This window comes from Staurois parvus, unplaced genomic scaffold (genome assembly GCF_062004578.1).
Source record: "Staurois parvus isolate SC_StPar_1 unplaced genomic scaffold, SC_StPar_1.0 ptg000533l, whole genome shotgun sequence".
In the NCBI taxonomy this organism is placed as follows: domain Eukaryota; kingdom Metazoa; phylum Chordata; class Amphibia; order Anura; family Ranidae; genus Staurois; species Staurois parvus.
Window position 1 is genome coordinate 1,473,444 of NW_028318329.1, and position 72,089 is coordinate 1,545,532.

Genomic DNA, 72,089 nt, shown 5'->3' on the forward strand with positions numbered 1-72,089 from the left:
TTCCAAAAAGTCATGATTTCTGCCAGGGTATGCAAACTTGAGCACAACTGTAAATAGCTGATTGTAGCTGATTCAGTAGAATTGCTTAAAATTGAATTACGTGTGTTTTAAAATGTAAAAAAGTTCTTGTAAAACTTGAATCCATTGAGTTATCCAGCTGCATTTGATGGGTCAAGAAGACCTGCTTGAACTAGTGTCTTTTTTCATGCTTGATCTACCACATACTGTACTTCAATTTGCTGTTTTGTAGAACTTCTGTAATTTAATACAGGGGGATGTAACCTGCTACTTCACCCCTGCTGAATGGTTGATGCAAAGTAGGAAAGGATCCAGGTGAAATTGGCCAGATCCGTTGCGCATCTTGGTTTGGGAATATTAAAATGCACATCACCAATCAGTATTTGTAATTAGTAAAAGCAATGACACATACAGCACCTGTGAGCTGCTACTGTCTAAAAGCTGCCAGCTGTCATTAATATACTAACTGTGATTCACAATCTTTAGATAATTTTGCTTTATTTCCTTTTTTGTACACATTTATAATGTATGTACATGTGCAAGAAAAACACTGCATTTTATACAGTATGCATAGAAAGAACCACAAGGCAGTTTCAACATGTCTCTGTTATACAATATTTTTAAAATACATGAAATAATAATTTTTTCGCTCAAGCATAGACTGATGAGGCAAATAGTTGATGTTTATGTCCTGCAGTGCTTGGTGAATAGAACGATTACTTTTAATGTTTTCTGGGATGTGAATGCCATTAAAAATACATTGGTTGTAATAATTAGTGTGTATGTGGGTGATTCCTTTATGTCTCTTTCAAGAAAAAATGTACATTAGCTAATGTGTTTTAGTTCATGGTTTACTGAGCTATATATTATGTACCGTGCCTATACTTTAGACAGATTTAGCAGAAGTACTATGAATTTCTTTTCTGCCATTCTTTGTTTAATTATACTGTATATCTATCTAGCTATCTACAACCATATAGCTAAAATAGCCAGAAGCTAAGTTGGATGTGTATAGGTGCAAATTAAATTCTATAAACCCCTGTGAAGATCTATACATGAGACAGGACAGGCATGTCAAACTCTAAAGCAGTCAAGCATAAATGTCAACCTGGTAGAACAGTTTTTAGGGTGATAGTGAAATGGTATGCATTGTGATGAATACTGGGTCTGAATAAATTGACTAAATGGCATGGCCTACTGTGCACTGCTAAATGGTGATTTAAAGGATAAATTCACCTTTTGAAAAAAAAAAAAAAGAAAAGCACATTTTTTGCAGGGAACAAAAATGTGTTTTTAATATTTTTTTTTCAAGGAGAAGAGAAATGCACCTGAGATCAGCAGATCGCGGGTGCAGTGCCAGGCTCCTGCAGACTCTAATAGCTGTCAAGGTACGGGCAGGCAGTTCCTTAAGAACTTGATGATCAATAGACTATGAGAGTGCTCACCAGTGCCTTTGTAGTTCATTAAGAACTACAAGCTTTCAGCCGCACTGGCTAATGGTACTTGTAGGCATTAAGTCACAGGGCACTGAGCCTCGCAAAGCTGATTTGTTTTCAAATTGTGATAGCAGGAGAGGATCCCCTTGCCCACTATCACAGGGAGAGGCGATCAGGGGGAGAGGCTGCAGTTGCTGAAATATGTGACATGTTCCACCTTAAAAGTGAGAAGAGCCTTGTAGCATGCTCCAAAGGGTAACTTACCCTTTAACCTCCCTGGAGGTATTCCCGAGTGTAGCTCGGGGTAAACTTTCAGCACCACAAGCAGTAACCCCGAGCTACACTCGGGAGTACCTTGCAGCGCTGCTCCGGGATCTCTTCTTCACTTACCTTGTCCTGCGCTCCCGTGATGTCCCCCCTGCAGCGTCCCCGGCAATGTCCTCCGGCCGATGCCAGCATCTGTTTTCCGGGTTCCGTTCCCTGCGACGTCGGGACGTACGGGGGACGGAACGGCGGGAAATTTAAAAATGTCAAAAAGTGACATTCACTAAATACACTAAAATCACATAGTATTACATTACTGTTTCAAACCATTTCACATACATTTGTCCCGGGTGCTTTGTCCTGTGCCCTGCCTGCATTTTTACTGTTCTTTCTACCTTGAAACTGAAAAACGTCCATGGCGTCCAAAAAGCGTCCCTTTAGGTCAAAATCAGTTTTAGACCAGCTAGAGAACAGCGATAGTAAATTAGAACTACTTGCAGAATTGAGTGATAATGATTCGTGGGGAAATTCGTCATCAGGCACTGAAAACGATTTTGCGACTTGCTCAGTGATGTGCGAACTTGCCGCTATATTTCAAATTTCAGTGGTTTTGGTTTGATTATATTATTTAATTAAATTTATTATTAACCTCCCTGGCGGTATTCCCGAGTGTAGCTCGGGGTAACATTTCAGTACCAAAAGCGGTAACCCCGAGCTACACTCGGGAATACCATGCGGCACTGCTCCGGCATTTGTTCTTCACTTACCTTACCCTGCGCTCCCACGATGTGTCCCCTGCAGCGTCCCCGGCCATCTCCTCCGGCCGATGCCGGCATCCGGCTTCTGTGTCCTGTCCCTGTGACGTCGGGACGTACGGGCGCCGCCGCCGGCGGCGGGAAATTTAAAAATTTTAAAAAATTTCATTTTTTTTTTTTTTCATTTTACACAGTAAAACATTGCTGTTTCAACCTATTTCACATACATATTGTCCCTAGTGCTTTGTCCTGTGCCCTGCCTGCATTTTGTCTGTTCTTTCTGCCTGGAAACTGAGAAATGTCCATGGCGTCCAAAAAGTGTCCCTTTAGGTCAAAAGCGGGTTTAGATCAGCTAGAGAACAGCGATAGTAAATCAGAACCACTTGCAGAATTGAGTGATAATGATTCGTGGGGAAATTCATCATCAGACACTGAAAACGATTCTGCGACTTTGCTCAGTGATGTGCAAACTTGGCGCTATATTTCAAATTTCAGTGTTTTTGGTTTGATTATATTATTTAATTAAATTTGTTATTATTATATTATTATTTTTTATGATTATTTATTAAATTATAATTTATGATTTTGTGTTTCAAGTTTTATCACATCTGGAATGTTTACTAGACTCTTGCTCGGACAGATTTCAGTGAGTTATTCCTAAAATTACAGGCCTACAATAAAAAAAATACATATTTCCATGCAAAAAAATGGTACCGCTTTCAGCACCAAAAATCTGAAATAATCATACCGCCAGGGAGGTTAATATATTATTATTATATTATTATTTTTTATGATTATTTATTAAATTATAATTTATGATTTCGTGTTTCAAATTTTATCATACCCGGGATGTTTACTAGACTCTTGCTCGGACAGATTTCAGTGAGTTATTCCTAAAAATTACAGGCCTACAACAAAAAAAAATACATATTTCCATGGAAAATTTACCTCTTTGAGCACAGAAATATGGACATAATCAGGCCGCTAGGGAAGTTAAAATGCTATACTGTATCTGAGCACCAAAAACACAATTTCATTCAATTTTAATATTCAGTGCAATCTCACTCATCCATCCATGTCCTCATGCATTATTTTGTTGAGAAATCATTTTTACCCCCCCCAACATTTCTAGCCATGGCCATCTTGAGTAGATCAGGTGATTCATGTAGCATTATTTCCTGTAATCCATCTGCCCTTAGATCAGGCCCTCAGGCAGAAGGGTGTGCTTAGAAGAGAAAACCCCCTTCTCTAGAACAAAGAGTAAAAAATGCCCGTGGGATGTATGACATCATTTTAGCCTAGGTCATAAATCTGAAGATATGTACATAAAAAGTGTCAAGTGACAAATACCTATAATATACATTCCTATCTATTTATTAATACTACAGTGATACCTCGGTTTATGAATTTAATTAGTTTTGCAGGAATTTTCGTATAGAGAAACATTTGTAAACCGAAACGCAGTTTCTCATAGGAATGCATTGAAAACCAATTGATCCGTTCTGGAGGTCAGAAAAAGGTAAAAAAAAAAGTATTTTATCTGTTCACAACTCTTTATAAAGTGCACTTTAAAGGCATAAATACTGTACAGGGACAGGATCGCCTAGGTCACTGTTTCCCCTGCACGCTGCTTCTCTTCAATCCAGAGCAAGAGCAACTTTTCGGCCTCCTCCAGAACAGATGGCCGTTGCTTGGAGACCCTGGTAACTCCCTTGGCTGCATCTCTTCCAGTTATCTTCTCTTTCATCTTTAGGATGGTACCGATTGTGGATGCACTCCTTCCATACTCTTTGGCGAGGTCAGTCAATTGCATTCCTCCTTCATGCTTCCTGACAATTTCTTTCTTGACCTTGAGCAGAATCATCTTCTTCTTCCTCTTCCCACCTTCCGCTGCTTTCTTGGGTGCCATGACACCACAGTCACTAAGTGAGCAGAAAATTAAAAAAATGCTTTACACCCACACCCAGGCTCTCAATGCTCCAGTCCAAGAGCCCCAAGTCTATCCACACAAGCTAAGGAAAACCCCAAAAATCTGTCCACATGAGCTTGCATGGAAACCACCCCACAATGCAAAACACACAGTAACAGGCATGCACAGCACATGAGCTGGCATGGAAACCATCCCACAATGCAGAACACACAGTAAAAGACATGCAAACAACAAAGTCAGCTCCCTACCTTTCCACAGACTCCAGCATGCACTGTGCTATAAACCTCTTAAGCGCAACACAGCCTCCAGCATGCATGGTGCTATAAACCTCCCAGATGCAATGCATCCTGGGGAAACTTGCCTCGTATTGCAGGAAAAATTTGTAAACCGAGGCATTATTTTCAATGGATTTTCATTCGTAAACCGAAAATTCCATTAACCGAGGTGTTCTTAAACCGAGGTACCACTGTAGCAGCATAAAGATAAAAAAAGGTTAATGTTGATTGAGAGAGTTTAGTTCTCCTTTAAGAATGTGCACAGTAAAAAGGGAGATGTTAAAAAAAAACATATTGACACTGGACAGTGCACATAACAGTTACATCCAAAATTCATAGCAAGAGAAGTGATACTGTGCAGCACCTATACCTACTGGCCACTTTATTAGGTATATCTGTTCAGTTGCCTGGTAACACAAATTGCTAATCAGCCAATCACAAGGCAGCAACTCAATGCATTTAGGCATCCAAATGTGACAAAGACGACTTGCAGAAGTTCAAACCGAGCATCAGAATGGGGAAGAAAGGGGATTTAAGTGAATTTGAATGTGGCATGACTGTTGGTGCTAGACAGGCTGGTCTGAGTATTTCAAAAACTGCTGATGTACTGGGATTTTCATACACAACCATCTCTAGGGTTTACAGAGAATGGTCCATAAAAAGAGAAAATATCCAGTGAGTGGCAGTTGTGTGGACTGGTTCGAGATGATAGAAAGGCAACAGTATCTTATGTCAATATGGGCCAAAATCTCTGGAATGTTTCCAACACCTCTACCCCCTCCCTCCTAGATTGTAAGCTCAAAAGAGTAGGGCCCTCTTACCCCTTGTGTACTGTTTGATGTTACTGTTCTGTTTCATGTATTGTCCCCCCCTCTATTGTACAGCGCTGAGCAAACCTTTTGGCGCTATATAAACTCGATAAATAAATAAACACCTTGTTTAATCTATGCCATGAAGAATTAAGGCAGTTCTGAAGGAAAAAGGGGGTCCAACCTGGTACTAATAAGGTGTACCTATTAAAATGACCAGTGAGTGTACATGAGCATTCGCGGGGCAGTTGGTGATAAAATATTCACGGAGTCCGTCCTCTGCACTATAATATAAAGGGGCACTGTGATATAAAGGTGACTACACTGTAAAGGGGCACTGTATTGATTACAGTGCCCCTTTACAGTGCAGTCCCCTTTATATAATAGTGCCCCTTTACATTATATTGCCCCCAGAGATCTAATCACAGTGCCCCCTATATATTCAAAGAGATGGCCCAATCCAACAAAGAGACATCCCCATCCAGTAAAGAGACATCCCCATATAGCAAAGAGACATCCAAATCCACAAAGAGACGTGATGCCTCTTTGCTGGATGGGAATATCGCTTCTTGGACTGGAATGCCTCTTTGCTGGACCCAACTGAGAAAAGAGACAGCCCAGTCCAGCAAAGAGACATCCCCATCAAGCAAAGGGACATCCCATCCAGGAAAGAGACAGCCCAATCCAGAAAAGAAACATCGCCGTCCAGCAGTGACATCATCATCCGGCAAAGATACAGCCCGTCCAGCAAAGAGACAACTTGCCCAGCAAAGAGACAGCCCATCCAGCAAAGAGACATCCTGCCCAGCAAAGAGACAGCCCCTCCAGCAAAGAGACAGCATGACCAGCAGAGAGACAGTCCGTCCAGCAAAGAGACAGCTCATCCAACAAAAATACAGCTCGTCCAGCAAAGAGACAGCCCATCCAGCAAAGAGACATCCTGCCCAGAAAAGAAACAGCCCATCCAGCAAAGAGACAGCTCAACCAGCAAAGAGACAGCTCAACCAGCAAAGAGACAGACCAATCCACCGCTGCTACAGAGCTGTAACAGTGTGCTGGCCAGTGAAGGAGAGACCGCCATTGTCCCTTCAGTGCAGTGGCCGGCCGAGGAGGTGTCTGTGTGTCCTCAGTGGCGCTTCCTGCTTGTCACTGGAGCCATCACTGCCATTCCTCCTGTTGGCTCTGTGTTGGATTTTTAGACACATATAATACTTCTTCTAGTGTCTTGAGGCGATTATGAATGAAAGAGCCATTGAAATAAAAAATGAAGTGTGATTTTATTCTATCACACAATGGTGTAAAATAGACAATGTAAAGCATATTATGAACAGTTCCAGGTAGATAAAACTACTGTAAAAATGACAAGCAAACGTTTAAAGAAAGAGTCACCATTATCTGTCATGGCTGTCCTTGCCGTGTGCGATTCTCATGTCCTTGTCCAACACAGAGTCTGAGAGAGAAGACGGAAGTGACGTTAATGATGATCTCTTGTCTTGCAGCACCTGTTCCAGCATCTCAGAAAGTTCTTATGAACAGCCATGTGTGTGTGTGTTATGTATGAAAGAGTGGCGTGTAGCGTGTGAGTGAGAGACTCCTTGTCCGATGTCTCATGGTCTTTTATGAGGCAAATGTACGTCATAGTTAGTGATCTTAATACCTTCTATGGAAATTATTACTGCTTAGCAAAGCCATTTCATATAAGGAAAGGATGCTATACATATGATGTTTGATGGACAGGAACATATGTATGCTGATGAACCCTCAGCTATATATTTAAAAGAATAGTATACAGTAGCTTAAGAACATATCAATGTATAATCACTAAACTATATATGTATCAATGTTAGAGACGTATACTAAATACACACAGATACTATTAAAATACATAATGTAATAGTAAGTCACTTCTAATAACCTTGACATAACTACCAGATACTTTATGCCTAAATATAGTATACTCAGTCTTCAGCTGGTATATACTATCTCAGCTTAACTTGTATATCTTTTGGTCTCAGCTATAATTGAAGAATAGTAAATACTACCATTTGCCAAAGACCATTCACACATATTAATATTAATTATGACTAATCATAAAAACCAAATATTTTGCAAGCTTGCCATCGATATAAGTGCCGAATCATAATTTAGATTTAACATATCCCCCTTATTATGATTAGTTCAGAATTAATGTTTAATCAATGCACACTTCATTCATGTCCCATACACACCGTCTAATACCAAATGATCGTATATATTCTGCATAACTGGACCAATCAAAAATAACTTTCCTTCAAAACTCTATACCTTATCTTCAGTTTCTCTTACTAAAAATTCTTAATCATAATGTTAATTGATATATGATAATAGTAATAATAATAATAATAATAATTAAATGATGTAATAATAATTAATGTAGTATATTTCCATATTTGTATAATATTTTAAGGCTCCGGAAATATACTTTCCATTCTAAAATGTGTCATAAGTTTCTATTATTCCTATAAGAGTAATATGTTTCTTGAATCTTTTAACAAAAGATATTCTAATAACTGGAATAACTCTATGAAGTTTTAACCAAAAAATATTCCGTATATGAATATGTAAAAAATAAAAAATAATAATAATAATATTAATATTATCCCAATATGGATGTAAGTATCGGAATAAAAGGATCATTAAAATGTATATGTGACCTATAACAATATTTTCAATAGTAAATTGTTTTATCACTAATAAATAGATTTCCTCTTGATGAATCTTTTCTTCATGCAATGTCTATACAATATCTTCTTTAAGTTCTGTAAAGTAGAAACATTTTTGTTGAACGCGATAAATCAGTCACAAGTGTGAAGTATTGAGCTCTTGTTCAATCTTCTTCCCATATGAAGATCTCTTCTTTAACGTCCAAATTCCTTCACGTTGGCTTGTAGGAGATTGTTACGCTTCATATTTGATTTCTGTAAAGAAATGCAGTATCATTACTTTGGCACAAACATTGCATTATTCTTGCACCTATTTCAGCAAATATGAAAGATTATGGAACAATCAGTTTATGAGTTTGGAACATATATTGTGAAGTATCATTACTTCCTATTTCCTTTTACAGAAAACTTCTATATATCAATCAAAATACTGTCCTAATCCTGTCTAAAATTACCTAAACTAGAATACAAAAGTAGTGTGATGTTTAGGTATGACAGGACGCAATATTTCATCATAGGTCATGACCGCAAAACCCCGTTTTACTAAACAAAGAAAGGTTTTGTATCACCCCAGAGATGACAAAGGTTTATGCCTTTGTTCTCATCCCTATAATATTAGAAATATGCGTAACTGTTTTCTGTGCTGATGTCATTATTCTGGTGTTAGAGTGTTCTTCAGTAATACATGTGTTGCTGTGAATCTGAGGTAGAGACTTGTCTGATGCAGCTGTACCTATCACAATGTGTTTGGCTAACAGTGCTCTTATCCACTGAGGATACCTTTCACGACATTCTCTGAATGTATCTTCCTCAAGAATTCTTCTTAGTGAACTGTCAGGAGACTGTAATATGATACTATGTGACTTTACTGTGCTTTGTGAAGCTTTGATTGCATAAAAGAAACTCAACAGTTGTTGTGCCTCTGATGTAAAAGTTCTTTCCAATGGTGATAAATTTCTGGAGAAGTAACTAATTAGTCTCTCATTACCTTCTTTTGATTGAGACAAAGTTACTGAAATTGCATTATCAGATACATGAGTTTTCACAACAAAAGGAGCATTGGAACAAACCTCAACTGTACTTAATGCTGGCGCATTCTGCAAATCCTTTTTCAACATTTTTAAAGCATTATTCTCATTTGGACCCCATTGGTCAACTAAGTTATTTTTACTCTTCAAAAGATGATGTAATGGCTTAACTTTCTCTGCGAAACCATGTATAAACTCTTTGCAATGATTTATGTTTTTCAAAAATTGTTGCAATGCTTTATGAGTTGTAGGAACTGGAAAGGCAGTGAGTGCTCTGACTGTTTCTAGCAATAATTGTCTTTTCCCTTGACCAATCTGCATGTGAAAGCATTTCACCTGACTTTTCATCAGCTGAACTCTTTCCGGGTTTAATTTTAGGCCTGCATCCTGTAACAACATAAATAACTCAGACAAAAGAGTAATATGTTCGTTAACAGTCTGCGTACTTAGCATAATTGTATTTACATGCTGAAAAATGCATTCTGGCCTTGAAAATTGTGATAGAATTTTTGCTATGGAATCATGGACTATACCATCACTGATGTCTAAACCAGCTACTAATCGAGTGAATGCATAGGTCTCTTTCTGAAACTTAAAAGCTAGCTTGTATTGACAACTTTTAGCTAAGGGGATCGAAAAATGACTGTTATCGATTTCCAAAACAGAAAACACTTTGGATTCGGCCTTTAAATGTAACTTGATATTAGAATGATCAGGAACAACTGCTTTGTTATTTGTGATATGTTTATTCAGTGTCCTGAAATCAACTGACAAAGAATATGAATTGTCAGCATTTTTGATAGGCCAAATACAGTTATTTACCACTGATTGTGTTTTCTTTAAAATTCCAAGTTGTACAAACTCTTGAATAATGGCAGAAAGTGGTCCTATTGATTCTTGTGGTAACTCATATTGATTAAGGGGTATGGGATCCTTACCCTCAATATTCAATTCTGTATCTTTCAAAGTTCCTATGTCATTTTTAAATTTTGACCACAAACTTGGAAAACGTTGTACCAATTCTTTTAAAGCACAATTACCATCAGTATCAGGCCATTTTTGTGCTGTAGACATTTTAGAGTTGAAACCAACATCACTGTATATAGAAGGATCCACTAACATTGATTTGGGCCTAGATGGATTCCTCCAAATAACTTTGGTCATAATATCAATAATCCACTTTTGCTTATTGATAAAATCAATGCCAAGAATATTCTCGGTGGCATTACTATACCAAATATCAATGTTAGTTTTCACTAGCCCAGGTACTTCAAATGTTACATTAGGTACCTGTCTAGCAGTGGGATGACCTGTATTATTAAAACCTTTTATTTTACACATGGGGGAATTTGGTTTCACAGGTACGTTTTCTCTGGTAAGACTAATCTCAGATCCGCTGTCAATCAAAAATGTAATCTTTTTACCATTTAGGAATCCATGTAGAAATGGTCTTCCATTGTCATCCAATACAATTGGAGCGACAAATTCTAACGATATCGGGGATGAATGTGGACGTGATTCTATTTTTGGAACTGGTAATAAACCATTTCTGTCAGTGACAGCCCTTCTCACCCTGTTGTCAGAACAGTTGTTTCTAGTCAAAGTATGAATTTGTTTAACTGATGAGGCATAGGGCAATTCAGTTAAACTTTTATCATTACACAACACAGCAGGTTGTACAAAAGCTGCTTTTTCACTTTTTATTTCCATTTTCTTTATTTGTGAGTCAAATTTAAACTTCCAACAATGCCGTCTGATATGACCTTGTTTATGACAGTGAAAGCATGTGGTATACTCATTATGGCTCACTTGCTTGCATCTGTCGTTGTCATTCTTACTGGGACCTGTAGTTCCTGGCATAACTGTAGTCTGACTGTTGCTGTCACTTTGAAGCACAGCTATCTCATAAGTGAGATTGCTGTTTTTCAATTTTCTCCGGATTTTGTCAATGAAACTTACTATGTCATTCAAATTTTGTTTTTCCTCTGCTATGACAATGGTTACTGGGTCTAAATACGTGAATTTCTTTACAAAAGCTTTGATCATAGCTGAGTCTTCCTCATTTTCTACTCCAAATATAATTTTATATGCTTTGGAAAACTTATTTTTAAACTCAAAAGGGTCTTCGTCAGCAGTAGTCTGAAGTAAGTCTAGCATTTCTACAGAAGGTACGTCTTCACCTGTTGAACATAACAGCAATTGTCGCAGTCTGTCTGTCGCGTCATTATGTTTTTTCTGATCTTTATCGTTAATAACAGAATTTTTAATTCAAGACATAAATTTAATTGGCAGCCACAACGGAAATAAATAATTTATGTCATGATCTGAAATCTGATGGCATTTGACATGCATTTCATATATTTCCATGTTGCTGTAGATATCTTTATCTGGATCATAAGCAGGGATGTCTTTTAAAACTTTCATTAATTGATTATGTATTTGCAACTTAAGTTTTGCAGTTTTACATAACAATTCTTTATGTTTAATTTGTGTTTCGTCATCAGAGTCAATATCCGAACTTTCAGAGATATCGGACAGCCGTGGCTCTGATTTGGAATCACTCTGTCATCTGTGTTTATCATGGCAACCTGTTTACTGTCATTCTGCAGTCTTAACAAAAGATTTGTCTTTGAGTCAATTTGTTCCTCAAGATTCTCTATGTAATTACAAAAAACGTCACAGTTTGGGCAACTAAGAGCATCTTGAGACAAATTTTCATGCTTTTCTGTATTCTGTACAGTGTTACATTCTGTCTGTTTTAATGTACAAGCTTTTTTAACAGGTAAATCAACATTCAAAATCATTTTGTTGAATATTCTTACTAAATTTAAGATGTTAGATATCTTTTTACGCTGTCTGTGCACAGTAAATCTAGATTTATCTATCTGAATATTGGCCTGTAAACATTCATTATACATATAGTGCCATAGCTGACTGTCTTCAGGATATAAAGAAACATCTTTAAACTCTAGCTTGCTTTCAATAACTAAGTCATCAATAAATTCCATAATTGTTACTCACCGTAATCAGAAGATTTTCTCGTTTGACCCGGCTCAGTCACTGGACCGCTCGTCCACGTCTTGTTTAATCGCCTTTTCTTCTAGGTTCTTTTCACCGTGTTTTTCCCAAGACTTGACAATCACAGAATAGTGCGTTTTTCCCCCTTAGCAAGGTATGGGAAAAAACCGTAGAAAAAACTTCGGCGGTGGCTGGCTCACCAAAATGTTGGATTTTTAGACACATATAATACTTCTTCTAGTGTCTTGAGGCGATTATGAATGAAAGAGCCATTGAAATAAAAAATGAAGTGTGATTTTATTCTATCACACAATGGTGTAAAATAGACAATGTAAAGCGTATTATGAACAGTTCCAGGTAGATAAAACTACTGTAAAAATGACAAGCAAACGTTTAAAGAAAGAGTCACCATTATCTGTCATGGCTGTCCTTGCCATGTGCGATTCTCATGTCCTTGTCCAACACAGAGTCCGAGAGAGAAGACGGAAGTGACGTTAATGATGATCTCTTGTCTTGCAGCACCTGTTCCAGCATCTCAGAAAGTTCTTATGAACAGCCATGTGTGTGTTATGTATGAAAGAGTGGCGTGTAGCATGTGAGTGAGAGACTCCTTGTCCGATGTCTCATGGTCTTTTATGAGGCAAATGTACGTCATAGTTAGTGATCTTAATACCTTCTATGGAAATTATTACTGCTTAGCAAAGCCATTTCATATAAGGAAAGGATGCTATACATATGATGTTTGATGGACAGGAACATATGTATGCTGATGAACCCTCAACTATATATTTAAAAGAATAGTATAGCTTAAGAACATATCAATGTATAATCACTAAACTATATATGTATCAATGTTAGAGACGTATACTAAATACACACAGATACTATTAAAATACATAATGTAATAGTAAGTCACTTCTAATAACCTTGACATAACTACCAGATACTTTATGCCTAAATATAGTATACTCAGTCTTCAGCTGGTATATACTATCTCAGCTTAACTTGTATATCTTTTGGTCTCAGCTATAATTGAAGAATAGTAAATACTACCATTTGTCAAAGACCATTCACACATATTAATATTAATTATGACTAATCATAAAAACCAAATATTTTGCAAGCTTGCCATCGATATAAGTGCCGAATCATAATTTAGATTTAACACTCTGCTTTAGGAATTGCCGCACAGTGGGAGGTGAGCGGCAGTTGCGGCCTGTGTTAGCCCTTAGCTCTCGCTGTGTGGCCCGGTCATTTTAAGCCCAGTGTTCCCCTATGGCCAGTCCAGGCCTGCTGGGAATTACACCAGCATACAAAATGAGAGAAGTGTTATCGTGCAGGTGGAATACATACTGAATAAGAACAGATACTGAGAATTTCTCCCAGCATATAAAACAAGAGAAGTGCTACTGCACAGCACCCATACATACAAACAAGATCAGATGCAAAAAATATCACCCAGCATTTGGAAGGCACAAAGCAGCACTGTGTCATGTTTACATACAAAGAAAAAAAGAGACCACAAGAAAAAAATAGTATGCAATGCCCAAATGCAACCTTTAACCAGTTGCCGACCGCAGATAGCCGAATGACGGTTACACTGCGGCCGGCCAGTTCTGGGAGGGCGTCGTATGACGTCCTCCCAGAACACGCTCTCCTGCGCGCCCCCCAGGGGTGCGCCCCCGGCAATCTCCGTGATCGTTGTGATGATCTCAGCGATCACGTGATGTGGTAAAAGCCCAATCACAGAGGCCTTTTACCACGTGATTAGCCATGTCCAATGACACACTGATCACAGGGAAATGCAATTGCCGGTTCTCAGCTGCACTTTCCTCTCGCTGTCAAAGCGTGAGTAAAGTACTGCCGAGAACCGGCAGTTGTCAGAGCAGGGATCGGCACCGATCATCAGTGCCCTGATGACCAGTGCCCTGATGACCAGTGCCCAGCAGTGCCACCCACCAGCTCTGCCCACCTGTGCCCAGCAGTGCCACCCACCAGTTCCACCCACCTGCGCCCAGCAGTGCCACCCACCTGTGCCCACCAGTACCACCCACCAGTGTTTATCAGTGCCACCCACCTGTGCCACCCACCAGTGCCCAGCAGTGCCACCCACCTGTGCCCAGCAGTGCTACCCACCTGTGCCCACCACTGCTACCCAGGAAGGAATCCATTGTTTTCTGGTGCTTTATGGCTAATCAGGCCACAATCATGTTAGCACCATAATAAGTAAACTGCAATAACCTGTTAATGTGGCAGTACAGGTAACGCATGACCTGCTCATTTTCAGTACTCACCCTACTTTTGCTATTACCAAAAAGTTGGGAAAGCACAATGTTTGCAAAACTCTTCTAAACTTTAAACATGGAGAAGATTCTTCAAGCACCTTTGTTATTTAGGAGCGATCAGTTCTCTGTTCTGTGGTTGTGACAGGCACACAGGAAAGAGAACTGAGAGCTGATGCTGCAAGCTTCTCTGCTTGTCCCCTCTGCCATCCTCAGCAAAGAGTGGAAAGAGAAGAAGGGTGTTAACCCTGTGCAATCTCTGAATGTGCTGTATGATCAGTGCATGGGTAGAGAAAGCTCAAATCCCGGATTACAAGGTCACACCTGGTGCGAATCTGCTGCAGTTTTCTATATAATTAATTGCCATATTCTGCCTGGTAATCAGGTGCAAACCTGCACTAGTTTCTGTTTCATTCTGAAAAATAAATTGGAGAACGTGGTGCAGATAGACCTGAAACAGAAAGGTGTGAAACAGGTCTATCTGCTCTGGTGACATGGCGCACACCACTTCTGACAGTTTCCTGTGCCATTACAATGAGAATGGAAGCTTAGTTAATTCCCAGGATTGAGTCCTTTTTGGATGTACCCTTTCACAAGCATCGAATGGAATCTGCAACTATAGAGATTTTTCTACATTTCCACAAGTGATACTAAACCCCGGATCCTGCATTCACTCTATCTGGTCTCCTATAGTACACACAACATGGAAGTGCAATTATTTTAATAAATATAAACTGCTAAATACTTTTTCTCATCAGCAGTTAGAGCAGTCTTGTGCCTTCAGCTGAGCACTGGTTAAAGCTTGTGCAAGGTGTTTTCTTTCTGCTCTAGGACGATGTGAAACCCCTGATCCTCTGTCTTGACAGTGCTGATTGGCCCTGTGCTAATTACATGCACTTTCCCAAGAAAAAAAAAACCTCTCTAGTAATGCACACCAAACTGAGCATGTGCATGTGACTACGGATTCAGTCTGTATCAGGTGGTCATTTCAACAAGAGGAAGGGCAGAGAAGAAAGGATCAAACAGTCGTTTTACACAATGCAGAGGATTAACCCCTTAGATTCCACAGTGAGTATAACAAGCATGTTGTACTGCATATACAGACTGATTTTACTGGTGTGGGTTTAGTAACACTTTAACTTATTACTATAGTAGCGCTTAGAAGAATATCTTTGTAGGATCAACCAAAAATGGTCCAGAGAAGTTTCCATATATTCAGAATTAGTAAAAATTGTGATAATGAAACCTGGCATACTGAAGAAGTGTCAAATCACCAGTATACCAATATCTATACATATAGAATAAACACAAAGACTGTTACTGTTCATTAATTATACATAAGAATGAAAACAGTTACTGGGAATCACACCCAGCAAATAGAACAAGGAACGTTATATTAAGAAGAGATAATAGGAGTTATACCTAGTAATCAGAACAATAGAAATGGTATTGTGCATCAGCTATATCTACATAATAAATACAGATACCGCTTATTAGATCTGGTACTGTATGTAAAGTGAGAGAAATGATACACACAGTGACTATACAAACAAACACACAAAAAGCAACATATACATATACAAAGGGCATATTTTTCTATTTGAATGATTTTTATTGAATTTTAACATGAAAAACATATAAACATCAAGTTCGCCTACGCAGGGGCTTGCAATGGCACGTATCGTGAAAGTAAGCATATAGATAAACTGAAAACAGCAAAACAAAGGCAAATGTCAGGTGTGAACTGACACCACAGTAATAATGCATTATACTTTACAACCACAGGAAATAGGCGACTGGGAAGGTCCCTTCTGCAACAACGGGGTGCCCTCAGGGTCCATCCAGGCACACGTGAGCTCGCCGCCTGCAGCTCAAACAAAACCAGGTGGAGAAGAGCGTGAACTAGAAGAAAGGGGGAGACAGGGCGAGAGAAGAAGCGATTAAAAAAAAAGTCTCACAGAAACCAGAGTAAGAAGAGAGAAACAGAAACAGGGACTGGGGAGCGCTGGGACTGCCCATCAGAGTAGGCCAAAGTGGGAAGGGTAGGAAAAGTGTACCTCAGCCAGGGTTCCCAAATTTTGAGAAACTTATGCTGAGAATCATTGCGAATACAAAGGGCATATTTTTAACCACTTCAGGTCTCACACCTGTACCTTCCCCCCATAAACCAGGGCCATTATTATATTCTGCCATGTTTTTTGTTTTTTCAGCAGTAAATTTGTAATTACACAAGATAGTAACATAATATACTGAGTGTATGTGTATATATATATATATATATATATATATATATATATATTAGGACAAACAAAGCTTTTATTTCATGATATTGTCTTACAAAAATTATGTACGTTTATTGCAATCCTTAGCCAGAAAAGTAGCAAAACTTAAAAAAAGCTCTCTTTCTTTTTGATCAGTTTTAGTTTTAATAGAGTTAAATAGAGTTGCTGTAGATAAAAATATACATTTTATTATGCAATTTTTCCTGTTTAAAGTCATATTACAATTGTGAATTGTGGTACAAAGCATTATTATTATTATTTTACAGTATTTATATAGCGCCAACAGTTTGCTCAGCGCTGTACATTACAATGGGAGACAGTACGCGAGACAGTACAGTAACAATATAATTTGATACACAAGGGGTTTGAGGGCCCTGCTCCTTGGAGCTTACAATCAAGGAGGGAGGGGATAGTGGTACAGGAGGAAGTGGCTGTGGGGGATGGAGTGGTAGGAAGAGTGGAGGAGATTGGCAATTAGCTGAGGGCGGGGTAGGCTTCCCTGAAGAGATGGGTTTTCAGGGTGCGCCTAAAGGAGAGGAGGGTAGGTGATAGTCTGATGGATTGGGGTAGGGAGTTCCAGAGGATGGGGGAAGCCCTGGAGAAGTCCTGGAGATGGGCATGGGAGGAGGAGACCAGGGAACTAAGCATTGAAAAGTTGTTTACAAAATGGAATAAATAAATAAACAGTGAGTCAAACAGTTGTTTTTTTACAGCAGTAGCTGCTAGAGCTGCTGTATTTACACAGCAACTCTTAGCTTTTTTTTCAAGAGCTGGGAAGTGCTGGAAATTCTGTGTGTATGTGTGTGTGGTGGGGGGAGCAGAAGGGCTGAATGTGCAATATACAGTACATCATGGGGGGGGGATTTACTAAAACTGGTGCACAGAGAATCTGGTGTAGCTCGTCTGCATAGCAACCAATCATCTTCTAACTTCATCGTGTTTAATTAAGCTATGACATTAAAGCCTACAGTTACACCAGATATTCTGTGCACCAGTTTTAGTAAATCTCCCTGCATGAGTACTGTGATGATTTTTGGGCATGTGTAGTAAGTTCAGTGTCCTCAACTAGTCAAGGCAGTAAATGTGACTTTTATCAAACATTTATTCATTTATTGGTAGCAGATCAACCACTTTTATTTAAAACACATGTACCTGGAAGATTTACCTGCAGAGATTGAAAGCTAATTGTCAAATTCACTGTTTTATAAATGTGTTTTACACCAGGTACACATAGCAAAATAGGTTGCACTGTACAGTAGCAAAACCTACAAAACAAAAACACATAATTAGATTTACATCTGGTATACAGAACAGAACCAGTCATGGTCCATATACAGTATGAATTTAAATATATATTGAGAATTGCAGCTTATATACAGTACAAAAGATTAGTGCTATGCAAAAGTCATACATAGTGAATATAAACAGATACTAGGAATCTCATTCAGCATACACAGCAGGAGAATGGTACTGTGCAGCATATATACATATACAGAATAGGAACAGATATTTATAATCACACCTGGAATACAGAACATTAGAAAATGTACTGTGCATTGTAAATATAGTATACATAATAAGAACCGAAGATGCTTTGTATATTGCCCTGCACTTGTGCACCTTTACATTGATCCTGGTGTTTGCCATTGTTGCTTTGTAAAAGACCCACTAGCATTTTTCAGCTGTCTTCAGTAATGTTTAACTTCTGGTCTGTTGTACAACTTTAAGGGCTCATGTACACGGGACATTTGGAAAACTCTTCTGAACGATGAAAACTGAAAGCTGGAAAACGTAAGTTAAAAAACGTTAGTTTAGCCGCGTTTGCATACCGCGTTTATGTGCATTTGCGTTTAGAAGCGTTTTTTAAAAGATAACCTCAGGAGACCTTCCCAAATGCCCAGAGTGCACTGAAAAACAGTAAAAAATTAACTATTTCAGACATTTTGAGAGAAATAGAGAGAGCAGAAGCAAAGAGAGCAGTATGTCTCGAGATTACCTGTCTTTTCTGGTTGTATTCACTATGGATCCCATCATGAGCATAATGTGGCACGTCTACCATTTTTTCCTTCACGCAAAACCTGGAACTGACTGCAATGGTGTACTAGGTACATTTGAGTACCTGGAAAATGCTTTGCATGCATTTCTGATGATGAAAAAAGGCTCTGGACAGCATCTGGACATGGAACAGTTAAAAAACGCATCTAAACGCAAACGCTTATAAACACGGTTGACTGTGTTTACAAGCGTTTACATGCGTTTACAAGCATTTGGCATTTGAAACGCTGGTAAAATCTACTCCTGAATGCAAGTTTGGTGCGTTCAAAAAACAACTGTAAACTCATCTGCCTGTAAATGCCTGTAAACGACATAGTGTACATGGACACATAGGAAAACATTAGGGAGAGTTCAGGGGCTGCCGAAAAAAACGCAAAAAAAAGCTCCTGAACGTCAGTTTATCAGCTGCAGTATACATGAGCCCTAAGGAGGAACAGGCTGCCTCCTGGTAACTTCCTCTTTATTTATACATTGGTACATACAGTATGTTCATGTAAAGTTCAGTGATTGAGTATCACCAGCACAGGTGTATATTCAAAAGTCTTTATTTTCCAAAATTTTGAAAATATTTACACAACAATGCTTTCAGCAGCAAATTAACTTTGCTTTTTTTCAGCACAGTAACATAAAACAATATAGTGCTACCACCCCTAGGGCCCAGAGTGTGTAGAGGTACTCACTCTGTCCTGTTCCTGTAGCTGTAAAGTTGAAGCTGCTTTCAGGTCCTATGCTGGGCTGGCTTCTTCCCTTGCTGACAGGCAGTCTTTTCTTGTAGACTGTGAAACAGTGGGGGTTCCTCTTTCCAGCTCCCAGTCTGTAGGTAGACCTCCCTCCTATGGGGTCCCCTCCCAAGCTTCAGATCAACAGCATTTCCTCACTTCATCTTCCATCTGACTCCTCTGCTGGCCAGGCTCTCCCATATTTATAGGCTGATCCAGTCACGCTACCAGGCGTCCTGCCTGGGATTGGCCAGACTGCAATAAATATGCAGATCAGCCCCTTCTCACCCCTGCTCATTGGCTTCTAGAAACTTCTCCAAGTCTCTAGAACAGGGGGAGGTATCAGAGGACTGACCTCCAGCTCTAACCTAAATTGATTCACACCCGGGCTTCCAGCAAGCCTCCAACTATACACACAAAATACAACCTATCTACACTGGATGGCGTTACATCAAAGTCCATTTATTCTTAGAGTAGTAATAGTAAAGGGTCTCACCAAAAACAAATGTGTACCGACAGAAGGGGTGTCCAACACAGATCTAGTCTCCAGCAGGGTCCAGAAATGCTGTAGTTCTCATATATTCTCACATGCACTTGTCACAAACTCCTATTACTACAACAAGTATTCTGTGTAGTTTCCTGTATTTTAAATCTATCCTGTGGGTCCATAAACCCTGTAATGCCCTTTGAAGGGACCATAACCCGAACATGGGAGTGATGTATGTCCCGTACAGAACCCGTTTCTGACATCATGTCCATTCCCACTATTGGGAACTCAGAAGTTAAGGACAGGACTTCACTAAGGTTGGCAATGTATGCAACAAAAACCTCAGCTTTTAACAACTTGAGTCCCTGAGCCTTTTTCTCTCTAAAGCCTCTTGAGTTTCAGAACATTTTTCTTGTTTTGGGTGATATTTTGTTTTGCATGTTGTACCTTTTTATGTTTGTAGTCTACCATAACATCTTATACATATATAGACAGATAGGGCATTATAGAGTCAGATAGGTAGGTGGTGATGACGTTTCTTGTGAATGAAGACATAAAACCCGTGGATATCTACAGAAGACTTCAAGCACAGTATGGTGATGAGACACTCAGCCGTAGTAAGACATCTGAGTGGTGTAAGCATTTCACAGATGGTAGTGTGTCCGTCAATGACGATCCCTGCCGTGGTGATTCCCTGCCCACAGCAGTCATTCCTGTGAACATTCAACACTTGGAACGCCAGATCCTGGATAATTGATGCATAAGCTGCTGTGAAATTGCGCAAGAGATTAATCTTTCTGTGATCAGCATTTCAGCACTGATGACAAAGTGAAGCAGGCTGTCCTAGGATCGTTCAGGCGTATTATTATTATACAGTATTTATATAGCGCCAACAGTTTGCTCAGCACTGTACACTACAATGGGAGACAGTACACGAGACAGTACAGTAACAATATAATTTGATACACAAGGGGTTCGAGGGCCCTGCTCCTTGGAGCTTACAATCTAAAAGGGAAGCGTACTGACAAATCTTTCTATGCTGAAGCTTTCCAGGCATTTGTTAAATGCTGGGATACGTGTATAAATGTAGCAGGGGAATATGTAGAAAAATAAATGCAGTTTACAATTTTTGAAATTTGTTATTTTATGATATGAACTCAAAAGTTCCGGTTTGGCTTGAACACCCCTTGTATGACCTTGAAATAGGTCAACACATTTCTCAGATTTTTCCTGCTTCTTCAGGACCGACAAGACATTTATAAATTATAACAGGTTGAGCAGGATAATAGAATAATCTTCCTACAAAAGACTATGTTCAGGGGTGTAATTTATCCAGAAACTTCAAAAGTCATCAAAATGGTGCTAGAAAACTGTGCCAGCCCATGGTAGAGACATACAGACACAAATCACTTGTAGGATGCCCCCAGGAAATGCATGATGCAGATGTAGTCAGAGAGTGGATCACTGAGTATCTCTGAGTTTAGTAAACAAGGATGGAAATTATACAGTAATCTAGGAGATATGTGAGGAAGATTACACAGGCTATTACACAAATAACACAGAGCCACTAGGCAATCTCAGTATCAGTTGCTGACATTCAGCCATCATGACAGGAAGACACTGTCTCTAATAGTTCTCTACTTCCCATTACAAAGCATACAAAATTGAAAATCTTGGTCAAAAAGTGATCTGTATTTTTGTGATTATTTTTCCCTGACCTTTTATTGCTACTTTGCTGCCCAATACCTTGGGCAACTTAGTAATGGGAACAACTTAGTAGTGGGAATAAGTTCATGTTCACGGACAAATATATAAATAAATACATCTACAGTGTTAAAACAGTACCATACTGGTGGCCTGGTATCTCAATGGACAAAAGCCTTGGATTGCAGCTTATAGATTGTTACAGTTACTGTTGTACGGAGAGCAGGGTGCCACTCATGCTTCTCATTCAAAACTAACTTAAAGGATATGTACACCTTTTAACAAAAAATAATAAATACACATTTTTTAGCAGGTAAAAAAAATGTGCATTTATTATTTTTTGTTTCTGTAGCCTCTAAAGCATTGCACTAGTGATCAGTAGACCACTGGTGCCATGCAGGTCTCCCTCTGACCTGTTACTGTATCTGCTTGCTCATACAACCCGTACAGGCAAGCAGATACTTACTGACAGGAAGACCCAATGAACTGCCCCTGCGTTCCACAATGCTGTGGTAGTTCATTGACAACTACAAGCCGACAGCTGCAAAGGCTGTCAGAACTTGTAGTGTTCTCATTCACAGAATACTGTGAATGAGTGAAGTGGCTGGGAGCCCCGCATGGCCACTTTTAAAAATAAGTTGTGACAACTAGTGGGGAGAAGATCCCCATTAGCTGCAACAGCAGGGATCAGGGGGTGCAGGGGCCAGTCCAATCTTATGAAAGATAAAATCATCCTTTAAGAAGGATACAGGGGCACAACACACAAATAGATGAAGAATGCATTCATTCTTAACACCCTACAGGTACCACAAGCATGCAAATTTAAAGTACACCTACAGTATAGTGATCTTTTGGATAGTTGGACATCATCTCCCCACCCTTTATTTCTGTAAGAGTGCATACTTACGTGGAAAATGGAAAGGTCAATAGGAATTGCAAATCAGACTAACTGAGGAGGTTGAAAAAAAGATACTTGCGGTTTTTAACTAGACAATGAATTCTAGCTCTGTACAGAGTACATGAAAATCTAATCACAAAACCTCCTAAGAGAAAATGGAATATTATTTCATTGAAATTTTTTATTGAAGCGCACATTATTCCTTAAGGGTTAACAGGTAATAACCACCAAACATCTTAGGACCTGCGCATTCATGTATGAATAAAATGTGGAATGTATTAGTTATGGTTTAAATAATAGGTTCACCTTTAAAAAATAAAATAAAATAAATGCACATCTGTTTTAGGTAAAAAAATGTGAATTTATTATTTTTTTTAATTAGGAGCCTGTAGAGCATTGAACCCATGATCAGCAGATCATGGGCGCAATGCAGGGCTCTTGAACACTGTCAGTGTATCTGTTTGCTGGTACCTCGTACGGTCAGGCAGTTACACACTGGCAGGAAGCATCAATGAACTACCTAGAGTGCTCAACAGCGCCCTGGTAGTTAATTGAGAACTACAAGCCGACAGTTGCAAAAGATGTCAGTACTTGTAGTTCATTCATTCACAGAACTCTGTGAATGAATGATGTGGCTGTTTGGGCAGAGTCCCTCATGGCCACACCCTTTTCAAATAATGACAGCAGGTATAGGGAGAAGATCCCTGACCTGCTGTCGCAGGGAGAGGGGGATTAGAGAGCTGCTGCAGGGGTGGTAACATTTTGCATGTTCCACCCTAAAAAACGGGTAACATGTTCCCAGAGGTGAACTTATCCTGGAAATCTGTTAAAATAAACTATTGCTGAGTTTTATACATATTTTCAAAGGCTTACAAAATTGAATAGAACTTTCACAAATTAGCCTTAAAACGGACACAAAAGAAATGGTTATTTAATTAATTAATTTTTTATGTAACCAGTTGCCATCCAACCTATAGCAGGTTTACTGCTACAAGGCAGACTCCCTGCGCAAAATCACATATATATACATGATCCGTGCTCCCGCTGTTTTTGTGGGTAGTGGGCGACCCGGCAGTGCTGGTGAAACACCAGTCAGTCAACAGATTCAGGCCAGTAATGTTTGGCCTGGATCTGCTGATTGATCCCTGCCCTATCACAGATCTTCCTGTACCTGTGTTTACATTACAGAAGCACAGCAAATGATGAAATCTTCTCTCCCTGGGGTGCATTCCATTCCAGAGAGAGCAGAAAGCAGATCCAGGTCAGTCAACAGCACTACACCTTACAGTAAAAGCACTGATAGGTCATATTTAACCCCCTGATCACCCCCAAGTTAACCCCTTCACTGCTCTGTCACCAGTGTCATTAGTACAGTGTACAGATTTTTTTACTGATCACTGTATTAGTGTCACGGGCAACTTCAGCTAGCGTTAGCATTAGTTATTGTCCCTCCCAGATAGTGTCCGATTGCCCACCACTACATAAGTCATTACATTTTACTCTCTGATTTCCAGGAACATGCTCACATACATAATAAACCTCAATTCCTAGTATAGTGTCTGAACGGATCAATATCTTTGATCAGATGAAAACTATACCAGCGTTCACAAAAGTATAGTGTCCCCAAAACTGCAGCATTAGGGGGATCAGCCCCGACACCGGCCAGCACCTGCATTTAGCCCCTAGGCTTAAACCCCCCCCGACAGCCAGGTGCTCTTTTTCCCGTGAGTTGCACTAGGTACCTATAAATGTAGTGGTAAAAATGTCCAAACAAAAGTACTCTAGTGAATAGGCTCAAGGGATTCTGACCATGTTAGGTGAGAGCGAAGGGGAAGCCTCACTGACAGAATCAGGCTCAGAATACGAAACTTTAGACAGCAGCGGCACCCTGACAGATAGCTCTGACAATGAAGTAGAGGTCCCTACTAAGCTCAGGTGTACCGGACTCCATTTCCAGGTTGCTGAGGTGTTACAATTGCTTGATGACTCTCATATGCAGCAGAGTTCCAGTACCAGTGCTGCTCTACCTTTTGGTGAACTGGCTAGCAACAGCAGCCTAGTACATCCTGGTCTTTTACATGCCAGCACGGCAGTATCACTTGGTGATGTGGCGAGTCCCATAAGTGCAGTACAAGCTGGTGCAAGCACAAGTAGTGTCCCGCAACAACCATGCAGGCCAGTAGAGCCCATAGTGTCCTTCTGGATGTGCTTGCAAATCCTGATTGGCAGCCCACAAAATCTGCAGCACCTGTACTTCCCCTCACTGCCCAACCTGGAATTCAGGTGGAAACAGCAAATTTAACTACTCCCCTTGATTTTTTGGATCTGTTTTTCATGGAAGATCTGTGTTAATTGAATCAAAGCCATTTATATGCACAACAATTTATCACCGCCAACTCAAATTCAAACCTTGCCAGACCATTTGCATGGAAACCTATTAGGGATTCCAAATTTAAAGTTGTTTTGGGTGTAACCCTCAACTTGGGCATTACTAAAAAAAATGAATTGAGGTTGTATTGGTACACAGACCCAATTCATAATATGCCTGTGTTCTCTGCTGCCATGGCCAGTCATAGATATGAGAATATAATGTGATTTATGCATTTCAGTGACAATAAACTCTGTCGTCCTGGGGGTGACACTGACTATGATAGGCTCCACAAAATTTGAACCTTGTAAATCACCTTAACCAGAAATTTGCAGATGTGTATACTCCCCAGCAAAACATCTGTGTTGATGAGTCCCTCATTAGTTTTTCTGTATGTATAAGACCTGTAAGAGGGCAACAGGCTATACATGTAATTTTCGGATTTACGAGGGAAAAGATGGAGCCATGGAGCCCCCCCTGATGCCCAGACTACATGGGGAGCAGTGGCAAGATAGTTTGGGACTTGGTGTGACCCTTTTTCCATATGGGGTACTATTTATACGTGAACAATTTTTATACAAGCATGCCACTGTTTAGGCATTTATACAATCTTCCAATTGGCGCATGTGGCACCGCTCGACCTAATCATTGGGGCTGCTCCCAACAGATTGTAAATACCCATCTTAGGGGGAAAAAGCCTGCTTGAAAAATTATGAATTGTTCGCAGTGAAGTGGAAGCACAAACTGGATGTTTTCATCCTGTTTTACATTCACGCAGACAGGACCATCCAAATTTCCACAGCAGCTGGTGTTATTGAGAAGCCCCTCTGTGTCCATGACTATAACCTTAACATGGGAGGGGTGGACTTCAATGAGCAAATGAAGCCATACTTAGTTTACCAAAAAGCCAGACGCTGGTGAAATGAGCATCTGTTTATTTATTTCAGTTGGTTCCATACAACACTTTTGTGCTTTAGAAAGCAACTGGACGAATTGGATCCTTCCTAAAATTCCAGGAAAAGATCATCATGGCCCTTTTGTATCCAGAAGATGTTGTGGCCCAAACCCCCAGCCCAGATGCAGTTAGCCAGCTCCATGAGAGGCATTTTCCAGATGCTATACCTGGTACTCCAACCCAAAAGACACCCAAAAAAGATGTTGTCTCTGTAGCAGACACAGAATTAGGCATGACACCAGCTTTTTTTGTCCCTCCTGTCCTGGCCAACCTGGTCTCTGCCTCAAGGACTGCTTCCATCACTACCACACACTAGTGGAGTACTAGTATAGGGTATAGCACGGCACAGTCTAGGGTATATATATACATTGGGTCTTGAAAGATGTTGGGTAGTCAGGAAACTGGCTATCGCATTTTGAGAGACCCTGCCATCTGGATGTTAGTTTTAAAAAAAAGTTTAAAATGTAAAAAAAAAATAACATAAAATATAAAACAGTAAAGAAAAAAAAAAGCCAAAAATAGTTGTCGTTTTATTGAGTTATATTTTTATTGTTAATGTTTTTAGAGTTACTGTTTTATTGGTAAAAATTGCTGTTTTCTTTGCAAGAATGCCATTCAGCTGCAGCACCAATCTGTTTATTTTGACAGCAAAGAGCATATATGCCCAGGCATGGGGGCCTTGGGTGTCCAGTGGGTGGATGGCCCCTATGCTTTAGCATATTATATGAAAACTCACTTCTTCAGCGAAGCCTACCCCACCTCCACCTAAGAACTGTACTTGAATCACCTCCACCAGATCATCCCCCGCAGCTATCACCTTTTGTATCACCTCCCCCTTCCTTTAGATTGTAAGCTACACGAGCAGGGCCCTCCTATTCCTTCTGTACTAAAATGTATTGTAATTGCAGTGTCTCCCTTATATTGTATGGCGCTGCGCAAACTGTTAGCGCTATTTAAATCCTGTATAATAATAATATTATATTTATTTTTTTCATAAAAAAATCAAAATACATTTTTTAAAAAAGCACCTTTGCTTCCTCGCACGCGCACCTGTGTGTGTAAGCGTTGACCCCATGTAGATATGTAAACAGAGGTTGCACAATGCATGTGACTCATTGATGCAAACATCAGATCGAGGGCAGTAATTCTAGCACTAGAGCTCCTGTGTAAATCTAAAATGGTAGCCTGTAAAGGCTTTTGAAGCGTTGCCTATGCATATTTAAAATTAATGCAGTTTGTCGCCGTTTGGGTGGGTGCAGTTTATAGCATGTCATGTTTGGTATCTATTAACTCGACATACCATCATATTTTATATTTTACCAAACAATTGACCAATATATTGTGTTTTTGTGCATTAAAATAAAAATAAGTGTATTTTATTTCTAATTTGTGTTTGAAAAATCGCTGCGCAAATACTATGTGGCATAAAAAATTGCAACACCCACCACTGTATTCACTAGGGTGTCTGATTTAAAAAAATATATAATGTTTGGGGGTTCAAAGTCATTTCCTAGCAAAAAATACTGATTTTTTTCATGTGACCAAAAAGTGTCAGATAAAGGTTTGGTCTTCATGTGGTTAGAAGAGTGAGTGATGTGTGGCATAAGCTTTTAATGCTAGGCATAAAGTGCCCCCCCCAAATCACCCCTTTTTGGAAAGTAGATACCCCAAACTATTTGCTGAGTGGTATGTTGAGTCAATAGAAGAATGTATGTTTTTGCTGCAAGTTTTTGGAAAATGACAAAAAAAATACACTTCCTACTACCTATCACAATTTTGGAGGCCCTGAAATGCCAGTAGTACAACCCCCCCCCCCTTCCCCAAATGACCTCTTTTTGGAAAGTAGACACCTCAGGGAATTTTATAGGAAGCATGGTGGGTATTTTCCAGATCTCGCTTGCCACAAGAGTTTGGAAAATGAAGGAAATGAAAACATATTTTTTCTTTTCTTTTTTTCATTTTCAAAACCTTGTGAGGAAAAATGAGATCTGAAAAATACTCACCATGCTTCTTATCAAATTCCTTGGGGTGTCCATTTTCCAAAAAGGTCATTTGAGGGGTTTGGTGTTATCCTGGCATTTCAGCATTTCAGGGCCTCCGAAACTGTAATAGGTAGTGAGGAAGTTATGCACTTTCAGGCTTTCAAAATGGTCATTGGATTTCAGGCTCCTGTATGTGACTAGGCTCCCAAAAAAGTCTCACGCATGTGGTATCCCCATACTCGGTAGACGTAGCAGAATGTATTTTGGGGTGTAATTCCACATATACCCATGGCATGTGTGAGCAATATATCATTTACGTGACAACTTTGTGTAAAAAAAAAAAGTTTGTCATTTTCCAAAAACTCGTGGCAAAAAATAAAGTATTCCATTGACTCAACATGCCTCTTTCAGGGATCCCCTCGATCCCTGCCGCGATGGTCCCGGTGCAGGCGCACTGCTCCGCCCTGTACACGGGCACTAGGTCCGGGCCGGCCACGGCGTTCGAGTTCGCGCATGCGCAGTAGAAGCCGCGGCCGCCCGCTGGGCACCAATGGCAGTGCAGGGCGGGATATTTAAAGGTCCCTGAGCTGTCATTTCATTGCCTTCTGGTCTTACCTGCTTCCTGTGATTCTGTACCTGTGCCTTGTAAGTTTATTGACCCGGATTGTTCTTGACCTGCTGATTTCTCCTGCCCAGACCCTTGCTTGCCTGACCTCTCTCCCTGGATGCCCCTCATTAGATCTGACCTCCTGTTGCTGACCTGGTGTGTGACCCGACGATTCTCTGCCTGCTCCCTTGTACCTTACCGTCCTCTACGTTACCAACTTGGCCTGTCTGACTTCGCACTTGCTCAGCCATCCATCCATCCATCCCATCGGGGTCACCCGACCTCCTCACATCTGGCTCTCCCTGGTTGGAGCCCCTGGCGAACACCCCTACCACTGACAGGTGTGCTCAGTAGTGGCGACCTGGTCTCGGGGTACTACAAGTCCATACCCACCATCAGGGGCCCTGGTGAACAAGTACCCTGGGGCTTAGACTCCGCGCTCTGGGCACGCCTGACCAGTGGAGTGCTAGTGGTGCCGCTCGGCGGTCCCTCACAGTACCAGAAGGCCATGACTGAGCCTCGAGGAGGACCCTCCCCGTTGGACGAGGTTTGAAGGCACCTGGCTACCCTGACGCAAGCAGTAAACACATTACAGGACAGATGTTTGCAGATCGAGAATCGGTTTCAGGCCTGCACCATATCTGCTCCTGTTTCACAGGCCCCGGCTCCTGCACCGCCGGTCGCAGCAGCCCACGGGCCGGCTCCTGGGCCTTCCACATCACTCCCTATGGCGGAACCCCGAGTACCCTTACCCGAGCGCTTCCATGGGGATCGCACACGCTTTCGGTCATTCCGTGACTCCTGTCTGCTCTACTTTGAACTGCAACCACGGACCTTTTTGACAGAATCGGTGAAAGTGGGGTTTGTTATCTCCCTGTTGCAGGGTGAACCCCAAGACTGGGCCCACCGACTAAGGGGAAATAATGATCCTCATCTGGTTACGGTTGACAACTTCTTTAACGCTATGGCCATCTTATACGATGACCCACAACGGGCGGCCTCGGCCGAGGCCACATTATACGCACTCCGACAAGGTCGGCGGGCGGCTGAGGAATACGCCTCTGACTTTAGGCGCTGGATGGGTGACACTCGTTGGAACGAGTTCGCACTTTTGCACCAGTTCCATATGGGCCTTTCTGAGGCTCTGAAAGACGAGCTCGCCCGGGTGGAGGTGCCCGAGACATTAGAGGACCTGATTGCACTCACCATTAAAATTGACCGTAGGCTATGGGAGCGCAGATTGGAGAGGTCTGGTCAGGGTCGCGGAAATACCTGGGGGTCTTTCCAAGGATCCAGTCAACATACTAGGCCAAACATCCAGAACCTGCCGCCTGAAGATGCTCCCGAACCCATGCAGCTAGGCCTGGCACGGCCTAAACTATCGCCAGAGGAACACCAGCGCAGACGCTCCCAGAATCTGTGTCTCTACTGCGGTGAAGCGGGTCACATGGTACGTTCCTGCCCGCAGAAACTGAGTAAGTTCACCTCATCTTCTTTATCTATTGGCAATATGAATCCGTCCCAATACTTAGTTGTTCCCCTCTCCTTTCAGCTTTCAGAAAGGACCGTGGAGGTGACGGCCATAGTTGATTCGGGGGCATGCAGCTGTTTTGTGGATATCAATTTTGCTCACCAGCAGGGTATCCCCCTCCGCCCAAAGGAGAAGGGGTTTCACATCTTTTTGGCTGATGGCTCCCGGATAAAGTCAGGGGTGGTTAACCAGGAGACCCCTTCCATTGTGACTTCTATTGCCGGTCAGCACCGGGAACTCCTCCGCCTGGATACTATTGCATCACCCCTTTTCCCAGTCATTCTGGGGCTCCCATGGTTGCGGGCCCATAACCCCCAAATTGACTGGGAAACTGGGGTTGTCTCGTTCCCTTCCCCATACTGTCGGGAACTGTGTCGAACTTCGGGCCCGGAGGTCCCCCAGGTCCTCCTGTGCTCTGAAGGGGATGCCAGCCTAAAACAAGTGATTCCTGCAGCCTATCATAAGTTTCTTGATGTGTTCAGTGAACGGGGAGCAGATGCTCTACCCCCCCACCGCCCATATGACTGTCCTATTGATCTGTTACCCGGTTCTGAAATTCCTTTCGGGCGAATTTTTCCCCTTTCTGAGCTAGAATTAGGGGCCCTGAAGGATTATATTGAGGACAGCCTCCGGAAGGGATTCATCCGTCCCTCCACTTCCCCAGCAAGTGCAGGGATCTTCTTTGTAGAAAAGAAGGACAAGACTTTGAGGCCATGTATTGACTACCGGGAGGTGAATAGGGTCACAATTAAAAATCGTTACCCATTACCACTGGTACCTGAATTATTCCAGAGCTTAAAAGCTGCAGTAGTATTTACCAAGCTGGACTTAAGGGGAGCCTACAACTTGGTTCGCATAAGGGAGGGGGATGAGTGGAAAACGGCCTTCCGCACCCGTTTTGGCCATTTCGAATACCTGGTCATGCCTTTCGGGTTGTGCAATGCGCCGGCCACCTTCCAGCACTTTGTAAACGACATCTTTAGGGACTTCCTGGACATCTTTGTCATCGTCTACTTAGACGACATTTTGATTTTCTTATCCTCCCTGGGGGAGCACAGGGTACATGTAACAAAGGTGTTGGGGCGGTTGCGGCAGCACGGGTTGTACGCTAAAGCAGAGAAATGTTGCTTTGAACAGGCTAGTGTTACATTTCTGGGTCTGATTATCTCCACCACGGGGGTCGCAATGGACCCTCAGAAGGTCTCTGCGATCCTTGATTGACCTGAACCCACGGACAGGAAAAGCGTCCAACGTTTTATTGGGTTCGCAAACTTCTACCGGAAGTTCATCAAGAACTTCTCTGGTCTGGTCTCCCCCATCACTCAGTTAACCAAGCTTGGGACGCGATTCAGATGGACGCCAGAGGCACAGGAAGCTTTTGAAGCACTAAAGAAGTTATTTACCTCGGCACCCATTCTGGGTCATCCCGACGCCTCCCTGCCCTACATCTTAGAAGTAGATGCGCCAGAAAACGCGGTTGGCTCCATCCTTTCCCAGCGAAAGGGCGCCAAGGAATTACTTCACCCAGTAGCATTTTTCTTACGGAAACTTACCCCTGCGGAGAGGAACTACGACATTGGGGATCGAGAACTACTGGCTATCAAGACCGCATTAGAAGAATGGAGGTACCTGCTGGAAGGTGCCTCCCATCCTGATATTCACGGACCACAAGAACCTGGAATATCTGAGGACGGCCAAACGTCTGCGCCCACGACAAGCAAGATGGGCATTGTTTTTCTCGAGGTTCCAGTTCCACATCACATACAGGCCCGGTTCAAAGAACACGAAGCCAGATGCGTTGTCGCGCATGTACGAGGACACCAAGGAGATCCCAGTAACCGACACTATTCTTCCTGCAGGAAACTTCTTGGCTCTTCAGACAAACCTTCGCTCCGAGATCCTGAGAGCGTCCACAGCGATGTCTACCTCCGATGGGGCGCCCCTCCGGAACAAGGAGGGACTCCTATGGAGGGAGGACCGGATTGTGGTGCCGGAGGATGCCCGAACCTTAGTCTTGGGACATTGCCATGACCACCCAATGGCAGGATATTTTGGCCCGGTCAAGACCCTGGAACTTCTCCGACGTTCCTTCTGGTGGCCGGACATGGCCAAGGATTGTAAAAGTTACGTGGGCTCCTGTGCCATCTGCCAGCGGAACAAGCCTTCAAGAAATAAGGCGTGGGGCCTGCTACGTCCATTACCCATCCCTGAACGGCCCTGGCAGAAAATCTCTATGGACTTTATAGTCGAGCTTCCACCTTCACTGGACCACACAGCAATTCTCGTGGTCGTGGACCGCTTATCCAAGATGGCCCATTTCATTCCTTTACCGAAGACTCCATCAGCAGCCGAGACGGCGCAAGTTTTTATTCGAGAGGTTGTTAGACTGCATGGGGTTCCCGAAGACATCGTCTCGAACCGAGGGGTGCAGTTTACCTCGAGATTTTGGAGAGCATTGTGCAAAGCCCTGGATATCAAGCTATCCCTTTCCTCGGCATTTCACCCTCAGACTAATGGTCAGACCGAAAGGACCAATCAGACCCTAGAAAAATACCTGCGATGCTACACATCATTCTCTCAGGACGACTGGGTGCCACTTCTCCCTTTGGCGGAATTCGCGTACAACAACGCTTGCCATTCAGCAACTGGGCAGTCCCCGTTCTTCTCCAACTATGGGTTTCATCCTGTCTTCCTCCCGGATTTAGTCCCGGAATGCCCAATTCCAGCGACACAGGATGCACTAGCCTTCTTCACTTCAAACAATAAAAAACTACAGGAAGCCATCCGTCAAGCCCAAGAAGACTACAAGAGGGCTTTTAATAGGAAGCGAAGAGGGGATCTGGTGTTGCAGCCCGGAGAGGTTTGGCTGGCTACGTCGAACTTGAAGATGCTCTGCCCGTCAAAAAAGTTGGGACCTAAATTTATAGGCCCTTTTTGCATCAAACGGATGGTCAATGAAGTGGCCTATGAACTTGTTCTCCCTGAGACACTCAAGATCAACCCTGTCTTCCACGTGTCCCTGTTGAAGCCGGTAGTCCCTGATGCCTTCCCGGAACGGGAATCCAGGACCCCGGAGGCCGTAACGGTTGAAGAGGAAGAAGAATTCGAGGTGGAGGCAATCCTGAAGTGCCGACGAAGGGGGGGCCAGACCCAATTTCTCATCAAGTGGAAGGGCTACGGCCCTGAGGACAATTCGTGGGAACCAGCCCATAATGTCCATGCACCTAGACTTGTCCGGAGGTTTCTTTGTGATCACCCGTGGTGGAGAGATCGGGTGGGCATCCGGAGGTTGCCCGTAGGGGGGGGGCAATGTCAGGGATCCCCTCGATCCCTGCCGCGATGGTCCCAGCGCAGGCGCACTGCTCCGCCCTGTACACGGGCACTAGGTCCGGGCCGGCCGCGGCGTTCGAGTTCGCGCATGCGCAGTAGAAGCTGCGGCCGCCCGCTGGGCACCAATGGCAGCGCAGGGCGGGATATTTAAAGGTCCCTGAGCTGTCATTTCGTTGCCTTCTGGTCTTACCTGCTTCCTGTGATTCTGTACCTGTGCCTTGTAAGTTTATTGACCCGGATTGTTCTTGACCTGCTGATTTCTCCTGCCCAGACCCTTGCTTGCCTGACCTCTCTCCCTGGATGCCCCTCATTAGATCTGACCTCCTGTTGCTGACCTGGCGTGTGACCCGACGATTCTCTGCCTGCTCCCTTGTACCTTACCGTCCTCTACGTTACCAACTCGGCCTGTCTGACTTCGCACTTGCTCAGCCATCCATCCATCCCATCGGGGTCAACCGACCTCCTCACATCTGGCTCTCCCTGGTTGGAGCCCCTGGCGAACACCCCTACCACTGACAGGTGTGCTCAGTAGTGGCGATCTGGTCTCGGGGTACTACAAGTCCATCCCCACCATCAGGGGCCCTGGTGAACAAGTACCCTGGGGCTTAGACTCCACGCTCTGGGCACGCCTGACCAGTGGAGTGCTAGTGGTGCCGCTCGGCGGTCCCTCACAGCCTCTCAGCAAATAGTCTGCAGTGTTTATTTTCCAAAAAGGGGTCATTTGTGGGGGGATTGTGTTATCCTGGAATTGCAGAGCCTCTAAAACTGTGATAGGTAGTGAGAAAGTGAAATGAGGAATTTACTCACTGTGAGGCTTACAAAGGGATTTTGCGCTCCTGTATGTGGCTAGGCTCCCAAAAAGTCTCACACATGTGTTATCCCCATACTCTGGAGAAGTAGCAGAATATATTTGGGGGTGTAATTCCAAATATACCCATGGCTCATGTGAGCAATATACCATTTAAATGACAACTTGTGTAAAAAAAAAAAAAACAATTTTGTCATTCTCCAAAAACTTGTGGAAAAAAATAAATCTTCCATGGACTTAACATGCCTCTCAGAAGATATCTTTGGATGTCTACTTTCCGAAAAGGGGTCATTTGGTTGTGTTTGTACTGTCCTGGCATTTTAGCACCTCAAGAAATGTCATTCAGAAAGTAAAAGCTGTGTAAATTCCAGTATCACCATACCATAGTTTGTAAACGCTATAACTTTCACATAAACAAGTTAATATACACTTATTGGCCTAAATTTATGAGGAAATTTGAATTTATTGGACATTTTTTATGACAGAAATGAGAAAATATAGGTTTTTTTCAAAATGTTCTCTCTTTTTTTGTTTTTAGTGCAAAAAAAAAAAACCAAGAAATATCACCAAAAGAATTGCGTGACCGCGCAATTACCAGTTGAAATAGTGCAGGGCGGAATAGCAAAAAATGGCCTGGTCAGGAAGGGGGGTAAATCCTCTGGAGGGCAAGTGGTTAACAGGTCACAGAGTGACAAGTAAGTCTAAGAACAAAAAGAGGTTGTTTTTAATATGAAATTTGATATGTAGGGTAAGTGAAAGATGAATATACAACATGAGTAATTAGTTATTACTTTAGGACAAAGAGAATGCCCAGAAATAGACCAAGGAGTAAATGGAAAAACATCAACCCCAAAGGTGGTTCTCAAGAAAGGGCCCTAAAAGGAACATCATTCTGAAAACAGTATTATCAGAGTAACAATGCAACATTTTCTGCCTTTCTTCATTTTAACAAATAATTTTCAACATCACTTATATGGGTGCTATAGATAGATCAAGGGTGTGATCACTGGTGAAGCTTGTGCATCAACATACACATGCCTGCATCTTACTCTGTGGGAGAATTCCAAGATAAGCATGTATTGGTTAAGCACACCTTTTGCTACTTTAAATAGATAATTTTCTGGTGGTGTAAAGGGGGTCAGAGGACGTTTTGGTGGATTAATTTACTATTTAGGTCAAAATAGATTCAATATTTTTAACAAAAATTACAGTAATGTGAAGGCTATGGTTTTCGGTATTAGTATTTGGAAGAAATAAATATCACTTTCAACCATTACATTTAAAAAGCCTCTCTTTGGTTATCTTCTTCTTCCATCCCACCAGCCATGATCCTTAACCCTTGATAGGTTGGTTCTATAGGCAGGTTTTGTGCATTTGAAAGAATTGTAACAACTCTTCAACAAAACTATATTGTAAATAATCATTCTTTAAAACCTATGATAGATCAAGTTGATCCTAAAATCAACATTATAAGCTACCTTACATAAAGCATTTATCTTACTAACATACTGCTAACTATCATCCACAATTTGGGCCTATGATATTGGAATACTATAGAAGTAACAACATACGGCCTTGTGCTGATGGATCCTCTTAAGTTAACATGTTTCATAGATAGCTTCTTCAGGACAAACTGAGGACCAAATGATGCGGTAGCAAGAATTACTATAAGCTGTGGCTGCCAAACAGGAGCCACCCTGGGGTGGACATTAGGATGGAAAGATGGAATATAGGACTGTCAGTACTCAAAGGCACTTCTTATGATGGACATAAATTACATAATGTATACTAGGTGTTTAAACACTAACAGACACATTTTTCAAGATCCCCAGGTCTGTAGTAGGCTTTAAATCTATAAGTGGAATGGAATTCAGAACCCATTTCAATAAGAAAGCAGCATAACATGGAATTAAGGGTTATTGAAGGCAGATCACCATAGGGTGGCTTATAATGTGTTTTCCCTAATTTTCGTAGCAGTGTTTAGTTCAGCTACAGAGAGGATAGGATGTGAACTATACGGGCAGCACAGAGGATAAATGGTTAGCACTTCTGCCTGGCAACACTAGGGTTGTTGGTTTGAATTCCAACTACAGCACCAGCGCACCACCGGCCTGGAGTTTGCATGTTCTCCCTGTGTCTGTGAGGGTTTCCTCTGCGTCCTCTGGTTTCCTCTCACACTCCAAAAGACATGCTGGTAGGTTAATTGGCTCCTGTCTAAATTGGCCCTATGTATTAATGTGAGTTAGGGACCTTAGATTGTACACTCCTTGAGGGTTAGGCACTGATGTGAATGTAAAAAATATATGAAAGCGGTGCTAAAATTAAAGGCGCTATATAAGTACCTGTAATAAATAAATAAACTATACCTACTGCAAAGATACTATGTATGCTTAACAGTCTGCAAAGTAATCCCCCAGGATTCGCTTTATCCTAAAGAAACTATCTGAGAAATGTATTGACTTAAGAAGATTCATCACCACAAGGCCATATGTCACTACTTACAGTATATTAATTTCTAATACAATAGGCTCATGTGGAATATAGCTAGCAGTCTTTTCTGTTAGTAATATTAAAGAATGCTTTATGTAAGGTAGCTTACAATGTTGATTTTTGGATCAACTTTGATCCATCATGGGCTTTAAAGAATGATTGTTTAGAGTAAAGTTTTGGTGCTGATTTTTAAATATACCTGTATGTACCAGTAAAGTCCAACTAATTTCTCTTTTTTAGACTGGTTCTTTCTTGTATATTCAAATATGCCAGATATTTACCTTTAATACTCCTGGAAGTGTACAAGTTTTGTGTTGGAATTGACAGCTGATATGCTGCAAAGATTTTAAGAATAACCTATGCTGTGCTGTACTGTGCTGTTCTGTGCTGTGTTCGGCAGTTCCCAGAGCAAAGAGGCAAGTGAAAAAAGCAGTACTTTAAATCCCAACAATGGAAAAGAATTACAATTCTCCCTTGCGCCATGTGTCTATACTGCAAAGGTTTACTGCTTGTTTAGGTCTAGGGGGGAGCACTTTTACCCTATCCTCCGCTCTCCTGGCAGACACGGCACTCCCCCATGCTTAGGCAGTAGACTGTCCCTCTGTGTCCTCATGCCCAAAGCAGGAATATAGAGCCTGCACTGGTCTTAGACCACTGGAGCATGGAGGAGAAGATGACTTTTCTAGCAGTTCAGAGGAGCAAAGGATCTGGTAAATAAAGCTACTTTTCCATGCAACCTAGACATAAACGAGCAGTTAACTCATGCGGTGGGTACACAAAGCAGCCCCATTGCAAGGGTGAATTTTCAAATTTGCTGGAACTGAATTCTAAACAATGAAGTAGGCAGCTAATTAGGTGACACAAGAAGTGGATGCATTTCCTCAAGGAGGTAACCAAAAACATGCCTGCTCTAAAATATTGAGGCAAGATGAGAACATTGCTCCTGAAAAACTCCTGGAGGCATTTCTTAAAACAATATTCTCAGTCATTTTACTATGGTAGAATTGACACTGTGCTGAATTTAAGATTTTTCAGGCCTTCCCACACCAGCTATTCAGAACCAGGTAATGTAAATTAACTATTGGACAAGTCACTGGAGACAAAATAAGGCTCTGACAACCTTGGCGTTATACAAGAAAATGTGAGCTCAACCATCAGCCCGAAATAGGTTTTCTTTTTTATCCCTCAGCATGCAGAGCAGCAGACAGATCATTTGCGTGCCCCATCGTTATAGTTTTCGGTTTATACTCTTCTAAACTTGATATTATGTCATAAATTTTAAAGATAGGTATTCTGAGAAGTTCAGGACAGCTTCTGTATGCGATAAACATAACTCAGTGTGTTATTGTAAAACCCTGTCATTATTTCATCAATCCTCTAGATTGCGACAAAGAGGACAATCATAGTTCAGACACATTTCATTTGATATTTTCTTCCTAAAGGCCCCCTTTTTTGTTAAAAAAAGGACAATTGCCATCTGTGTGGTCAACACATACTTTATCTAGTGAGTGGGAAAAGCTCAGTGCACGTTGTTGAAGGTAATAGCATTTCTTTGATTTGCGCTTGTTATATTGCTAAGTGACATTTACCGCAGAGATCACCTCATGTCCGTTGATTATGTTTGACATTTCACTCCCTTGCTATAAGTGTTACTTCTGAAGCAACACAGTGTTATTTTCAACAGTGTTTTCAAAAGCCATATTGATTGAAGTCACCTGAAAACATAGCAGTGAGTCCACAAACTTAAAAAGGAAAGTAATAGTGGTGCCTCCCAAGATACCAGAAGTCCTTTATTCAGCTTAAAGCATAAATTCTCATGCACACTGGACGTTTTTACAGCTGCTGTTTTTGGATTTTGAAGTTTTTTTTCTACAGCCAGTAACTACCCAGCATGTTATCCTATGTGTCCATGCACACATAGACTGTAATCCGCTTTTTTTGGCAGGGGCGTTTTTTTGACTGGAATAAAATCCCAGAACTAGTGGGTTTCTAGAGGAGTTTTTTAGCTATAAAAATGTTCTAATGCTGAAAAATGTGGCAAAATGTAGTAAAACGCGGCAACCCAGTGTTTTGGGATTTTTATTAGCAAAAAAACTCTAAAAACTGAAAAAAAAACGCAAACGTGAAAAAATGTGGCAAAATGCAGCTAAACGCTAATGCAAGAGAGCTAAAAAAAGTTCAAAAACTCACGATTTTACCGTGACTTTAAACAGCTAAAGTTACCAGCGATAGTAAAACGCCCAGTGTGCATGGAGCTAATTCTCATGATTTCAGTTCACTTGATTTTGTTTCCATCAGAAGAGATCAATGAAAGATAACAGAAAGTTCACAGCACTAGGCTCTACATTTCCTGTTTTGGCTTCCCCAGGATTTTTTAATTCCTATAACCTCTATAGTTTTATATTCTGGAGTACTGATATTGGTTTTGCTTGCAAAATAACTGTTTATTTGGCACTAAAATATAAAAAAAATAAATAACTAAAATAATTTGAACATATGATATATCACATTTTGCATTCAATAGGTGGCTCCTCTGCCCTTGCTGATCAGACTTCTCAATGCACAGCAGGCTGAAGTTTGAGCTTCAATAAAGCTGGGGTTCTTGTGTATTCTCCACACTAGGTGTATGACTGTAGCAAGAAATGAGTGAGGATTCTATTGTTATTCCAGCATCTCTGCCATCTAATATATCACCTCTTGGCAGCATGGGTCAGTTCTCAAGTGGCATGATAATCTTTTTATTTCTCTTCCCAGAGAATTAAGTCTTCAGAAACCAATATGAGGACCATTGTAGAAAGTTGTGCTATATATTTACCAGTTTGCTTTATCCAACCAACTGAAATTGAAGTGGAAATCCAGGAACTAATACCTAACCCTAGGTTAAATGACTTATTTAACTTACCTAAATACATGGTAAGGTGTCCTTCAAATTTCTTCTTCATTCAGCAACATGGACCATTCCTACTGACAAGCCATTGGTGGGTTCCTCTAAGACTCCTGGAGACTTCATAGCATGATAACATCATGGAGAAGATACTGCTTGCCATGGAAACACTGGATGACTAGTCACTACTTGGAAGGGTCAGCAAAAATCAGCCTCAAGTTGTATATGTTTTTATAAAATATTGTGAATGTTTGGAGGGGGGCTGAGAGGAAGGAATTGGATGGCCGGTTGTGATGCCCAGAGATCAGATTTAACGCCTTAATGATTGGAATGCTGTTACATAAGATTAACCCCTAGCTATACTTTTATATTTAATAATTTTTTATTGATTTTCACAAAGATTAATAGTACATACATTGTCAGATATAGCAGGGACACATCTGTTTTACCAAGCCAAACATGGTTAATACAATATAGGTAGTAACCTTTTAACATTGTTTACAACATAGCAGGATCGTAGTTGTCAAGCCTACTCAAACAATACATTTGGCATAACATTTCTTACAGCTTTAAACCTGACAGAGGCAAATTGATTTAACCACTTGGCATCCGCCTGCTGTTTATAAACGGCAGGACGGTGGCACTCCAGGGGCGGGTTGCTGTTCATAAACGGCACCCGCCACTTCTAGCTGTGCGCGCTCCCTGGAAGCGCGTAGCACCGCGATCCGGCGCCCGCTGTGTCCTCCAGACACAGTGAAACACCGATTGTTAGACAGGGACTCTGTACGAGGTCCCGATCATGTGATCACTGATTGGCCAATCAGTGATCACATGCAAAGTAGTAAGCAAGATGTCACTTGTGTAACTTGTGAATGATCACAGAGGTCACATGGTACAAGGCTATTCACAACAGCCTTGTACCATGTGACAAGCTTTGACCAATCACAGCTCACTCAGTAGTTCTCAATGGCTGCAAGAATGCAGACAGAGAGAAAGAGAAATGATTGCTTTTACCTCCTATATGGGTGTAAAAGCAATCACTGTAAAAATAAAAAAAAAAAATCTTCATCACCTCCCACAAGTAGTACAGTGTCACCATGGTGACACTATACTGCTAGGGTGACAGTATGTAAAAAAAAAAAAACATAATAATATAAAAATATAAAATAAAAATGTAAAACAAAGTTTAAAAATTATAATTTTTGGTTATAAACTAATTTGGCTTATTTTTTTTTTTTTTGCTAAAAAAATAACGGAATACATTTTGGCCAAGATTTATGCTGAAATATTGTAAAAATTGTATAAGAAAAACACTCTTTTTCAAAATGTTTGGACTTTTTTATTTACATAGCAAAAAAAATCAGAATCCCAGCGGTGAATAAATACCACCAAAATAAAGCTTTATCTGTCTAAAAAAAAACGCAAAAAAATTCATATGGGTACAGTGTTGCATGACCGCACAATTGTCATTCAAAGTATGATAGCGCTGAAAGCTGAAAATTGCCCTGGACAGGAAGGGGGTAAAAGTGTCTGGACAGGAAGTGGTGAAAATTTATTTTAGAAACTTTAATATAACTGTTAAACGAAAGATAGAAAAAAGAAAAAGGTAAGAACAAACTGCTGTATGTTTTCCTATCATGGAGCTTCACTCTAAATGTACTAGGGAAGAGAAATGTTAGTAAGGGTACTATGGATTGTAATGACACTAGAATAAGTGAATAGGTTACCTCACGTTTTCCCAAGGAGACCATTGTGCATGAAATATACGTATTTGAGACTGATTATATGCAATATATTTTTCATATTCATATGTTAATTCCAAATGTTGTTTAACCTCCAATATGCTTGGGGGCTCATTGGATTTCCAGCGTCTAGTTATAGCTAATCTAGCAGCCATCAATATATGTACAGTGGGGATCGAAAGTTTGGGCACCCCAGCTAAAAATTTGTATTAATGTGCATAAAGAAGCCAAGGAAAGATGGAAAAATCTCCAAAAGGCATCAAATTACAGATTAGACATTCTTATAATATGTCAACAAAAGTTAGATTTTATTTCCATCATTTACAGTTTCAAAATAACAGAAAACAAAAAAATGGCGTCTGCAAAAGTTTGGGCACCCTGCAGAATTTATAGCATGCACTGCCCCCTTTGCCAAGCTGAGACCTGCCAGTGTCATGGATTGTTCTCAATCATCGTCTGGGAAGACCAGGTGATGTCAATCTCAAAGGTTTTAAATGCCCAGACTCATCTGACCTTGCCCCAACAATCAGCACCATGGGTTCTTCTAAGCAGTTGTCTAGAAAACTGAAACTGAAAATAGTTGACGCTCACAAAGCTGGAGAAGGCTATAAGAAGATAGCAAAGCGTTTTCAGATGTCAATATCCTCTGTTTGGAATGTAATTAAGAAATGGCAGTCATCAGGAACAGTGGAAGTTAAAGCAAGATCTGGAAGACCAAGAAAAATATCAGACAGAACAGCTCGCAGGATTGTGAGAAAAACAATTCAAAACCCACGTTTGACTGCACGATCCCTCCAGAAAGATCTGGCAGACACTGGAGTTGTGGTACACTATTCCACTATAAAGAGATACTTGTACAAATATGGTCTTCATGGAAGAGTCATCAGAAGAAAACCTCTTCTACGTCCTCACCACAAAAATCATCGTTTGAACTTTGCAAATGAACATATAGACAAGCCGGATGCATTTTGGAAACAAGTTCTGTGGGCCGATGAGGTTAAAATTGAACTTTTTGGCCGGAATGAGCAAAGGTACGTTTGGAGAAGAAGGGGCACAGAATTTAATGAAAAGAACCTCTGTCCAACTGTTAAGCATGGGGTTGGATCAATCATGCTTTGGGGTTGTGTTGCAGCCAGTGGCACAGGGAACATCTCACGAGTAGAAGGAAAAATGGATTCAATAAAATTTCAGCAAATTTTGGATGGTAACTTGATGCCATCTGTGAAAAAGCTGAAGTTAAAGAGAGGATGGCTTCTACAAATGGATAATGATCCTAAACACACCTCGAAATCCACGGGGGATTACATCAAGAAGCGTAAACTGAAGGTTTTGCCACGGCCTTCACAATCTCCTGACCTCAACATAATTGAAAATCTATGGATAGACCTTAAAAGAGCAGTGCGTGACAGACAGCCCAGGAATCTCAAAGAACTGGAAGACTTTTGTAAGGAAGAATGGGCAAAGATACCTCAAACAAGAATTGAAAGACTCTTGGCTGGCTACAAAAAGCGTTTACAAGCTGTGATACTTGCCAAAGGGGGCAGTACAAGATATTAACTCTGCAGGGTGCCCAAACTTTTGCAGACGCCATTTTTTTGTTTTCTGTTATTTTGAAAGTGTAAATGATGGAAATAAAATCTAACTTTTGTTGACATATTATAAGAATGTCTAATCTGTAATTTGATGACTTTTGGAGATTTTTCCATCTTTCCTTGGCTTCTTTATGCACATTAATACAAATTTTTAGTTGGGGTGCCCAAACTTTCGATCCCCACTGTATATAATTGCAAAGTATATGCAAGCGCTGATATCTAGAATCCGCTAGCACAAAGGGTAAAGGCAACAAATCCGATAAAACTTGTATAACAAAGTGCATTAAATGTCATCATTAAGTGCAATAAAAACGCATGAATAAATTATCAATAACAAGTGTGTAAACAATAAATTTGAAGTCATTGAGTGGTACATATATGTCCATCCAATAATGAAATAAAGTGCGGAGATACTAATGAGGAAAGTATATGTGGTACTACAAGTCACAGCAATACCAATGTTGAATATCCAAAAAAAAAAGCGCTCAGTGAGGGAATCCACCACCGCTAATGGCTGTGCACTCACCAGAAAGCTACTGGTAAAGTAGCATTAATGCTGATCCATGTGTGCAGACCGGACTTCTCCAATGAGTACTGGTAAACCTCAGATCAAAAAAGGGGGGAATCATCCTAAAGAGAAAAGCTCACCACAGGAGCCCAGGATTCGATATATAGTGTAGTATTAATTAAAAGGAGTATAAAATCAATCCGTGGAAAGATATATAATGTGTTACAAATACCAAGATGTTATTAAACACTGATATTGCTGTGACTTGTAGTACCACAGAAACTTTCTTCCTTAGTGTCTCCGCACTTTATTTCATTATTGGATAGACATATTGTACCAGTCAATTACGTCAATGTTATTGTTTACCCACTTTTTATAAAAAATTTTGTTCATGCAAAAATTGCACTTAATGATGACATTTAATGTTTAGAGCTGAACTCTATAATACAAAGCAATATATGTATAGTTAATGGTCTTAATTGAGTTGGGATGTTATCTATGCCAATATTTAAAATTGAAAATTCTGGAGCAGGTGTAAGGATTAAGCCTGTATTAGAAGTTATCAATTTGTAGATACCATTCCAGAAGCTTCTCAGGTGAGGACTAGAGATGAGCGAAGTATTCAAAAATTCGATTCGACTGATTCGGCGAATTCGTGGAAAAATTTCGATTCGAGTCGAATATATTCGCTGCGAATTTAACTTATAAAAGGGTGTTTCTAGGCTTCAGAGAGCCTTTATATTAGTGCAGAACACTGTACCTTTAATTTAAATGCCCTTGGAGTCTGCTGGGGAAGAGAAATAATACTGACAGTCAGTATGACATGCAGATGAGTGCCGTCGATCTTAGAATCACCGCACACTTCACTCATTTGGGCAGTCACGGGGCCAAAACCAGAGTGTGGAGCCACAGTGTGGCGGTGGAGGCAGCAGCAATGGGAGGCCATACAGCACCCTATGACAAAAATGGAAACCACCAGCAGTGTGAGGAGACCTGAAAGTGGCACATGGCAGAGTGTGGCGATGGAGACAGCAGCAATGGGAGGCCGTACAGGGACCCATGAGACACTGTGGACCTGGCAGCAGCATGAGGAGGCGGTACAGGGGCCCATGACAGATTACGGGCCTGGCAGCAGCATGAGGAGTTGGTACGGGGGCCCATGGCAGATTACGGGCCTGGCAGCAGCAATGGGAGGCCGTACAGGGACCCATGACACACTCTGGACCTGGCAGCAGCATGAGGAGGTGGTACAGGGGCCCATGACAGATTACGGGCCTGGCAGCAGCATGAGGAGTCGGTACGGGGGCCCATGACACACTCTGGACCTGGCAGCAGCATGAGGAGGCGGTACAGGGGCGCATGACAGATTACGAGCCTGGCAGCAGCAACTTGGACAGGAGGACGTTCAGCTTCTGCACCGTCGGGTGCGTGCTCGCAAAATGTTGTCTCTTGGAAACGGATTCCAAGAAAGACTGCTGACGGAATCCGTGAAGAGGAGTAGCAGGAGAAGGAGCATCTGAACGAGCGGAATATGCCAACAAGCGACAACAGGGGCCCATGACAGATTACGGGCCTGGCAGCAGCATGAGGAGTCGGTACGGGGGCCCATGGCAGATTACGGGCCTGGCAGCAGCAATGGGAGGCCCGTAATCTGCCAGCACCCTATGACAAAAAATGGAAAACACCAGCAGTGTGTGAGGAGACCTGAAAGTGGCACATGGCAGAGTGTGGCGATGGAGACAGCAGCAATGGGAGGCCGTACAGGGACCCATGAGAGACTCTGGACCTGGCAGCAGCATGAGGAGGCGGTACTGGGGCCCATGGCAGATTAGGGGCCTGGCAGCAGCTATGGGAGGCCCGTAATCTGCCAGCACCCTATGACAAAAAATGGAACCCACCAGCAGTGTGAGGAGACCTGAAAGTGGCACATGGCAGAGTGTGGCGATGGAGACAGCAGCAATGGGAGGCCGTACAGAGACCCATGAGAGACTGTGGACCTGGCAGCAGCATGAGGAGGCGGTACAGGGGCCCATGGCAGATTACGGGCCTGGCAGCAGCAATGGGAGGCCCGTAATCTGCCAGCACCCTATGACAAAAATGTAACACACCAGCAGTGTGAGGAGACCTGAAAGTGGCACATGGCAGAGTGTGGCGATGGAGACAGCAGCAATGGGAGGCCGTACAGGGACCCATGAGAGACTGTGGACCTGGCAGCAGCATGAGGAGGCGGTACTGGGGCCCATGGCAGATTACGGGCCTGGCAGCAGCAATGGGAGGCCCGTAATCTGCCAGCACCCTATGACAAAAAATGTAACACACCAGCAGTGTGAGGAGACCTGAAAGTGGCACATGGCAGAGTGTGGCGATGGAGACAGCAGCAATGGGAGGCGGTTCAGGGACCCATGAGACACTGTGGACCTGGCAGCAGCATGAGGAGGCGGTACAGGGGCCCATGGCAGATTAAGGCATGGCAGCAGCAATGGGAGGCCCGTAATCTGCCAGCACCCTATGACAAAATGGAACCCTGGGCTGGGGCAGGCAGAACCGCCGTATCTTTATCACGGTTTTCCCAGGCCACCGAATGGCGACGCTGCATATGCTGACGCAACGCTGTAGTCCCAACATGGGCCCCCTGGCCACGCTTGACTTTCTGGCCACATAGTCGACATACGGCTACGTTTACTTCCTCGGGCGGCTTGACGAAAAATTGCCACACCGCCGAGTAGGAAACTTTGCCCCCGCTACTCCTCACTGGCTGACTGCTACTTCCTCCGTGCACACCGGCACCACTACTGGCCGTGGTGGTAGGCTGCAGTGGAGCTGGTGCTCTACTCCGTGGCCGTTTGTCTCCACTGACACTGCTGCGACCCTGCTGCCTCCTGGCAGCAGCAATGGGAGGCCGTACAGGGACCCATGACACACTCTGGACCTGGCAGCAGCATGAAGAGGTGGTAAAGGGGCCCATGGCAGATTACGGGCCTGGCAGCAGCAATGGGAGGTCCGTAATCTGCCAGCACCCTATGACAAAAAATGGAACACACCAGCAGTGTGAGGAGACCTGAAAGTGGCACATGGCATGAGACACTGTGGACCTGGCAGCAGCATGAGGAGGCGGTACAGGGGCCCATGGCAGATTAGGGGCAGGGCAGCAGCTATGGGAGGCCCGTAATCTGCCAGCACCCTATGACAAAAAATGAAACACACCAGCAGTGTGAGGAGACCTGAAAGTGGCACATGGCAGAGTGTGGCGATGGAGACAGCAGCAATGGGAGGCCGTACAGGGACCCATGAGACACTGTGGACCTGGCAGCAGCATGAGGAGGCGGTACAGGGGCCCATGGCAGATTACGGGCCTGGCAGCAGCAATGGGAGGCCCGTAATCTGCCAGCACCCTATGACAAAAAATGGAACACAACAGCAGTGTGAGGAGACCTGAAAGTGGCACATGGCATGAGACACTGTGGACCTGGCAGCAGCATGAGGAGGCGGTACAGGGGCCCATGACAGATTAGGGGCCTGGCAGCAGCTATGGGAGGCCCGTAATCTGCCAGCACCCTATGACAAAAAATGGAACACACCAGCAGTGTGTGAGGAGACCTGAAAGTGGCACATGGCAGAGTGTGGCGATGGAGACAGCAGCAATGGGAGGCCGTACAGGGACCCATGACACACTCTGGACCTGGCAGCAGCATGAGGAGGCGGTACAGGGGCCCATGGCAGATTACGGGCCTGGCAGCAGCAATGGGAGGCCCGTAATCTGCCAGCACCCTATGACAAAAAATGGAACACACCAGCAGTGTGAGGAGACCTGAAAGTGGCACATGTTTGGGGCATGATTCATGGCGGATTTAGTCAGTTGTGTCAGGAACTGGTGGTTTGAAATCCAGACTAATCCACGCCTGATTCATTTTCACAAACGTGAGTCTCTCCACACTTTGGGTGGACAGTCGTGTCCTCCGCGGAGTTACAATACCTCCTGCCGCACTAAACACGCGCTCCGATGCCACGCTACTGGCCGGGCATGACAGCCTTTCAAGGGGAAATTCAGCTAGTTGGGGCCAAAGGTCAAGTTTCATTGCCCAGTAGTCAAGGGGATTGTCTACCTCGGTTGGCAGGGTGCTGTCCAAGTAGGCCTAAGCCTGTTGTTTGAGGTCCTGCTCCAGGTCCACCTGATGCTGCTGCTGCTGCGGCTGGTTAGTAGTTTCCTCACTGCGCTGGTGAAGAAAGCTACTCATCATCGACTGCAGACTGAGGCAGCCGCTGCTGGTGGAGCTGCCACTGCTCCTACCACCCCACCCCTCCCCTGCTGCCATGGCAGCGGAACGCGAGCGCACAGGGCCCACAGTGTCTGAGGATGGACGTTGGCGCAGAAAGGCAGAGACCAGCTGACTACATAGGTGGTTTTTATAGTACGTAATTTTGGCCTCCCTCTCAGCAGGTGTGAAAAAGGCCACCATTTTTGAACGGTAGCAAGGATCCAACAAGGTGGACAGCCAAAAGTCATCCCTCTGTCTGATGGTTATTATTCGGCTGTCGCTACGCAAGCAAGCGAGCATGCTATGGGCCATTTGTGCCAAGGAATGCGAGGGACTCCCTGCCTCCATCTCCACAGCATACTGCCACGGTGCGTCTGGGTCCTCTGTCTCCTCCTCCTCCTCCTCTACCAGATGCTCCTGCTCCTCCACTCCTGTCCGCTGAGTGGAATAACCACCCATTTCACTCAATAATTCCTGAGCACAAATGTCCTCCTCTACCTCCTCCTCTTCTTCCTGTCCTGCCACCACAGGGGTCATGTGGCGTTGAGATCTGTGCGCCACGTCTACCGCACCCTGACCAGCCATTGTTAACAGCATTTGTTCCAGGACGTGCAACAGAGGAATGACGTCGTTCATCCCATAGTCCTGCCGACTCACGAATAGCGTGGCCTCCTCAAAGGGCCTGAGCAAGCGGCAGGTGTCACGCATGAGCTGCCAATGGCTGACATCGAAGTTACACAGGGGAGTACCTTTATCCGCTTGTAACATCAGGAAATCGGTGATGGCCTTTCGCTGTTCGTAAAGGCGGTCTAACATGTGTAGGGTTGAATTCCACCTTGTTGCAACGTCGCAGATCAGGCGATGCTGTGGAATTCCGTTCTGCCGCTGCAGCTCAAGGAGGGTGTGCTTTGCGGTGTAGGAATGGCTGAAATGCATGCAAAGTTTATGTGACATTTTAAGGATGTCTTGCAGTGGGATGGTGGATTTTAGGAACCGCTTGACAACCAGATTGAACACGTGAGCCATGCATGGCGCATGGCACAACCTTCCTTGATGCAGAGCAGACACCATGTTCTTTCCGTTGTCGGTCAACATGGTTCCGATTTTCAGTTTGCGCGGAGACAGCCATCTGTCGATTTCTCTGTTCATTACACTCAGAAGTTCCTCCCCTGTGTGACTACGTTCGCCAAGGCATACCAGGTGCAGCACAGCGTGACACCGTTGCGCCCTGCACATGTGATATGCCGGTCGGGTAATGGGACTTGGCACGGGGGTGGCGGCTGAGGACACGGTGGAAGAAGAGGTGGTAGAGGCGGACATCTTTTGTGGACCAAGGACGTGCAAACGTGGAGGCAAAAGCGGCGTGACCTGTCCAAGTTGCTGGTGCGGCTGTGACGGCACCACGTTCACCCAGTGGGCCGTAAATGACATGTACTGTCCCTGACCGTAGTTACAGCTCCACACGTCGGCGCTGCCGTGCACTTTGGCAGAGACCGACATGCTCAAAGACTGGCCCACCATCTCTTCTACATGTGAATGCAGGGCTGGCACTGCCTTTTTGGCGAAGAAATGATGGCTTGGCACTCTCCACCGCGGCGCGGCACAAGCCATCATTTCTCGGAAAGGTGCTGAGTCCAACACTTGGAAAGGGAGGGACTGCAGCACCAGCAACTTGGACAGGAGGACGTTCAGCTTTTGCACCGTCGGGTGCGTGCTCGCAAACTGTTGTCTCTTGGAAACGGATTCCAAGAAAGACTGCTGACGGAATCCGTGAAGAGGAGTAGCAGGAGAAGGAGCATCTGAACGAGCGGAAGATGGCAACGAGCGACAACTCCCCTCAGCAGAGGTGTTGGAGCCTTGACTGGCTGATAGAGGGTGATTGACGTCGGGTGACGGAGCAAGTAACGGAGCGGGTGATGGAGCGGGGGCTGGGGCGGGCAGAACCGCCGTATCTTTATCACGGTTTTCCCAGGCCACCAAATGGCGACGCTGCATATGTTGCCGCAACGCTGTAGTCCTAACATGGGCCCCCTGGCCACGCTTGACTTTCTGGCCACATAGTCGACATACGGCTACGTTTACTTCCTCGGGCGGCTTGACAAAAAATTGCCACACTGCCGAGTAGGAAACTTTGCCCCCGATACTCCTCACTGGCTGACTGCTGCTTCCTCCGTGCACACCGGCACCACTACTGGCCGTGGTGGTAGGCTGCAGTGGAGGTGGTGCTCTACTCCGTGGCCGTTTGCCTCCACTGACACTGCTGCGACCCTGCTGCCTCCTGGGCAACCCACCGACTGTTTTGCTCGCTGCCAAGCTGCCACCCTCTTCTCCTGATGATGCGGAAGCAATAGCCTGATGACGACGAGGCTGCCAAGTGCGATCAGCCTCATCATCATCAATTAGGGTCTCCGCCTCACTACTAGCCCCTTCGGCTGCGTGTGGGTCAGGAGACAGACCTTTCTCTAGACCGGCTACCGAGCCACTCTCCTCGCCACTACTTCTTCGCCTGGCTGCTGAAGAGGCGGATGTCTCCCCCCGTTCCTGACCGCCCTCTGTTAGCTCTTCCTCACTGTACAGTGGGGCTGAGCCCACAGCATGCGATACTTCGCTTGGTGAGGGAACACCAAAGGACAGGGGCAGGTAGAGGACACGTGATTTCAGTGGGCTTGCTCTCGGGCCATGCCAACTAACGGTTGTGTCTGACGTACCCACCGACCGTTGGCTGTAGGTGTCAGAGGTGACCTGGGAAGAGGAAGACGACCGAGCCAACCAATCAATGACGGCAGGGTTGTCAGTGGAGACACGACCGCTGGATGACACCGGGAGCACTGGCCTCTGGCTGCGAATAGTGCTGCCTCGACCCCTTCCTCTGCTGCCACGTCTGCTCGCTCCTAAAACATTGCCTCCTCTGCCACTCCTCTGCATGTTGTCTGACATACTCTTTAATTAAACGATTCTGTGTCCCTGAGTAACAATTCTGTGTCTGTCCCTGAGTAACAATTCTGTGTCCCTGAGTAACGTTTCTGTGGCCCTAAGTAACAGTTCTGTGGCCCTCAGTAACAACTCTGTGTCCCTCAGTAACAATTCTGTGTCCCTCAGTAACAATTCTGTGTCCCTCAGTAACAATTCTGTGTCTGTCCCTGAGTAACAATTCTGTGTCTGTCCCTGAGTAACAATTCTGTGTCCCTGAGTAACGTTTCTGTGGCCCTAAGTAACAGTTCTGTGGCCCTCAGTAACAATTCTGTGTCCCTCAGTAACAATTCTGTGTCTGTCCCTGAGTAACAATTTTGTGTCCCTGAGTAACAATTCTGTGTCCCTCAGTAACAATTCTGTGTCCCTCAGTAACAATTCTGTGTCCCTCAGTAACAATTCTATGTCCCTCAGTAACAATTCTGTGTCCCTCAGTAACAATTCTGTGTCTGTCCCTCAGTAACAATTCTGTGTCTGTCCCTGAGTAACAATTCTGTGTCTGTCCCTGAGTAACAATTCTGTGTCCCTGAGTAACGTTTCTCTGGCCCTAAGTAACAGTTCTGTGGCCCTCAGTAACAATTCTGTGTCCCTCAGTAACAATTCTGTGTCTGTCCCTGAGTAACAATTCTGTGTCTGTCCCTGAGTAACAATTCTGTGTCCCTGAGTAACAATTCTGTGTCCCTCAGTAACAATTCTGTGTCCCTCAGTAACAATTCTGTGTCCCTCAGTAACAATTCTGTGTCCCTCAGTAACAATTCTGTGTCTGTCCCTGAGTAACAATTCTGTGTCTGTCCCTGAGTAACAATTCTGTGTCCCTGAGTAACGTTTCTGTGGCCCTCAGTAACAATTCTGTGTCCCTCAGTAACAATTCTGTGTCCCTCAGTAACAATTCTGTGTCTGTCCCTAAGTAACAATTCTGTGTCCCTAAGTAACGTTTCTGTGGCCCTAAGTAACGGTTCTGTGGCCCTCAGTAACAATTCTGTGTCCCTCAGTAACAATTCTGTATCCCTCAGTAACAATTCTGTGTCTGTCCCTGAGTAACAATTCTGTGTCCCTGAGTAACAGTTCTGTGGCCCTCAGTAACAATTCTGTGTCCCTCAGTAACAATTCTGTGTCCCTCAGTAACAATTCTGTGTCCCTCAGTAACAATTCTGTGTCTGTCCCTGAGTAACAATTCTGTGTCTGTCCCTGAGTAACAATTCTGTGTCCCTGAGTAACGTTTCTGTGGCCCTAAGTAACAGTTCTGTGGCCCTCAGTAACAATTCTGTGTCCCTCAGTAACAATTCTGTGTCTGTCCCTGAGTAACAATTTTGTGTCCCTGAGTAACAATTCTGTGTCCCTCAGTAACAATTCTGTGTCCCTCAGTAACAATTCTGTGTCCCTCAGTAACAATTCTATGTCCCTCAGTAACAATTCTGTGTCCCTCAGTAACAATTCTGTGTCTGTCCCTCAGTAACAATTCTGTGTCTGTCCCTGAGTAACAATTCTGTGTCTGTCCCTGAGTAACAATTCTGTGTCTGTCCCTGAGTAACAATTCTGTGTCCCTGAGTAACGTTTCTCTGGCCCTAAGTAACAGTTCTGTGGCCCTCAGTAACAATTCTGTGTCCCTCAGTAACAATTCTGTGTCTGTCCCTGAGTAACAATTCTGTGTCTGTCCCTGAGTAACAATTCTGTGTCCCTGAGTAACAATTCTGTGTCCCTCAGTAACAATTCTGTGTCCCTCAGTAACAATTCTGTGTCCCTCAGTAACAATTCTGTGTCTGTCCCTGAGTAACAATTCTGTGTCTGTCCCTGAGTAACAATTCTGTGTCCCTGAGTAACGTTTCTGTGGCCCTCAGTAACAATTCTGTGTCCCTCAGTAACAATTCTGTGTCCCTCAGTAACAATTCTGTGTCTGTCCCTAAGTAACAATTCTGTGTCCCTAAGTAACGTTTCTGTGGCCCTAAGTAACGGTTCTGTGGCCCTCAGTAACAATTCTGTGTCCCTCAGTAACAATTCTGTATCCCTCAGTAACAATTCTGTGTCTGTCCCTGAGTAACAATTCTGTGTCCCTAAGTAACGTTTCTGTGGCCCTAAGTAACGGTTCTGTGGCCCTCAGTAACAATTCTGTGTCCCTCAGTAACAATTCTGTGTCCCTCAGTAACAATTCTGTGTCTGTCCCTAAGTAACAATTCTGTGGCCCTAAGTAACGTTTCTGTGGCCCCAAGTAACGATTCTGTGGCCCTCAGTAACAATTCTGTATCCCTCAGTAACAATTCTGTCTGTCCCTGAGTAACAATTCTGTGTCCCTGAGTAACGTTTCTGTGGCCCTAACTAACGATTCTGTGGCCCTAAGTAACGTTTCTGTGGCCCTAAGTAACGATTCTGTGGCCCTAACTAACGTTTCTCTGTCCCCAACTCTCTCCCTGAATACAGCCAGGTCTGCCTCTGTTGAATGACTGGAGGCAAATGGAGAATTCTAAAATGGCCGCCATTTATAGCTCGACCATTACACTGTGCTGGCTGGCTGGCTGCTGATTGGCTAATGCGATCACATGTCATGAATGAATGCATTATGGGTCAGCGCGCCTTGTCTGCGCGCCTTCCCAGACATCCCCGCTCCGTCGCCGCACATGTCGCCGCCATTTTAGGAAAAATTTCGATTCGCGCATCCGAAGTCTGCTTATTTTCGGATTCGACGCGAATTCGAATCGAAATTTTCCTAATATTCGAAACAAATTCCACTTCGCCTACTTCGATTCGCTCATCTCTAGTGAGGACACATCCAAAGCATATGGATTAAAGATCCTACTTGTCCACATCCTTTCCAACCAGGGGCGGACTGACCATTTGGAAACTCAGGCACTGCCCGAGGGCCCGGGGTCAGTAGGGGGCCCCATGAGATGCCCCTGGTACCTTTTTCATAGGCTTTTTTGAGTTTGGGCAAGGACACAGGGGCCCCATGATCCCCTATTGCCCGGGGGCCCCATGAGTTGTCAGTCCGCCCCTGTTTCCAACACTTATCATTATTGGATGTATCAAATTTTGCTTTAATATATGGAGTGATATACCATCTAAGGTGGATTTTTGAGACATCTCCCAATATGTAGAACATTTAGAGAAGGAGAAATTACTTATTATGGCTTTGCGCCATTGATTTTCCTGAATAGGGTGTTGGAGTATTACAGTAATTCCCACTTGATAAGAGGGGGTGATTTGGCGAATGTAGTTTTATGCTGTAATAAACCATAAATCGTAGATATGCCTCTGATTTTTGGGAGTGTCCCATTCCATAATAGCCAGGTTTTAGATGGTATAGTTAGAGAAGGGGTGGATGATGTCTAAAATAAGACTGTAAAGAGGCGTAAAGTAGAATTTTTTTGGTGGGAAACGATACTGAATCTATTAAGTATGGTTGAATACCTTTATTATAAATAATGTCTTTAACAAATAGATCTTTCATTGCGGGCCAATGGTTAAATAATGTATTTGGAAGTAAAAATTTTAATACAGCTAGAGGGAGAACATTTGGCTCGTTAGTGTTATGTGTTTTCAAGAAATATTTCCTTTCCTGTAATGTGGCTGAAATGAATGGGTGAGATGAGGAGAATATGAAATGAGTAGCTCAATGAGCTAAAAGTAGATGATTCAAGGAACCTCCATCTGCATAACTTTGTTCTATGGAACTTCATAGTTTGTCTATACAGTATGTGGGGTAAACCAGAACTTGGTCTGATCTAAAACTGCTGCAATATAATAATCTTTAAGGTCTGGTAGGCCCAGATTTCTTGCGGATTATATACACATTTTTTAGTGAGTGGGTGAACAATAAATGATCATTTTTGTTTGTAGGTTCTCTCCTTAACTTGAGATCTCAAAAGCTTGCCAGCTTTGTTTCCATGGTAGTAAGGTCTGGCTTTAAGGGATACAAGTTTTTTGTTGTGATAAGCTACTGGGAGTGTGTGAAGTTGATGTCTGACTTGCATCAGTTGGGAACTGATGTTAGGAGAGGGAGAAGTTTTATTTAAAGATTCTAGGTCATCTATTTTGGTCATAAGAGTGTATATCTGCTGTGATCTTTGCTTTCTATTGATAGAGCTAATTTTAATGAGGTGACCTCTGATATACTGTATGCTTTATGAGCATTCCAGAGGGTGAATGGGTTCTCCACAGATGGCTTATTGATAGAAAAATATTCTTTAAGTACGGAGGATATTTTGTACACATTGTCTGGGTTAGACATTAAGTGGGTGTTGCTGTGCCACATATAATATGGGCTCCCTCTATGGGTCCCCTCCATTGTCATGGAAATAGGGGCATGATACAACCAAGTTATTAGGTGTATTTCAGAGCTGGAGATATGTTGTAGCAAAAATTTGTCTATGAACAATAAGTCAATCCTTGAGTAGCTTAAATGAGAATGAAAAAAAAAACATAAAGTCCCTTTCAGTAGAGTGCTGACATCTCCATATATCATACAAGTTAGAATTGGTTATGAACTTTTGCAGCATAACTCTTCACAAAGGGCCACCATCCTTAGTGGAGGTATCCATAGACACAGAGGGCACTAGATGAGGACAAAACTGCAAGGCAGCAAAAGCATCTTCAAACTTCAGGGCAGCAAAACTGCAGGGCAGCAAAAGCATCTTCAAACATCTCTTGCTATGTGGTAAGACAGAAAGTAACGCTAAATTTCCCTAGCAAGAGAAGTTTGAAGATGCTTTTGCTGCCCTGCAGTTTCGTAATTTTATGCCCTGGCTGTAACTCTGGACAGATACAGTATAGTGTGTGAAGCTCGTCATCCAAAGGCAAGAAGTATGTTACTGGCAGGATCATCAGGTGATAAATAATTGGTTACAAAGCCTGTTTCCACCACATCTAAGGACTGTTCACCAGTTGAGCTCTGGGATGTCAGCTCATAAGCACCCCATTCTGTATCTTTATGCATGTGCTGCCCAACAATTACACAAGTCTTCTATATTCCTTAACACTCTGTTTTACACAGATTTTGACCTTGACTTGTTCCAAACGATAAAGAGTGTTTTGCTTTATGGTTTGAAATCAATGGTGTGAATATTTTCTTATCCTGCTGACACTGTGAGAAGTAAAGAAACCATCTCAACTGCTACAGAGAGAACAGAAAAAAAACTGACAGAGGTTCTAGCCGTTTTTTGGCTGTAGCTTTATTTTGCCATATTGTAAAAGTTGTCAACTGTCACTTTTCAATACACAGTAAGCCATATTACTCAAAAAGAAAATAATAATTTTAAAAATTAATTTGATATGAATATTATTATTTTTCTTTTTGGGAATTACAAGATTTATTTCATGGAAGAAAAATTATATACATTTGACTATATCTAAGAAATTAGAGCTCATAGGGTCGGGTCTAGCCAATGAAATTTTCTGCATCAGCATCCCAAATAACCCCAAGAACAGGTCTAAAAGGCAAGGCACCAAAAAAAAAAAAATTTATTTGTTGAGCTGTGTAATCATGGCATTACATAAAGCTCTCCTCCCAACCAGTTCTTAAACAAATGTCTCAAAATGTGTATGACATTTTCAGTCATCCAGGTCATGAAATATCTATTGGTAGCAAATTGAAAACAAGTCTTTCAAATTTCTATTGAAAATATACATTTTCTGCCTTCCTCGGCATTTAAAAAGTAAAAAAAAAAAATTTTAGCTAACTTCAAGCAAATAGCTAAAGGCACAGATTAAATATATACGGCCAAACAGATGATACTGCTTACAGTTGAAGTTTATCTAAAATCACCCCCCCCCCCAAAAAAAAAAAAAAATGTTGCAGCTACCATTCTGTGTTTGTGGTAATTGCAGCTTTCTATTTTTATTTTTTTTTCCTTGATTTTTCAACTGATACTGCAAATAACACACTTTCTGCCCCTTGGTAACTATGCTCACTCCTCCACTCTGTCCATGGAGGCAATCATGATTGCCACCTAGACTGGATTTCAGACATGTCTCCCTTTGTTCATTCCCATTACAATATTTCATAGAAGAAAGATAACATTTGCATCCTGGTCAGCTCACCAGAAGTGACAAGAACACTGCATTTCTGGATAAACCAACAGTTTCTGTTGTTGTTGTTGAACATGTTCTTAGCCTGAAAAATGTAAATGAAAAAAACACCACATCTAAAAGACTGGTAAGCTCACGCCCTGTTCCACTAGCAGTTTGGTTTCAATAATGCACTTTGTAGGTATTTGTTATGCAGTCTTCATACCGATATCAACTTGATATGTTGATGACTGTGGGCAACATCTGACAGCTCCTCTACCCTTTTCCACATTTTGCCTTGTTTCATTCATTGTTACAATAACAGTCTTTCTTCTTTTTGGAGGGTTTTCACATTTCTAGTGCAGCAGGATTCATGTCCATTCAGCAACAAGAGAATTTGAAAGGTGGCACTGGAGTTGGACCATCAGGCCTGGATTGCAGTTGGTGTTCCAATTTGTTGCACAGACTTTAAAAGTAGAACTGTAGGCAAAAATCTTTTTTTCATTTTAGATAGAGTAAGGGAGGGTTATAACCCCTGTCAGTTTATTTTTTGCTATCTCTGTCCCTTTGTGGATATACCAGCCCTAGGTCCATATGGAGGTATTGACCTTCTGTCATGGTTCAAGAGGAAGTAAACAATGTTGTGACAAATCAGCACTTGTGCTGATATTACCTGCCAGTACCTCTGGCAGATAGGACTTGTAGTCTTCCTGATGACGTAGGTGTGCACAGCCTTACTAAAGTAAAACAGTAACAGGACACTTCAGAGGGAAGCACTCCATGATTCAGATAAGTGGAAGGGTAGTTTGAGGGTGGGGTTTGAGAATGGGACCATTGTTTCATGTCATACCGTAAATTAGTTTAATATGAAACATGGTCCCAAAGGTGGCAATGCCTCTGAGCTTAGCTTACTGGCCTTTGGAATTTGGAAACATGCCAGAAGCTAAAAGATAAAGCTCAAGGACCTGCTAAAGGCTATGAGATGCGTGTTCAAAGAGACTTTGGTGCTAGATATGTGCAGTTTGTTTCATTCCGAATTACATTTCAGACAAATTTTTTTTTGTTATTCGGATATTACAAAAATAACGAATTTAGAGGAATCCGAGATAACAAAATGAAATTCAGCTGAAATTTGATTCGAAAACAAATTTGAATTCAAAAACAAAATCGAAAAAAAATTCTAATTCAAAAACAAAGTCGAAAACAAATGCGAAAACAAAATTGAACGAACATTAAAAAACTAATTTAAAGCGGAGCTCCACCAAAAAGGGGAAGTTCCGCATTAAGTACTGATCCCCCGCTCCCTTTTATCTTCCAAATTTTTTTGTAATTCGGTTGAAATTATTCCAATTTTGAATGACTTTTCACATTTTTTTGAATCAATTTTGAATTTGGTTGAACCAATTTCAGATTTGAGCGACTTTTCAAATTTGGTTGAAACAAATTTACTGACTCCAACTACACGAAATTTGTTAGATTTCAAAACTAAACAAATTTCTTTTGTTTGCACATGTCTATTTGGTACTTTCCTCATTCAGGATGAAGTGACAGGTTTTCTTGTAAGTGAATTCCCCTGCTCACTGATGCTCTTCTTCTGTCAGGGCTGGGCTCCTGCTATTTACTTGATCACTTTACTTGGTCACTTGATAAACTCCCACGGCTTCAACTACCATCTCTATGCTGATGACACGCAAATCTATCTGTCTACCCCTCACCTCACCCTTTCAGTTTCTACCCGCATAACTAGCCTACTAAGCAACATATCAGCTTGGATGTCACTCCACTTCCTCAAATTCAACCTCTCCAAAGCTGAGCTCCTAGTATTCCCCCCTGCCCGCACCACCCCCACTGACTTCACCATAAATATCGCTAACACCATCCTCAGTCCATCCCCTCACGCCAGGGTACTAGGTGTAATCCTAGACTCCCATCTGTCTTTCCAGCCCCAGATCCAATCGCTGACAAAATCATGTAGACTTCACCTCCGCAACATCTCCAAGATACGCCTGTTCCTAACCCCGGAAACCACTAAGCAACTTATTCACTCCCTTGTCATATCACGCCTCGACTACTGTAACTCCATCCTCATTGGCCTACCTCATCGTAGACTATCCCCCCTCCAGTCTATCATGAACGCTGCTGCCAGAATCATCCACCTCACTAACCGTTCTGTATCCGCCACCCCTCTCTGCCAATCCCTCCACTGGCTCCCAGTTGCCCAACGGATAAAATTCAAAATTCTAACAATGACATATAAAGCCATCCACAACACTGCCCCAACTTACATAACCGATCTTATCTCTAAATATCACCCAAACCGTACACTCCGCTCCTCGCAAGACCTCCTACCCTCTAGCTCCCTTATCTCCTCCTCCCATGCTCGTCTCCAAGACTTCTCCAGGGCGTCACCCATCCTCTGGAACTCCCTACCCCAATTTATCAGATTATCACCTACTCTACTTGCCTTTAGGCGATCACTGAAAACCTTTCTCTTCAGGGAAGCCTATCCCGCCCTCTGCTAATTCTGGAATCTTCTACTATTCCAACCACTCCATCCCCCACAGTGACTACCTACTTTACCTTTCACCCTGTCCTCCTAGATTGTAAGCTCCAAGGAGCAGGGCCCTCAAATCCCTCTTTTCTCGATCTGTATTGTTACTGTATTGTCTCCCATTATAATGTAAAGCACTGAGCAAACCGTTGGCGCTATATAAATCCTGTATAATAATAATTTAACGAGCAGCTCTTTTCTTTCAGTACTCAGAAGCTGCTCAGCTGTCGATTAATTACCAGCCACTCATTGTCTCCACAGTGACTCACCTGGATACTATTACTCATTATCCGGCCTAATTTCCTCCTTGCCCTTGCGGGGTCAATGGTCTCCAGTGTGTTCCTGCCTGTGTTCCTGTGTACAGCTCGGTCTGTCTGAATTCTCTTTCAATTCTTGTTAATGATTTTTGGCTCCTAACTATGCTGACTTCTATTTTCTGGACTCATCTGATTACCCGCTCTGGCATCCAAACCCTGGTTTCTGTTTTGACTACACTCCTGAACTGTGTTGTTTTTGCGATTTATTTAAAGGTGTGATTTTAACTGCACTTTCTGTCTTCGCCTGGTTCTTGGTTCCAGACTGCTTGAACTTTTGCGCTGCTCCATTCTGTCAGAGTTTGCACAGGGTTAACTTCATCCTTCTTCATATCTGACAAAGTTGGACCTGGTGATTGGACTTTCATGCCCAAGCACTCTTTGGAGAAAGTCACACTCTCCCCATATCAAAGAAGAACAGGATATTTACCAAGGACTGGTTCATGGGGTTTTGTCTTACAAGAGAACCTGACATCTTGCCTTGTAAGTTCAAAGGCATCTTTACCTTTAAGAACTGTTTTCAACAGTCAGAGTGGAGTTGAAAGAGACTTTTGTGGGCATGAAAAAAAACTACTGAAACCATTTTAACCCCTTTTTGCTTTTATATATTAATGTCTTCATGGCAAGCTCCATTACCCACTCTTCTCCATATGGTTCCAGCTGCATCTGTGCGCTATCTCTCTGTTCTCCTGGTCATAGGGCTCACCAGGTTATCCTTTCTGTTTCTGACCACACAGGGAGATTTATCCTTTATGTGTGGTCACATGTATAAGAAGTAAGCTAGTTCTTCCAAGAGGGGCAGAAGGAACAACTCTAGTGCTTGTTTTATTGTAAAGGGAAGGGTTACAATTTCTGTATTCACTTTTTATTGCTGTCTGTGTCATTGTTGGGGTGATTTAACTGACTGACTTTGTGGTTACCTGATGTGGCCAATATAAGGTGGTTACTCTCCATATCTGATTTTTTTTAAATATTTAATTTTATGAATAATTCAAGAGGGGGTTTTGAAACAAGAAGTTGAAGGTTGATGAGTTGGATTAACAAAATTAATGACTTATAGCAGGGAAATTTTACTGTTGAAGAATTCGAGATATACAAAAAACAGCAGGGGTTGGCTCAGTCTTAAGCTACAATATCAAATTTGGATTGATGGATCCTTTAAAACTGGTGATTTGTCATTTAATTTATTGTAATTAATAGCACTCATGTCATGTTTACAGCATGCTATACTCTTTATTTAGACACCTAACTCTCCAACAGTCCAGCCCAGTACTCTTATCTAGCATATTTCTGCCTGATCCTAATTACAGATCTGTACAAATACAGCAAAAATATCTAATTTATAGATATTATTCTCATTTTTAATTACATCAGGCTCGCATCTAACAAATAAAGAGATAATTTGCTTGGAGTTTGAATGATAAGAGTTTTTTCACTGTAAGCTTGTTAAATTGGATATAATAGGAGTCAACAATGTATAGAATTAATGATCAAAAACAAGCACAAATAGAGTTGTGTATTCAATGAAAAAGATAACATACTTTACAAAGAACAGAATCATATTCTGCTCCTCTATTTGTCATTTCACAGAAAATGTAATGTTAAAATGAAACAGCAGTACTTTTGAGTCTGGCAGACATAATTAATTTTCTGTAGTACAGTGCTCTTTTTATTTAGATTCTGTTTGTACTATTCTTTGTGCCAATGGAGTCTTTTTTTCTTGTCTTTTATACAGTTTTGTAACATGACTATAAAATATGCCTTTCTTTATGCCATTTTAAAGACACTGCATATTTATTGTATGTTGCTAGTTATTATTGGTAATTCCAGAGTATCTAAATAAAAGGTTTCAGTAAAAACTATCCTGCTTGCCCCATAAAACTAGAAACAATTTATTCTGATGCTAGGCTGCTAGTAATATAAGCTAAATATTTCTACACTACTAAAGTAAACTATTTCTACATGGTACATAATAATGGTCTTGCTGCCCTGAAATATTTAGTAAATTTTTTGATGACAGGTTACATTGATCTGTGTCATTAGTGGTTGTCTTTCCAGGCCTATTAGTCAGAATCTAGGATCTGGCAATAACATGATACTACCAGACACCCAGGAAGGTCTCTTGGTCACCAGCATGGTACTAATAGTGGTGGCTTTACTTTGATGCAGCCACTGTGAAGAGAGAAAATATAAACTTGCCTTCATTTTTTTTAAACCACCCACTGATGACTATGTTTATGGCTCTATGGATCTGCTAATGTCTCAGGCATCAACAAATTCTTAATAAAAAAATTGATTGTTTTGTTGTGCTACCTCCACCTGTGCAAAAGTATTTAATAGCTAAAATAACCCCCGCACCACAGGAAACAAAAATGTACAGTATTTATATATATATATATATATATATATATACAGTATATATATATATATATATATATATATATATATATATATATATTGTGAGTCACCCTGTTTCTTCCATGGGGTCAGGAGCATGCTTTTTTTTTTTCTTTTTTTTTTTTCCCCTTACTTTCCCTCTCTTCTCTATACCTTCTTCATCCTCCATGATTTCTCCAGAATGACATGGCTCCTATTTTCCTGCATAATTTCGGGTTGCCAACTCCCCCCCATACCCTTCCTCCCACCCACCCTCCCGTCCCTCCTCCACTCCTCCTCCCTCCCACTCCTCTCCCTCCCCACCCCCCATCTCCCTTTAGGCTTACATTTTGCCTATGAATCATTTGTGGTCCTAACCCCACCTTTGATTCCGCTTTTAGTTGAAACTCTGATCATAAACTTTTCCCCAATAAGCGTGTCTCCTCCTCCGTGTCCTGCCATACTCTAGTAAACTTCAAAAATCATAAGAGAGAGGCAGAAATGGAGGGAGAGAGAGAGAGAAAAGAAAAAGGAGCGAAAAACCCCCACCCCTCCCTCCCATCTTATTCCTCTTTACTATTCCTACTCTCTATTTCTCCTTAGAGCTGCCTGCCACCCCTCATTTTCGTTAGCCCACATTTTTTCTTCTTCCTCCCAACCAGGGATATTTACATTCTGTATATCAAGTCTCTCACAGAAGTCTCTCAGATCTTCGGGGAATCTCAGTCTTGCTGAATGTCCGTTTCTCCATCCGATCAAACATGCTGGAAACCCCCAGCTATATCGAACATTCTGTTTTCTCATCTGTTCCAATAATGGTTTCAAAGTTCTCCTTCTTAATAATGTTTCCGCTGCTAAATCAGCAAAGATCTGTATATTTATTTCTTCACATTTTATTATTGCTCTTCCTTTTATCTTCTTCCAAGAGATGTAATAGTGCAATTCCATAATTTTTAGGATAAAGAAGAGCTATAGAAGGAGCATGCTTTGTTGTGATGTTCTCAAGAAAAAGTCTAAAATAGAAGAGTTTTGCCTGATCCTAATTATCTACTACAACTGTCTTGATGGTTTACAAGTCCAGAAATGTTTCTTGGATCCCTCTGTAAGAAAAAACGTACTCGGTTTTGGTGCAGCTTAAATTGTCTTTCAAACATTGTTGAAAGCTCTAACTCCTATTTGCATTGCTAAAATATGTTTTATCTGTGTCCCCTATGGAGAGATTTATCATGACTTCTTCACAGGAAGTGAGGGCAAATCTTCCCAGTAGGGACGCAGACAGCAATAAAACAGAGGCGTTAACCCTTTCCTGCTCTATCCCAAACAAAATATAAGGTTATGGCTAGAGTTGGGGTGTAAACAGATGTAACTACAATGCATTATGCTATTTATGTAAACATTTGAAGAATTTAAAAGCAACTCAACTTTTGTTGAGAAAAGAAATCCCCTCTGGGTTATATACATTATGTACATTGCAGGGATTTGAACACACTTTAATGCAGATTCCTATCTTTTGTTATTCTGGAAAAATACCTGTTTGTGTCCATGTGCAAAGAGAATCTGTATGAAAGTGATTTTATAATTATTAATCAGCTTCTGCACCTGCAAGGCTCTAATAAGGAAAGTGTCAGGGTCTGCATACCATTAGATGTAATTTTCCTTTGGGAATATCTCACCAAAAATGGCATTTTTGTTGCAGGGGATGACCAAAATTTGACTTGCATCTTAGTGCAGACTTCTGGGAAAATCAGTGAGCCAATCACACAAGCAGGACGGCCTCCAGTTTGCCATATTGCACTGCATTTTGCAGAAAATTACAACACTGCAAATTGAAAAGAAAGCTAATTTTTAATAATATCTAATTACAATATGCCTTGTGTAGCAATTGTACACACTATACAAATTTTTTTTATTTGCTATTTTTCTCCCATGAAAGTGAAGGTAACCTTTAAAGAGACATGCAGCACAAAGTGACAGCTCCTCTGCCAAGGGCATTCCCCAACCTCCCTAAACTCAACCTAAATGTTCTCTCTCACAGATCATTGAATGTTTTTAGCTGGTGAGAATACCTGGTGACTTATCCTACTGTGATGATTTTTGGGCCCAGCAGCCAATTTCTAGGTCCTAGTACTGTTAAATTACCAGGGAAATGATGTCACAGCTCCCTTATGTTGCTAGCACAGTATATTTCAATACTGGCTGTGAAGGAAAAAGTATCTGCAAGGGAGTACAGTTGAGTACGTGGGTGGAAGGATGCCCTTTGCAGAGACTAGTGACAGTTTCTCTTTAATTTACAATTAACAAACAGAGACGTTTTCTTATACATATTAATTACAAGTTTAGCTTTGGATTTAGGAATTGCGTAACAGCAATAAACTATTTTCCCATATTTTTTATTGCATATGGCAGGAGATGAACATGAAATTGTATTTTATTGTTCCAATTTGAGGATTTTTCACCGTTCTGTTTTATCCTCATGATTTAATTAAATTACTTTTTTTTTTGCTGTATGTAATTTTAGGACCCTGTACAAATCATATTTGAATAGTAATATCATATCACAGATGCTCAGACATCTGTTGTCTATTTTGGTTACAGGTCTAGAGGCCCACCCAGCCCTCTGTTGTTTTGGCTAGTGGCTGCAGTGCCTACAATCATCTGTCTATCGGAATGAAACAATTCCATCTACGCAAATGATTCTGTAGTTTATGAGTTCAGGTTTGTCATATCCAGAAACTATACCTAGAAATGTTTAATGGATTGCAAAAGGCTTATTGCCACATTACAATGAAGCTTGACAATGAAAATCGATTCTAATTACAAACTTAGGAAGCCCCAGTAAAAATGATAAGCTTTTCCAGGCTGTCACCACCAGTGACCATTTACTGGCGTTGTATGTGCAATGAAAACTTTATATTGTTGGTTGATTAGCTTTCAGTTCCAGTAGCCTGCTATAAAGTGTGTGTTTGTAAATAGAATCACTGCTATAAACTACTTTAGAATTCTTCACATCTTTCACTGGGAATTGAATGTGGACATCCAGCATAAATCCCTATTTTCCCTCAGTAGAGTAGTATCCATGAATCACATTGTCACGCTAAAGTGATCATAATCTAACACTTCATGCCTCAGCCAACAATTTGATTTGTCTGGGGAAGAAGAATATAGATGGCCAAAGACATTGATTCCCAGTAGGATAGGCTCTAGTGCATTTGATGAATTTTTATTTCTAATAATTATAATTATGAATGTGCTTGTTTGAATGAGTTGCATTACTCCTAGGGTTTACCACCTATATAAGAAAATTTAGGTACAAGTCATAATGTTGTATAATGCTTGTTATCAGAGATTAAGTGGTGCATCCACTGTTCCAAAAACAAATAAATTGCAGTAGTGTTTTTAACTTTTACTTCATAGCAATTGTTATTGCCAATATTGTGATACATATCAATAAAGTGTATTTAATGCAAATTTGTTTTGGTGAAGGGTTACAACCGCTTCCATGTTTTTATTGTTAACTGTGTATCCACAGGGGAGAGCCACTCTCTACATTTGTTCCAGTGAGCACTGTCACTTGTACTAAAATTAGGATAACATTTTAAGTTGTCAATGGGACAAGAATAGAGGGGAAACCTTCCAATGAGTACACATCTTCCAGTGACAATAGAGTAGTTCCCATCCTTTAAAGAGATCTCCGCTCACTTTTTAGAGTGACTCAAGACAAGTAATGAAGGGACATCCACCCAATGGGACACAGGTGGCAAAAAAACCTCTGAAAGGGGCTTTAACTATTTCTTACTCCAAAATAAACAAAAAAACAAAAACTTTGGAAAGCACAGGGTTTTGTAGACAGGGTTCTATAAAAAAAGAGAAGTAAAGCAGTCTGTGAATCTAAGGAATAAGGGGCAGCACAGTGGCTAAATGGTTAGCACTTCCACCTGGCAGTACTAGGGTTGTTGGTTCAGATCCCAACCATAGCACCACCTGCCTGGAGTTTGCATGTTCTCCCTGTGCCTGCATGGGTTTCCTCCAGGTACTCCGGTTTCCTTCCACACGCCAAAGACATGCTGGTAGGTTAATTGGATCCTGTATATGTAAATTGGCCCTAGTATGTGTATGTATGAATGTGAGTTAGCAACCTTAGATTGTACACCCATTGAGGGTTAGGGACTGATGTCAATGTAAATCTAAAAAGGGCTGCCCTAAGCACATAGGAGAAAGGACATGAGACAAAGTGGGAGAAGGGTTAAGAATAGGTGGGGAGTAGTCTAAGGATATGATGTGGGGAGCAGGGAGGATATGGTCATAGCTTAAGGAAACCTCAAGGAAGTACAGACAGCATGGCAAGCAACTTGGAACTCAAAGCATGCTATTGGTTGGCACTGTCAAGGACCTGGCTTTAATGGTTGTATCAGAATTTTAGTATTTTTTTGAAGAATTGGTGTCTAAATCATGTTATTGTTATCTTGTTGTTTAATAAAAGCTGTGGCCATATTACTCCAATGAAAATAATTTGTGTCATATTGTATTATTTATGAGTTTAAATGTGTTTGATTTTGATGTTCAATATAACTTCACCCTTTTAGCCCTACCTGAATCAAATCTTTGTAAATACTACATATCTAGCATTGTAAAATGATGACAATAAAGATAACATTTCAGAACTAATGTCAAACAAAAATGTTAAATGTTTTAAATAAAATGAATATACATAGATGAAATCTTTAATTCTCACAGTGTTGCCTTCAAATCGTGCACACCGTTTATTAAATAATTCTCTAAAAAACAGAAAAGGAATAAACCCATGGCTATTAATTATACAATCCATGCAATGCAGGCAGCAGCACATTTCACTGAAATTGGCTTTTAAAATTCATATTTTTTTTAGAGACACCCTTATTTTTATATTTCCATTTATTAATTACAGGAATTTATATTGTGCCAACAATTTACGGAGCACTTTACAGACTGTAGAAAGTTTACATTGTAAGGTCCCTATGCCACATGCATAAACTAAGGCCAATTTGGAAAGCAGCTCATGTATTTGGAGAAAACCCATGCATGCACAGAAAGAACATGCTAGCCCCATGCAGATAGCATCCTGATGAGATTCAAACTGGGGACCTCAAAAGTGCTAACCACCAAAAGCGTGTAACTTATCACCAGCGGCGGACTGACAACTCATGGGGCCCCCGGGCAATAGGGGATCATGGGGCCCCTGTGTCCTTGCCCAAACTCAAAAAAGTCTATGAAAAAGTTACCAGGGGCATCTCATGGAGCCCCCTACTGACTCCGGGCCCTCGGGCAGTGCCCGAGTTTCCAAATGGTCAGTCCACCCCTGCTTATCACTGTCCCGATGGGTGCTTGCATTTTGGAAAAATCCCACCAACCTGGGAATATACTGATGCTACTAACCAGTCTGGTAAGCACTGACAGATAAAGGAGACTTCACTATACTGCTTAAAGTGAATCTCTAGGACCAGAAATTATGAATTTGTCATTGATGACATGAGCTCCTCTGCCATCATCCTCATCCTGGGATCACTTCCTGAACAAATATGCAAGTTCAGATTTCTCAAACTTCCCTGACTGTAATCTTGTTCCAGGTCAGTGAGTCCCAATGATGGAGCCAGTAACAGGATGAAAGTCCTGGAGCTTGCTGTTTAAAAACAAAACAATAATGACAGCTACCATATTTTTATTCTCACAGGCTTTCAGCTCAATACTGCTCAACTGGTGGCCCATCAACATACCAGGAGTGTCAGAGAGCAGAAAAGTGTGCCAATTGTGAAGTATAGTATTTCATCCTATTCACTGGCCTGAGACAAAATGAGAGGGCCCAGTGCAAGTTGATTTTTCTTCTCTTTAAACAGCAACATGTTACATAACCATGTAATATAGTATCTCATATAGTATTTTTCCTATTACTTCAATGGTGGCCAAAAAGGCACCCATTATGGAACATGTCTTTTATAATTTTCTAAGGTCAGTTTGAACTGTCATGTAGACCTGAGAGCTTTATCTTTTGTAGGGGTATTGTATGTTTAATGTTTCCTTTCACTCCCTAAAACTGTAATTAGTTACAAAAATAATTGCTATCCTGCCAAGCTACATATTTTTCTTTTACCTAAAGAGCACACTTTTTAAAATGAAATATGGCTGATAGGCCGTTATTTGAGCAACTTTATTCTAAATGAATTTAAAAGGAGCTGCAAGGAAAAAAAGTGAATAGATCATTCATGTATTTAGGGCCATGACATGTGTAATGTACACAATATCTATCTATATCTATACATCCTAGTTAATTTGTATAAAGGAAACCTGTTATGAGAAAAGTATGTCTTGCATTTTCTAGTCACCTTGTAAAAATACTAGCTGCCTAGTTGTCTCTGGCCTTAACACCTAATTATATACTTGTTATTATGTAGCAACCAAAAGTCACAGAAAAGTAAGAATTTGAGATGTCTATACTTGATTTAGGCTGGTGAGTCAAGTAGGGGAGTAATGAGCTCTACACTGAGCACAAAACAGTAAGATCTAAAAATTGAGGCTCTTAGATACTTCACCCTTAAGCCTATTACACACGATCAGAAAATCGTACAAAAAATACAGCTTTCGAATCGATCATACGATAATCTGATCGTTAGTACACAGCTTTCGTCCAAAATTATTTGAAGGGGCAAGTATGCAAATTTTTCTCATATGCTACCAGATCATATGATTTTCATTTAATCAGTACAGTTTTCATCCAAAAATACAATACAAATACATTACATCACTTTCCAATTTTCTTTCCGTCGTACAAGAATTTTCGGAACTTTAGTAACCTTTTCACTTTCAATAAGAGGCTAGCATGCAAAAAAAAAAGGACAAAATAAGAACAAAATAAGAGTGGTCCAGCGAGCACTAAAAACAATGAAAATATAAGCAGCTGATACACTAAAAGGAAACCTTAAAACCTCTCAAGCATACAGAATATGAAAAAAAAGGACAATCATCCCTTCAATATTCCCCTCATGTGTACAGGGCTTTAGAATGATGACAGACCCCTGGGTACAATAAAAGCAAACAAAGGTAAACAAACCACACCTGTGAATGGTGGAGATCCAAAGATAAAGGAGACAGAGACCTGAGAAAATTGGTTGCCAAGGCACATTTCTTTCATAGTTTGCTATAAATATTACACAGCTTATGTAATTATATTAAACCATCAAAAACTGACATGGACAACACTGAATTCCAAGAGGAGCTGAACTAAGGAAGCTGTGCCCAAAACGTCAAGGATAAGAGACTAATCACCAGGGTTACCTAAAGGGTTCTTGCAGGTGATTTTTTCCCAAATGATTGACTTACCATAATGATTGCACACCAGGTCCTGCATTTTGTGGCACATTTAGAAAATGCAAGCAATGTTGTGGCTCACAGGGTTCCCTCTGCTTAATGCATAATACACTCATGTCATTGCAGGAAGGCCAGTTTAAGATTCATTGTCCCATCAAATTTATATACGGATTCATCCACAAAATGTTTTTAAACAATAATGTACTGTATGACCTTGAACTATGGCCAACACATTTAGAAGGGCCAATAAGGTGTGGTTAAGCCAGCCCACTTCAGAATAAAAGCAGGGTACAGTCCGGCTATAGTTTTAGTAAAATAGAAAATTTTTCAGGAAAAGCATAGGAGAGGCTGAGAAACTGCATAGTGAGAGATTAAGGTAAATTAGGAAACTGTACTTTAATTCTGTTTCTTAGCTCTTTCAAAAATCAACCCCTTTTCTGCCTCATTGTTTCTATATTTTGTTTTGTCTTTTATTTTTTGGTTCATTTGAGGTCAGAAGTCACTTTGAATTGCTGTTCCATCCATAACAAACATATTTTTCCTAGTGCCTACATGACAACATGCTAGGTACATATATTTACAAATTGAAAAAAGATACACATCCACCTAGTGCTTGGCAGTAGTGATATATTTTTGGATGAAATGGGTATGGAATAGAATGATTTTAACAATTGTATTTTATAAATGTTGCATTTTGTCCTACCACATATTGCATTTGTGGGTCCCACTATGGTGCATGGCATGGCAATCAGGAGAATAAAAGTCCCATTGTAAAGAAACTGTACCTGGGGTACTGAAAGCATGATCTTTTTGTCTAATGAGAAGGCATTGGTGTTTCTTTGCAACATATTATACAGGTATATATCTTACTAATATGCAGTCAGCAATTACAGGATTTTCTGGGATTTTAAAATTCAGTGCTTACAATATATTTTTTACTGCTACGTTTGACTAACTGTTTTTAGATTTAATGAACCTGATGATACTATTGTAACTAGGACTTTTAGAAAAGCAACTGTGGGTAACAACATTTACATGCTCAGAGTTACCATTCAAGAAAATTGATAGTATCCTATTTGGACAGTATTTGCATTTAAAATGAAACAGTACAAAAGAATATTATTATTATACAGTATTTATAAAGCGCCAACATGATTTCTAACAAGAGGCTACAAAATGTAAAGGTCACTTCTTGGCAGGGGTTACGGCAAAAAGTCACTTAAACATGCCTATAGAAAAGCTAGGAATAGCCCTAAATCCTTACTACTATATCAAAGTGATCATCTAAGCATATTTAAAAAAACACGTATTAGTACAAAATATAATTACAGCTCTGTTTTTGGGAGTATTCTTCAGAAACATTGGTGACTATTGAGCAATGACAAGTTTCAAAGTTTATTGACAACTTAATTTTCAAGAAAGACTCATCCTTACTGTAAATTTGTATGCTTTCATAAAAACATTATGCTTCCTAGTGGCAGACTTTACCAGGATGGACACGTTGCCAACTTTCAGACAATAGGCATAGTTTATTTATTGATGTGTCCATGCGGGGCATTCTACATAGGGAAGACCAAAAATCCTTTATGAAAGAGGATCTATGATCATACAAATGCCACAAAGAATGGGACTCTGAAAACACCTATAGGCAATTTTGTTCCACCGCAGCTACAGGACAGATGGCCATCTTTTTTTAGTCTTGGATAAAGTTCATCACAATCCACACTCTATGTAATTATTTTTGATGATTATAATAAGTTTATTTTACAGAAAGGAATCAAATGTATTTTTGATTTAAAAGCTAATTTGCCACCAGGCCTTAATGAATAGCTTTTATTTACTCTTACTTATTTTTTGTAGATTAATTATGGGGATTCTTTGTTAAGTCCTTGTTTTTGAACCTTACTAGATATGTGTGTCCAATTTTAATTTTCCCCATTTTTAACTCCTTTCCCCCTCTTCCCCCTCCCCTTTCTTGACCTGGAGCGCACATAGCTTGGCTTGGTCCAAAAGCTGGAAGTGATGCTTTTGTTGGGTGGGTCATCCAGGGGATAAAAAGGAAGTGAACACAATGGGGAAATTGAGTTCCTCACTAGTTCCTGCAAGGGCGGTGTGTTGCAATGAGGCGTCACTAGGTGCAATTTCTGTGTCCCAGGAAACATTATGATAATACACTTTAGGGTGCCTTCTGTTTTCCTTCCCTCTTCTCCTTTAGGGATATAAAGCACTATCTCTCCAGCACCTCAAAAAAAAGGGGGGTGAATGCCAGGAAGAGGCCAGGGAATTCAATGAGTTGATAGCCTATGGATAAATTCTTGGTGGTGCAGCCCTCCTCAGACTGGGAAATCATCAAAACTGGAAAGGAAGCACACAGATGGCGCAAACACCTAGCGCATTATCCAAGGTTTCTTGTAAAAGAAAAAGGACAAAAAACATATTCACAAAATTAAGTGAATTCAAAAGCCTAAACGCCACAATGATGGCCAACAATGATGGCAGAATGTCCGACAGGTGGTACGGTTGGCCTGTTGATGCATTTCAAGGGCTGAAAGGTTAAGCTCTGAGGAAGGGGATACATCCCCAAAAATGCGTCAGAGTGCCATCTGTACCACCAGTTTAACATTCTGCCATCATTGCTGGCCGTCATTGTGGCATTTAGGCTTTTGCATTCACTTAATTTTGTGAGTATGTTCTTTGTCTTTTTTCTTCCTTTAGGGATATAGTATCGGAAATGTCCTTGCTTTTAAGTTTTATCCTATTCAACAGGATGTCTGAGGCCTTTGCTAGGCTGTTACTCTATACAGGACAAACAATATTAAAGCTGAGGC